This window comes from Haliaeetus leucocephalus, unplaced genomic scaffold, assembly GCF_000737465.1.
Source record: "Haliaeetus leucocephalus isolate CR32 unplaced genomic scaffold, Haliaeetus_leucocephalus-4.0 Scaffold462, whole genome shotgun sequence".
Lineage (NCBI taxonomy): Eukaryota > Metazoa > Chordata > Aves > Accipitriformes > Accipitridae > Haliaeetus > Haliaeetus leucocephalus.
In genome coordinates this window covers 1,452,395-1,524,483 of record NW_010972898.1, presented here as the reverse complement: position 1 = coordinate 1,524,483, position 72,089 = coordinate 1,452,395, and positions in this window count along the sequence as shown.

The following is a 72,089-nucleotide window of genomic DNA, read 5'->3' as shown; positions in this document are numbered from 1 at the left end:
TTGTAACATATTTGAATGAGTGACTCTGTCAAACATTGCTCTTCCCTAATTGCAGTGAATACCTGTCTAGCTCTTCTCCACTCAATTTAGAAATCTTTTTGTTGCATCCTTAGTTTTATATGCAGATTTTTTTAGATTTTTATTCTAAAAGACAGGTCTCTCCATCTTTCAGGTTTATTATCCTATACCACTGCTGTCATTTCTTCCCTGTCAGAAGTGAGAAAAACATTCAAAAGATATTTTTCAGTAAATTTTGTTATGATGGCCACAACTGTCTGTATGACTAGAAAATCCTAGAGTGCACAATATCAAACAACCTCTCAAGGTGCAATTCACCCATCTGGAAGCACCATAGATTGAGTTACACTCGTAACTGAGCTTGAAGACCTGCGGGCAATTTTGGCTACTATCTCTAGACAGTAATTGAGATACAACAGTGATGGTGCTCATACTAGAACAGAAAGTGAAGTTTGGGGTTGTTCCTTTCGTTTCTGAATGTTGTTTCAATTAAATACTTTACTCTGGGTAAAGTATCCTCTTTTCTTGCAAAACAAAGCAAAATAAATCAACCAACCAGGAAGGAATAATATACTGACCTAGAAGTTATGTTAGCAAACAGAAGCAGCAGGCTGAATCAGAGATGGCCACTCTTTTCTGTTACCCAATTCTGAAATTAAGAGTTACTGATGTAAATAGTACAAGTGCTCCTCTGAGGTCTTCTACACATTTTTTTTTTGCTGTAAAGTATTTTTTTTTTCTTCAGGCATCTTCTTGGCCCTCTGACATTTACACCACACAGGGACAACAGATTGCTATGCAGTATAGATTGTGTAATTGCTAAACACAAATTTCCCATAGCTTAAAAAGAACAAAGCCATTTTTAGTGACTAGACTTTGTTCAGTTTTCTATTGTTTAGATAGAGCACAGCTAATACTGATCTTCTATTGTTTAAATATCTTTTTTGATAGAGTTTCCTGTTTCTTAGCTTTAGAGTATGGGAACTTTATTTAAGGGAAGTTGAGCAGGCTCAGGCTTTTGTACTCAGTCTGATTGCCTTAAAAACTGAGTTTCAGACCTATCTACCAGGTACTAGTTAAAAACTCTGTTCTGTAAAGAGATAACCAAGTATGATTTTTAAGGGAGGAGCTTTATTAGTCTGATGAAACGTGCCTATCAGAGGAAGTCAGCCAAAAGAAGTTACATGGTGCCTTGAGTAATTCCAAAGATAGTTGAGAAAATTAAACATATTTTTCCCTCCCAATGCAATCTGTCATAACTGAAGGAATTAGTCAGTGAATAAGGCATTTCAGAAATGGAAATTCTAGTGATTTGAAAGACAGAAAACTTAGAAGAATAGTCAGTCCTATTGCCAACAAATCTATTTTTAGGTCCAAGTTCTGCTTGTTCATGTCTTCCATTGACTTAATATTAATACAGTGGTGGCTGATTTTAATGTAGATGCAAAATTCCTAGACTTTTCCCATTGGAATTCTTTTCTGAAGTTTTCAGCCATCAAAAAAAAAAAAAAAAAGGAAGGAAAAAAAGTGCATGGTGGATACCATCTGCCACTCAGGATACTCCAAGTCATCAACTGTGCCAGGAGTTTATGGTGGACTATTATGAAAGTCTTTGAGAAGTGTAATTAGAAGGATGTACATGAGTTTCTTTAGCAGTGGAGACCCCATCCCTGGAAATGCTGGTGTTGACATCATTTGGAATAAAATGTAAATGCACGGAAATAAACATTTCAACCACTCTAGTTTACAGATATTCTTTGTTTAGTTCTTTTAACTTTTCTTAATAAATAGCACTGTTAGAAAAATGACAAGAGCGAGAATCCTTATCCTTACGTTCTGCTCCTTTCTCTAATACTGGTGGTCCAAAATACAGGCATTTTTAACTTTGTGAGACAGCATGAAGGATGCTTTCAGTTCAGAAGATATCTTTCACTGTACCTGTGGAAACAGCCATGAAGATTTTCATCTGTAAGGATGAAATATGAGAGTATTATTCTGCTCCTTCAAATATGCATGTGATTCTTTATGGACAATAAATAAATAAGTAAACAGAAAAAAAGAAGTAAAATGAAATATCATTTATTCCAAATGATAACATTATTAGAGTTGTTTTGTCTTTCTTAGTTTATCTGAATAATCCTTAATTTAAACACTTTTAGAATGGCTTTATATACATAATTTTTAATAATCTAATTGAGAGAAAAGCTGCAAAATATACAGATAAGGCATCATTCAACTCAAATAAGAATGCAATCTAGAAATGTTAAAGTAACTGCTCATAAATAATCAGACTTTTATTTAGATTAGACCAAAAAAGAAAGGACAGGATTTTATATTCACAACATTGACAAACATACACTCATAGTATATTTTCCCTGGCAAAGGATTAACTGTGTGTCATAGTTTAACCCCAGCTGGCAACTAAGCACCATGCAACTGCTTGCTCACTCCTCCCCGCTCCCAGTGGGATGGAGGAGAGAATTGGAAAAAAGAAGTAAAACTCATGGGTTGAGATAAAGACAATTTAATAGGACAGAAAGCAAGAAAATAATAATAATGATAATAACATAATAATAATAATAATAATAATAATAATAATAATAGAATGGAAATATTCAACAGAAGTGATGCACAGTGCAATTGCTCACACTTGCAGACTGATGCCCAGCTAGTTCCTGAGCAGTGATCTGCCCCCCAGCCAACTCCCCCCAGTTTATATACTGGGCATGACGTCCCATGGTATGGAATACCCCTTTGGCCAGTTTGGGTCAGCTGCCCTGGCTGTGTCCCCTCCCAACTTCTTGTGCCCCTCCAGCCTTCTTGCTGGCTGGGCATCAGAAGCTGAAAAATCCTTAACTTAGCCTAAACCCTACTTAGCAACAACTGACAACATCAGTGTGTTATCAACATTCTTCTCGTATGGAACCCAAAACATAACACTATACCAGCTGCTAGAAAGAAAATTAACTCTGTCCCAGCTGAAACCAGAACACTGGGGGTTTTTGAGGAAAAACAAACATCCAAAATCAAAGAACATGCTAATGCCTGAATGATAAATGCTCGTACAAAGCACTGTATGGTCCAATCCTGTTGCCACTGACGCAAACAGCAGGTAACCCATTGACCAAAAGAAGTTAGGATTTGTACCTTTATGTTAGAGACTTACTTAGTTAGAGACATGTTTATATCAATGAATACATGCTAAATAATGAAAGAGTTAAAAAAAAAAAACTTAACAAGCAGTATGGTATGCTGCATATTCTCTTTGGAAGGTATAAACCATATGCCAAGCTGTGGAAAATGTTCTTTGAGCAGTAACATCTAGCTATTTTGCATGTTTCGGAGGGAGCAATGCTGGCAGACTCCAAATTGCCCCTAGGGCTGTCATATGTTAAACAAGATTACAGGCTGGCTTATGCTTTTAGATGCTATAAGCATGATTCTGATCCTATTTGTATTTTTTTTTCCTGATACCGCTCCACTACCTCCAATGGAATTACTACTCAGTTTCTACTGTGTATAAGGAAGGAGATTCAGGCCTTATGTTGAATTTGTCTTTTTTTACCTGGAGACGTATGCGTGTTTGCATGTATTCGATATCTAACTTCACAATTTATTTGAATATTTTACACATCTTATGTTAACCCTTTAACATTTTCTCCCATTCATATCAGTTAATACAGAGTCCTGAAACATGTTCTTTTTCTTATTCACATCCACTTTTCAACCATTTATTTTGGAAAAGATGTTAAGTAAAAGTACAAAATTCTTGTTTTAACGGAAGTTTGTATTTTTTACAGGAGGTGATTGCACATTACTCTGTTTTCTGAGATGGTGGATTATGTCTATTCATCAGTGTCAGGACATACAATTCTTCTGATTCTTCCCATAATTTGAAATAAAATTGCCATCTAGTTAGATTCATGGTTCCTTTATACTGAGATGCAGGGTATTTATGTAGGCAGATACATATTTAAAGACTGTGTCCTGATTAAGAACTCAGTAATTTCAGTATTATGAATTTGCATTTTTTCTTCATCATCAGACTAACATTATGGTTAAGAACAAATGTGTACACTCACACTCATACCCACAGTAAAGCCACGTTCTCATCTGGTTCAGAGCCAGTGAACTGTTAAGCAAACCCACTTCAGTCCCAGCCTACCATGCATCACATTTAGCCAGTAGGCACTTTCATGCAACTCAAATTAATAGTATTTGCATACAAAGGCAAGGTCTTTGTGATTAACTGCCAACCTATCTGATGTGTCATCATGGTTTTAGTTTGATATTCATACCAGCGGTGTACAGCTAAGCAGATATTTCCCACCAAAGGTCCTCGGTAATAAAGGATTTTTTTGTCTAATTCTAACTGTAACTTTTCTATTTTTGTGATAGCCCATTTACGGTATGATTATTGTTCTCCATACAAGGGATTATGTGTAATAACAAGGGTGTGTAGGCCACCTGCTTGCATTAACACATCCTTGCCCTTCACTTCAGGGTTACAGAAGGAAAAAAATTTATCTTGTGCCTTTCAGGTCTCTGATTACAAGAGCAGAATATGTTTGAAAAGTCACAAAATATCAATGTGTGCCTTTATTATTGTCTACCACCTTCTGGTTTTCTTTTTAGCCATTATTATAATGTCAGTGAACTATATTTTTGGCACTTTCCCCTTTAACAATTACATGATAAGCTATTTCCTTGTATCGGCAAATCAGGTTATGGTCTGCTTTGATTGATTATGCCAAGGCCATTATGTCCATGTCAACACTTCCTGTGAAAAATAAAGAGGAGACCAATCAGATCATCTTTCCCTTTTGTTTCAGTGTAAGAACACTTTGCATTCAAATGTCTGTTTTCAAGTCCTCATGACCTTCATAATGCCCATATGGCCCATAATCTTCCATACACATTTTTAAAAGGTCCTAACAACATAAACATTATTTATCTTACTGGACTAATTTTATGTACTGGGAAAACTCAGCTAGTCACTATGTTATTCTTGCAGAGGTGAGCACCTGAAGCTCCAGAGACCTTTAATTATGTCTTTTTTTCTTTGTTTTATGATGCCTTATGTCCTCCCGTCTGTTTCTCTGTAAAAACAGGTTTACCACTTAGTGCTTGCATGCTTCACCAATACTAATTCTTCCACTAACCAGCTTCCTATTTCTTAATACTCTAATACTGAGATTTTGTAGAAATTAACACCCTTTGAATCATAAATAGAAATCAGTGTAGTGTTATAATACATGTTTTTACACGTAAATTAACCCGTTGCTTTGTTATTTGCTCTTGGGGAATTAATCAGCTGTGTATTTTTTTCCTGTGAAACAAGTACTGATGCTGAACTAGTCCTGTTGTTGTCTTGAGTTCAGTTTTAACCAGAGGAATTTCTTCTACTGTTTGTACTTCCCATCCAGGAGAATTCAATTAGGCTCAGGTAGTACATCTGGGTTCCGAAGCCCAAACTCCAATTTAAGAAGTGCTGCCAAATAACCATAATAATCAAAGCCACTTAAAATAGCAATCTGCAAGCCAGCATGGTGGCTCTGAAGATTATTACTCCAGTCTGTTAGACAATCTGTTCATGAGGACTTTGGTTTAAGCCCTGGCATCACTCATTTGTCTGCACTTTGCTCTTGATTCTGAGCCATGAGTTCTTGACTGCTACTCCAGAGGGGAATGGGAAGGAGATGAAAAGGGAGTTTTATAAATGTTTTAATTGAACTATAGGAAAAAAAAGAATCAGAGACTTTTCCTGGATATAATATACTCAGGAAAAAAAACACATAGTTTAATAGATGATAGAAAAGCTTACTTTTCTGAAAAACACTGCTGTTCTTTAATTTTCTTTTTTTCCCAAGTGGGTAATAAAGCTTGCTTAACTTACACTTGGGATACCCATATCAGTCGTAGGAGCTTTTTTTCAAATAATATTTGGTCAAAAGTTGTAGACAGAAAAAAATCCACAGAATGGAAACCAAACATTTTTTATTCAAATCTCTAGGCCACAATCCCCCTTTGATACTATTACCAAGTAAGATTAATTTCTCTATCAAAAGTGATGCCTTAGATAGATACACCAATTTTTGCAGTACCCCATAGAACAGAAGCTGTTTAGCAAGCTGTAAGGATTTGCTGAGAAAGTTATTTACTCTGTATGTGGCCAGTGTATATTTACCAGTCTATCTACAGCATACGCACTATACATATACACATATACACAGATACATACATTTGTATATGTACAAATATAGATACGTATACATACAAATATATACATACATACACACACATAGAAATATTCAGCCTTAACACAGAACTAGCTGTGTAGTCCATGTGACCATGAATGCTGAGATCTGGCACAGCCTCTGAACTCTTGGACTTAGTGTTTGGACAGTAAATTAAAGTTTTCTCTTGCTGTTTTCTCTTCCAGCATTTAGCACTCTTCACCAGCAGAACTAGAAGAAATGTCATCCTTGTGCCTGTCTGCAATTATCTGTTTCCTTTGTTTTTCAAACACCCAGCATCAGATGAAGCACAGAAAAAAAGTTCAGTGCAGCTTGTAGAAAACAGGTATAGATGAGGTAAACCAAGTCAAGCTCTGTCAAGAGTACATTAGTACAGTATAATCTCTCTTCAGTTATGGAAGACTGGTTTTGCTAGTTTATCTACCCATTTGAATATTTCAGTCACTTTCATGATTACAACATTAAGAGTTAAGTTTGTCCTTCAGAAAGAGTTTTCTTATGAGATAGTCAAAGAGTCAGAAATTAAATATCTTGAATTTCAAGTATTACCACAAATTCTTGTCTAAGTGCAGGGCACTCGTAGTAGGCAAAATCAGGGTGACCCTAGGAAGGATCCCAGGCCATTTTGTCCGGCTGCTGGATTAGATAGTTGGAAGTTTCTTAGACTTCCAGGACCCATTAAATCATTAAATACAGGGTACACAAGGGATTTCTATTTAATCTTCACCTCTGTAGTATTGACACTCACAGCTTTCTGGAAGACAGGCAATGTAAAGAAGTGATGAATTTGACTTCAAGTATTGTGCTGCACCTGCACAGCACTGAAGATGCAGCAGCTGGGTCCTCAAAAACTTAACAGGATATTCCTGGTCAAAGTGGGGCTCTGACATCCCATCATATAGGCTTTCTTTCTCAGATAAACACAAACTACTAGCTTCACCTCCCAGTTTAGCCATCCCATCACTACAGTACCACAAACCTAACTTTTAATTTGCTGACATCTTACCTTTTTCCTTCCTTATGAATACTTTGTGACCTGACAGCTACCAGAATGATTTTCACAGCATCAGTGGCTATGTTGATACCAGAAAATTCCAGTATATCTCTCTGGAAGTAATGCCAACTGGTACAGAATAGCCCCTGTTAGTATCTTTAAGTTTCCTTATTTTCCAAAACAGGATGTACAATTCCAAACTACCTTTTGCGAGTACTCCCTGGTCTCTGGTAACTCCCAAACCTTGCTCAAGAACCGCGTGGGAAACCGAATGTTGGCTTGGGCCACAAGCATTTCAAAGGACCACTGTTACAGTTAAGCAGTATAGCATACATATTCTATACCCAGGAGCATTCTCTGGCACTATTAAATTTAATAATACTTTTTAATAATTTATCAAGAGGTTTTTAAAAATAAAATTTCATAAAATAAATTAGTTAAATTGTTTGGCTCAAAAATTACTAAGGTTAGCCTTGTTTCATTAGGAGACAGTTTCTAAGATTGTGACCTTTCCAGCATTTTATCTTTTTAAGAGATTTGCAGACCATCCTCAAGCTTTCATCCTGGATTTTCCATGTTCTCTGACAGCATTTAGAAGTTGACAGACTGCCTGCAGTTTCTAGCTGTAGCATTGTTTCTCTTGGGTTCTGTCTAAAATGAAGATGTGAAAGCACTTCCTTACTGTCAGGTCTCAGTGTCTACCCCAGGTATAGCTTACTTCCAGTATAAGAACCAGACCTGAGAATGTTCCTTTACTTTTCTTCCCCATCTACAAAATGAAAGCACATACCAAGCAAGGGTTGTGATGCGCTCAGCCTAGATCCCAGTTTTAATCTGTAAGCATGGACAATTTGGATGTAGCTTTAAGAACATGGCAAATCAAAGTAATTTTCCTTGTTGGTCAGTTGTAAGCTAGTACTTCTTCTTAATATTCTTTTCTTACCAGACATCTTCTGCAAACAATTTTATAAAGAGCTGAAAGACTTAAAAGTCTTCTTAGCCAATAAAAAAAAAATTAAAAAAAAAAGATATTTAATAATCAGATACTGTTAAGAAAGCAGGAGAAAATGGAACATTGAGAGGCTAAATATATGGAGAAACAAAACCAAAATGAAAACTAAACAAAAACGTAGCTCCTGTCATTGCAAAGGATATATGCCATACACTTTAAAATACAACTCATTTGGAATTTGGACTAAACAACTGAAAACTGAAAAAGTCCAAGTTCAAGAACAGTTCTGAAAAAAACTAAGGAAGCAGACGTTAAGCTAAAAATAAAACCAGTTAGAGAGAAGACAGATCCATGTTTGTGGCACTGCAGAAAATGGGCAGTTTGTGCATTTGCCCTACAGCAACCTCCTTGTAATGACACTGGATACCTGCCAGTCTCTAATTATCCTTACACTGATAACTTTAAATTGCTGCTTCCTTCAACATAATGTCTTATTTTTAGCTCAAAGGCTACTTCAAGTGGACCATCTTATCAGAATGACATAAATCTGATAATATAGTGTGCATGAACATTGCAATGGCCTAGAGGGGTCCTGAGGCATTAGGAAGTGTCTTTTCTTTGTAAGGTGTATGTAATCCATTTCATTATGACTTTACATGCTTCATTACATAGAAATAGGTGTTCCGGCATAGTTTGGTTTTTATGTTTCTGTTACATTCTTAAGCAAAGGAAATAAGAAGATTGCTAAAGTCAACTAAACACAAAGGAAGAGAAGATAATTTGCATGTGTGTATGTCTACGTGTGTATGTGCCAAGAGAGCAAGAAAGGGTGTAGTAGTTTAATGGTACATGTATACAGTCATTACATATTATTTATGTTTCACATGTATGTACTTGTTTCAGATGTTAAAACCAAAAGACACTCTGTGTTGGTCATCTTCTGTTCAGATAATAATAGATTAATACATTACATGTGCATATAGTAAGGAATATTCTCAGCCTTGAAGACTTTATAACTTAAACAGTCATAGCAAGAGAAACATAAGTTATTCTAAAAACATATGTAATCCACAATACTCAATTGTGAATTCAAAGTTGTGCAAATATTTTTCAAAGTGAAAGGCTGAGAAAACATGATCGCTTCCTTTATGCTTCTGATAAAACACAGAAATCACACAACCTCTTTCAGAACTAAACTAATATATAGTATAGCGGAGCAGTTGTTTTGCTGGTTTCACTAACTGTAATGTATTAGTAATATTGCTACCACTGCCATTTTTTAAGCTGTACAACATCTGAGGTGGGATCCAGTAACCTGATTTCAAAGATAAGATGAATCTACCCAGAATACCAGGTCAAAACCCAAGAAGGTTTAACCCTGATTTAACGTTGTTCTGTTAAATTAGTACTTGTAGTAAGGGTTTTTTTCTACATTTACATAAACTATGAAGCACATATGTACACCACTGGCTTTTTGAGTGAATATTATCAATGTTTTCTGTCTTTCCATAACATAGTGGATATTAGCTACAAGTGTGAAGACACATCTTATTGCAAAGAACATTTTGTTCAACATTTTATTTGGTAAATATATTGCTTTGAGAGGTACAGATGTAACAGGGTAAGATTACCTAGCAGCTAATACTTAGCTGACTGATACAAGTATGTACACAGGCTGAAGAATTTAGTCTGATTTGTCCTTTGTTGAAGATATTATGTAAGAAACATTTCAGAACTATTTTTGGGTTAGCACAGCATAGTTTTGAAGATGTTTTCTTCCTAAAAGTATAAAAGCATCACACTTGAAAATACTTTTGTGTGAGAGTATCTGCTATGATAAGTGGACTGATGTCTTCTAGCACACAAAAGCTTAAAATAATACTGTTTGTTAAAAATGTCTATAATTCAATACAAACTGGACAGAATTTTTGAGACATAAACCGTTCCTTTAGTGGGATCACTGGCTGCATTGTAAACATATTGTCTTATTGTTAAATTCAAAATAGTTACTTGCTTATCACAAAGCTGACATCATGAAATAATAAAAAATATATTAAAAAGAACAATTGTATCATAGTATAGCATATGCATTTTTTTCTTGAGTGTTCTTTTGTAAGAAGCTATTTCCTCCTTGATAATAATAACAAAATAGTCCCAGAAAACAACACCTCCATGCTAATACTCAGCTTCCATTGTGAAAGAGTATCACACACAGTAGGAGCTTGCATTGATGCATTTGACAACAAAAAGCCAAGATATTACTGACAGTTCCCACAATTCAATAATTTTTCACCAATAAGAACATCCTTAAAAGTCACAGAAATGGAAACAGGGATTTTTACATCGATACTTCTTGAACTAATTAAGAAATTTCTTCTTTACCTTAGTTACTTTCTTTAAATAGAACAGCTACTAGTATTTCCAGTCCATCACGAAAGATCCTGGAGGATCTCAATATCATGTTGCAAAACACATTTGCAGGATGCTGTCCTTGCAACAATCCATGAAGGGCAATATAACCGCACTGAAGTAATTTATGCTTCTCCTTAGGATCCTTTGATACAGAAGCAACTATTTTATACAGAGGTAATGACTATAGAGCTACTTGGGCCTTACTTCCTCATCTCCAAACAGCTGAGTTAAATCTCTTCCTTCAGGAGTTTCTGTGCACAAAGGAAGAGAATTATGTCTGCTGTTGTTTCCTTTTGAAGACCTATAAATGCAGTATCCTCCTTTTTTTCTCCTAGGTCTTTGAATTGCGAGCCTTGTCATAGCTCAAATGCATGACTTTTATAGAGGAACGATGTCCTGTATACGGTATACAAATTCACTTTCTTAATTTCTGCACTGTTTCTTGAGTGTCAGTCTTGATATTGCTTTATGTTCACTTACATACTAGGCCTACAAAAAACAACAGCAAAAAAAACTTGTCTCATGAGAATAATTTGCAATAAATGTAATAGTATATGCTGACTGCATCTCTTGAAACATATGAGGCACTGAGTTTAGATGTCAAAGGCTAAATGCTATATGTATAACTGACTGGTGTTATATGACATTGTTGACTACAATGTAAACCATCATGCGGACATAATGTTCAAATGTCCTGATGAAGATTTTCACTAGAGCTTTCAGTCTCTTTCTAAGGTCACTTACTTGGTCTTAACAGCTTTCTTAAAGAAACAACCTCTCTATTATTATTAAAACAAACAAACAGACCAACAAAACCTGGTATTGTTCCAAGCTAAAAGTGAATGAACAGTGACACCCAGTGGCCAGGTAAACATACTCTAAATGGCACTAATGTTCCCTGTGGAAGGCGCTGAGACTTGCTAGTTAAAGCATGAGGTTCTCAATGTATTTAGTCACCATCATCTCAAGGCCAGTCTGTTCCTAATTTTGGCAACATGGCATTTAGACCTAAGATCATTGCGTGCTATGTTCAGTGCTTGTTTCTTGCTATTGTTTACTTTGCTGACATCCCAGATAGCAGTCATATCAACAGATTATAACAATCTATATTAAAAATTACAAAACAGAGTCCAAAATACAATAAAGACCATTTGTACATCAGTTCTTAGAGCATAAACCAAATCCAGTAGAATAAAAGGAGTTGGGGAAAAATTGAATTTCGGTCTTCTTTTTTTTAACACTCATTTCAGTAGACCTGTCCAAAGCAAGGGGTTTCCAATACATGGACAATTAGTCTTGAATCAGTTAAAAACCAACAACTTGTTAACTTTTTCAATACAATGAAATTCAGAAGAAGTCTCTAAAAATGGTGTTTCTGAACTGATTTATGTTCTGAGATGTGCACTGACTTCACTATGCAGCTGAAGATCCCAGAGTCTCCTGCTGCAGTTAGAGCTAAAGCTTCCAGACACTTGCCTTATCATGGTGTATTGTATTTAGTTTATGTGGCAAGGTTTTGGTAGCAGGGGGGCTGCAGGGGTGGCTTCTGTGAGACAACACCAGAAGCCATCGCCATGTCAGACAGAGCCAGCTTCAACCAGCTCCAATACACACTGGCTGTTGGCCAAAGCTGAGCCCACCAGTGACATCAGTAGCACCTCTGTGAGGGTAAAAAAATATTTAAGGGGAAAAAAATGTTGCACAGCAGCTGTGAGAGAGGAGTGAGAACATGTAAGAGCAACAACCCTGCAGACCCCCCGGTCAGTGCAGCAGGAGGGCAGGAGGTGCTCCAGGCGCCGGAGCAGAGATTCCCCTGCAGCTCGTGGGGAAGACCATGGTGAGGCAGGCTGTGTCCCTGCAGCCCAGGGAGGTCTACGGGGGAGCAGATCTCCACCTGCAGCCCAGGGAGAGAGGAGCCCATGCCGGAGCAGGGGATATGCCCCACAGCCCAAGGAGAGCCCATGAAGGAGAAGGCTTCTGGCAGGAGCTGCGGCCCATGAAGAGGAGTCCATGCGGGAGCTGGTTTTCTGGCAGGACCTGTGGCCCATGGGGAACCCATGCTGGAGCAGTCCATTCCTGATGAACTGCCCTCCATGGCAAGGACCCATGCTGGAGCAGGACTTGAAGAACTGCAGCTTTTGGGAAGAACCCACAGTGAAGGAGTCAGTGAAGGACTGTCTCACGTGGGTGGGACCCCACACTGGAGCAGGGGAAGACCATGAAGAGGAAGGAGCAGCAGAGATAAAGCGTTATGAACTGATCACGACCCCCATTTCCCATTCGCCTGCACCACTCAGGCAGAGGAGGTAGAGGACTCAGGAGTGAAGTTCAGCCTGGGAAGAAGGGATGTTGGGGGAAGGTGTCTTTAGTTTTGTTTTTATTTCTCACTATCCTATTCTGTGATTAATTGGCAGTAAATTACATTCATTTTCCCCAAGTTGAGTCTGGTTTTCCTGTGATGGTAACTGGTGAATGTTCTCCCTATCTTGACGCGTGAGCTTGTCATTATTTTCTTCCCCTCTCTTGATAAGACGGAGTGAGAGAGCAACTTGGTGGGCACCTGGCAGTCAACCAAGGTCAACCCACCATAAGTATTCACACAAATCTACCTTTTCACCACTTCTAAGTATCACAGAAGAGGACCTGTTAATACAGAACCCTTGCTCCAGTTGGGTTTAACACACAGCATTTAACTTGCTTGACGGGTCAAGAACAGAGCAGCAGTCACTCAAGTATAGTAGTCCTAAGAGCACTGGAAGTGGTTTTTGAGAGGCTGCCATTGCAATTTGCAGTCATTATGCACGTGAAGTGAATCTCACTCTCAAATTAATGGGCGTTTCATTCAAAGGCGTTATCTTGACTGTGTGTGTGGTAAAAGAATGATTAAAGGAGATTTTTGTATCCTCTTATTAGTATTAGAGCTAAGTGGTATAATACCATACAAAAAGTAGCTTTCACAGCAACTCTCCTCCTGTGCAATTTCACAGAACTGAAACTACAATTTTGCTGAAGATCTGTTGTTTATCATGCAGTACTGTGAGGCTGAGCCACTAGCAGATCACAGTTTTTCCATGAGGTCATTGATTTTTAAAGTAGAATAACAGAATGAATATTCAAAAGGCAGCTTAAATGAAAAGGGTGAAAGAGATACAAATAAAATAACTTAATTTATTAAATGAAAGATTCTTTGTCTAGGAGCCAAAGAGCATGGTATAAGACAGAAAAGCTTGGGGAAAAAAACCCTGTGTGAGAGATTACAGCAGCTATTCCTCAGCAATTTAATTATCTTTCAGTTTTTCCTCACTTTCATACCCTTCCCACTTGGTTGGAGAGCTTACAATTAAAAAAAAAAAAAAAAAAGCTCTGCTTACGGTTAGAAATACCTCTATTACATACAGTTCATATGATTTTCTTTCTGAAAGGTTTAAATGGGTTGATGCTTTCCACTGGTCTTCTCCAACATTTAATGAGAAACAAAATGGTTGTGCTTCATTTATTAGGAAATGTAGCTTCTGAATCTATATTTTTAATCAAATTTTTAGAGTCACTAAGTCTTCAAAGAGAATGTTCCTAACTTTTCTGAATATCAGGTCCCTTTGAAAGGTCTTAGGTTGGAAATCCAAAGATACTTGAGACCTGACATCATTTAGGAAACTCCTGATTTCTCTGCTTGATGTGACACCCTGAAGGCCCTCATGTCAATGGTTTACCAAAAAAAGAGGACAAATAGCATGAGTAGAGTAGAATCTCTTACAGAAAGCTGCAGATAGCAGTCAAGCAAAGGAGTTCAGAAATATTTTTCCAGTTTGGTGCCAACAAAGATCTAGGTAATTAATTTGCCTTTGAGGAAACGGCACTGCTCTACTTCTTTCCCTGCCAATGAACCTGTGAAATTCAAAGGTGAAGGAATCAGAGAACATTTATTGAAAGAGTAGTGAAAGTGCCTTTTCAGTGTGAGCTCTCCCAGGAGTCACAAAAAGAGCTGTGAGGGCACCAGTCATAGTAGTACTGTTTTTTTTTCAGTAGCATGGGCAGTTTCTTGAGGCTGCAATTAGACCTTCCTAAAGAGAATCTGCAAAGCAGAACTTCCAGCATTGATTTGTGTTTGTGTGTGTGTGTGATATTCCAACACCTGTGGCAACATACTAGCATGACCTAACACAGGGATGATAGCTAGTGAAACAGCTTGTGAGTTTCTTCATAATTAAGACTTTAGCAATTCTTTACATACAAGTCAGTTCTTGGTAAGAACTGAGTGAGAAATGTTTAACTTAAACCACTTATTTCTCAAAGCAACATAGAAATAAAAACCACTAACTGATAGAGAGATGGATAGATTGCTAAAACTGGTAGGAAACAAATCTTGTGACTGTAATATGTTTTCCTCCAACTTTTATAACAATAATGTTAGTTCTGCTTCCATTTAATTCGCAGTATCTGTGCAATATTGTAGATTGAAAACAAGTGATTAGACCCTTGACCAAGCCTTTGAAAGGTGAATGATTCTAATGCAAGAGTTGTAATTTAAGATAACGAAGGAAAATGAAACAATCATCTTTGATAATCCAAGTCTATAGCAGTTTAACTAAGCATCTGGAATCTTTACAACAGAGATACAAAATACAATTTGTTTGATAAATGACAAATTATACCCTTGACAAACAGTAAAAGATTGCAGGGCTAATTATTCGCTTAATGACACAAGAGTATAGGCCATAAGGTAGAAAGGGCAAAGTGCATTCTCCCTTTCCTAGCAATCTGGATTTCTACTGTTTGAACTGGAAAACTATAGGGGTTTGTTTGGGTTTTTTTAATCTTTTCTTCCAAGTAGTATACATTTTGCCATTTTGTATCAGGCTACTTGTGATCTGCTGTTGCAGCTGTGCACAATGGAATAGCTGGTGGATTCTCAGCTGCAGTTAATACAGTTACCTGGATATTCATCACGAGCATTTTGTCTCTACTTTTCCCACTGTCCACATGAGTCCAGCTCTGTGTAGTTCCTTGTAATGCAAAACTCTTCACCTCCACTTGGTGGAAATATGTCCTGGAAAGCAAACCTGAAAGAGAAGAAAGGGACTAAAGGAACACATAAGAAAGATATTAAAACAGAATTAAGGTTGGGTTAGGGTTTTTCTCCTAGTATTTTATAAAGCATGAATTGTGGTACAGACTGCTGAAACAAGTAGCTTATATGAATCCAAAAAGTAGCTAAGAACAGCTCTTCTGAGTAAGAGGTGATGGTTTGGGCTCTTAATCTATCAGGCACTACCATGCCTTTATGCATATTAAATGACCAAATTCTATTTTACTCAAAAAGCACTTATAGAATGCACTATTTAATCTCCAGCAGCAGAATAAATTGAAAGTATTAAAGACTGTAAGGTGATTCATTTGCAAGGTCAACAATTATGTAGCCACTTAATTTTGCACTTAGCTATTACCACAGAAGTCACTGAAAAACATGTTCATTTTCATTTGAATAAAGCATGCAAAAGCCATTGTAAAACATATTTATTCACTGTAAAACACCTTCAACTTTCAGACAGCCTGGCACTGAGGTAGTGGACCAAAACACACCCTTACAATTGTTGTACAGTTTGTAAAGTATGATACTAGTGTACATTATTGATTCCCATTCTGTCTAATTGCTTTTAAGTTTGAACAGCTTCTCACTTGTATTTCATGCTTATTGTCCAGAAGATGGAAATGTAAAATAATAAAAAACACATTTAACAAAAAAAAAAGTCTGTGATTCAAAAGCAGGCCTTAGTGTAATGTGTTCTTTTTTGTAAGGGAAATAATTTAAAAGTAAATGTTTCATAAGTAGTGGAAAACTGTAGACAAGGATGTGAAGACAATGCATTGAGAACTTAGACCAAGAACATTAGTTCTGTTAACTTACCTCTTTCCTACAGCGTCCTGATTGAACTACATATCTGAGTTGAATGGAAGCAGCTGATTGGAAACACAATCCCAAGAACTAAACATTGTCCTTAAACCTCAGTTCAGGACACCTAGCTAGCACTAGACAGCTGCTAACCTATATTGAAGTTTTTACTTAAGAGCTTTCCTGGATCTTCTCCAATACCAAAGAAATTAACTTCCTAAAGACAAAAGGCAGTATGTATATGAAATAGTAGAGCAACAACAGAACCTGGAAAAGTGAAGGAGCAATGCGGATATAACAGTAAGGTGTCATTATATTGGCTGATGGAACATACAAATTACAGGTTACAGACCTTTGCAAAATAGACATACTAACAAGAGATATATATTTATTAGCATTATATGCTGAAGGACCATTTGATTGGCTAAAAGGAAGCTATTTGATGAAAGTTTGGGAAGTCTCACATAATGGTCTAAAACTTTCTTAAATAAAGATATTGTATTGGAGCCTGCAGTAAGGAATAATGGATATTGCTCAGAAGTCTTTACTTTGTCTAGCAGCAAAAGGCAATGGTGCCCCTTTTTGCCCTCCCTTTTTACCATAACTCTGGAACAAATCAGTCAAAGAATCCAACACAATAACAGAGTTGAAGGCATAAAAATATTGGACATCCTGGATAGAGTTTCATTATACGCTGTTGATGTCATTCTTTTCTTATCCAATCCGTATGAATCCCTTGGGGACAGCAGCCAATGAATTAAAAAGTTTGAGGAAGTCTCACTGCAGAATCATAATCAAAGGAAGTTCAAGATTCAGTGCATCAAACTTTCAACAACAATATATGAAGCCATACTAAATATGGGTTCATTTGGACTAAACATTCAATTGGGTACTTTTGAGTGCAATTACCGCATAGTACTGATAGTCATATGATCTCATTTTTGCTCAGCTATATAGGTCTATTGACCTTGAATAGCGTAACTATATAATGGATATAATAATAAAACTACTAAGCTTTTAGGGAGAACTTTTCACCCAAGGATCGCAAAGCATTTTAGAAAGGAGGTCAGGATCATTATCTGCATTGGCTGGGGGAACAGGAGCCAAAGAAGAAAACTGACTTGACCAAAGTTGTCTAGCAGACCTGTGGCATAGCCAAAAAGAAAAAAGACTCTTTTGTGTTACAGTGCCAGCATGAGACAAATGAAAGCATAGTAAGATTAACATTTTCTCCAGTCTTGCTTTATGGCTCCATTTATTGTGGTATTTGAAAGTGCTTCAGATGTGTATATGTGTATTTGGCAAGACAATTAAATCATCTTAATTTCTTAGCTTTCAAAGCTTTCCACATCAACAGCAGCTTCATTTCAATAAGCTAATAATACCACATTCAAAATCTTGTATATCAGCAGAAAAAGTTCCCCGCAGTTGCAACTATCAGCAAAAACCAAGAGCTTAAGGTTTTACACTACGGATGAATGGGTTATGAGAAAGAATGTGTCAGTCAGTGCTAAGGTGTAGGTGCGGGTTAGCCTAAGTAGACCTATGACGGGGCCTTCGCAGTGGGACAGAGGGGTTCATCAGTGTTTGCACGTGAGGTGTCAGACTTGAAGAGAAAACTGAGACACTCTGTCTGACTCCGAAATCATTTTATTGAAATATCTTACAGGCACATGGTTATGCAGTTAGAAACTTCACTGTGTTAACTCCCAACCATTAGAAAATGGTATCTGGTTAAAAAAAAATAATATCATTTTTATTAATTTAAAATTATTAGATATTAATACTTAGAACATACTGAGAAAACGAACCTACTTGCCTTGCAAGGTCTCCCCATGCAAAGTCAACAAGAAAATGTGTATTTTAGTAGAGACAAATCATCAAACCGATTGCTCATATGTTTAGTGTTTACATCTAAGTTGCTTCTGAAAGTTACTTTTTTGTGTGTTAGATTATGTTAGTTACCCCAAACACCAGTATTATGCAGTTGATTTGACTTATAGTTTTATTAGTATTGTAGGCTTGCTAAGCTAACAGAAATTATGATCTGAAGAATGAAATGTATCATCATTCTGCTGTGAATTTAGCTCTCAGTGAAAGTCTTATCATAGGGTGCTTTCTGTAAATATTATGACAACCATTACTGTTGCAATAGTTTTCTTATTTCAGCACAGAAATTTGATTAGTTAAAGCCTACTGGTCTGAAAAGCTGCTGAAAACCTAGGTTTGATTTATTGGGTATCCATAGATTCAAAGCTCCACATATTGTTGAACACCAAGAACTGCTGTCAATCATTAGTGGACTATGTTTATACCTCCTGAAAAGTTACACTGTAAACCAGCACTTTTTCTACCCTAACAGTTCTATAAACTACTCTGCAGAAGAAATTGTGGAAGAATTGGGAGAAATTGCTATTAGAACCTGAGGACATCTTGGCCAATCACAAGCTCTGGTCTCAGACAGAGGCATCAAGAAAAGGATCTATTGCAGGAAACCCAAGCAGGCAAAGCTTTGAGGTGGTTCTGCCTTGTAGTATTTTCCACAGTGAAGGTCAAGAGGGCTAAAAGTCAAGAAGTCAAGTTTTATTAGATTATAAACCAGGCTATTTAACTTTTCAGATAAAGAAAACTTGAAGAGTTTAGGGAAGATAGGGTAGAAACAATAGCTCATATAACTCTAGCCATGGCCACTCTGTCCTTGCAAAGTGGTTTCTCTTTTCCAGACTGAGTTACAAACAGCTCAGAGGAATTCTGATTAGTTGCAAGCTCTGCACACCTTTCTGTTCCTTAGAAAGCTTCTGTTCATGAAACTTGACTTTCTGCTCTTTGTTACTCATTGAAGATGCTTACCCTCTACACAGCCAGTAGGCTCCCAGGCTCAGTCCTGTGACTCACTTTTTCCCATCTTTTGTTTATGTCTCTTAAAATTTTTCTCCTTGAAGAGTTACAGTTGTTTACCAAGTTAAGGTGAGGTATCCACCCTCCTTTCAGAGGGCTTTGGCCTGGTCATTCCCCTTCAAGGAGCTTTCTACACAAAAGAAAAACAATCAAATCAAAAGCTATGATCTGGTGCAATCTGCCTCCCCAGAGCTCACCTAGAATCTCCCAAATAAGGATGATCAGTCTCCCAGTATTTAAAATAACTATAACAGCAATCAACTCTATTGCTACCGGTAAAGGAAACATTCAGTCAGAGTATGTTGTATAATTGCTGGTACAGCTTTATACACTTATGCGTAATATGTAGCCCTTGATGTTTCAATCTTAATATTTTATCTTTTAATTAAAAAGCTTATGATTTGTTTGCCTCATCACTTTCATTTAAGGAACTGTCAATTTTTAATACAGTGAAGATGTGGAAGAGTTAAGTTGACTGACATCCAGTCATTGACCCACAAACATAAATAACTTCCATAATGAGGAATAAATATCGACTAAGGATTTGTTCAGTATTGTTCCCATAGAAGAAATAAATGTCAAGACACTAAAGTATTTTTCAGTAAAAAATATGTATATATGTGTTTTTTCCAGCCTCCTTGTCATACAGTATCTGGTATGATATTTTCAGAACAATTTAGATAGCTCAATACGTTAAACCCAACTTTGGGAAATGTGTTACAGACACAATTCCCAAAGGCAACACAAGAAAGTTAGATATTTCATCTACAGCTGCTTTAATAACAAAATGAAAAACTGCAATCCACTTTTATTAAAAAGTCTTAAAATGCCTCAGGGAAAAGTGAGATCATGGTTTTAAATTTCTTTAGGCGACATAAAAAGTCAGTATATTTTACCCAAGACTGCATCAGGTTAAGTTCTATAAAATACATTGAAGGCATATCCACAGCAACTTACTTGCAAAAAATAATAATATACAAGAAGGCAGATATGATGATTGTTTTCACTCACAATATTTCAAAGTTGAGGTAATTAGAGATTTTGGTATGAAATCTTGAAAGAATTGCAGATTTACCAGTTTTGGGGGAAAAAAAAAAAAAAGGAAACCCGAAACCAACTACTACCTTTTCACATCTTTACTGAGCATTTTGACATCCAGGCTATGCTATACAGTCTGGCTTTCATCTCATTCCAGAGAATATTCAAAGGCTGTAATTTCTATGTTTGTGTCTGTGTGTGTTTCCATATGTGTCTGTTTTTCTGTGTCTCCGTATGTGAAATGGAAATCGTGATTACCAGTTGGTCCTTATCTGAGATTAAATTCAGAGGCAAAATTTGCATCACACCAAAAACTAAAATAAAAATACCTAATTTTTATTAGGTATCTAAGCCATGTATGTAGCTGATTTACATTGTAAAACACATTTGTACTGTTTAAAATGCAATCTTTGTGTATTTTTAAGGATATGTCAATAGCAACAGACTTCTCAAACTTCATGCAAAATAAAAGGGCTATTGTTGAATGTATTTTAAGTACCCATTTATGCAAGCAAGAATAATGATCATGATCACTATCATTTCTGCTGCTTACAGGTTGCTTTAAACGTACCTCAGTATTGACCACCTAATACCTTAATAACTTGTTTGGATGATTTTGTCATTATCATAACATAACTAAACTAGTCTGGGCCACACAGTGCAGCAGTAGAGGTATCCCCCCAACAGCAATAATAAGCAGTTAACTCAAAGTATACTTAACAAGTTGTGCTGTAGGAGAAAGAGGTCATCCACTATTCTGACACATGGGAAGCCACATACTTAGCTAATGTCTTCTACTAAAAAGAAAGTCAGAGTATACAAGAACCCGTTGACTTCCATTCTTGGCTCAGTTCATCATTTTACCATAGAATTTTATGCCTGTTACAAATTTTCAAAATCTTTCATTTAGGTGGGACCTGATTAGATTTTTTTGTTTTGGTTTGGCCTCTACAGATGTCTACATTCTTACCAAATTTCAAACTATGATTTCATTTATTACTTTGACAAATGATTCTTGAAAAAATAACTATACTGCTTTCTGTTATGTTAACAAATGTTATAATTAACACCAATTTTTGCTATCTAATCATAGAATCATAGAATGGTTTGGGTTGGAAGGGACATTAAAGATCATCTAGTTCCAACCCCGCTGCCATGGGCAGGGACACCTTCCACTAAAGCCCCAGGTTGCTCAAAGCCCCATCCAGCCTGGCCTTGAACACTGCCAGGGATGGGGCATCCACAGCTTCTCTGGGCAAACTGTTCCAATGTCTCACCACCCTCACAGTAAAGAATTTCTTCCTAATATCTAATCTAAATCTACCCTCTTTCAGTTTAAAACCATTACTTCTTGTCCTGTCACTACGCTCCCTGATCAAGAGTCCCACCCCATCTTTCCTGTAGGCCCCCTCTAAGTACTGGAAGGCTGCTATAAGGTGTCCCTGGATCCTTCTCTTCTCCAGGCTGAACAACCCCAACTCTTTCAGCCTGTCCTCACAGGGCAGGTGCTCCATCCCATTGACCATCTTCGTGGCCCTCCTCTGGACCCGCTCGAGCAGGTCCCTGTCTTTCTTATGTTGGGGGCCCCAGAGCTGAACACAGTACTGCAGGTGGGGTCTCACGAGAGCGAGGTAGAGGGGGAGAACCACCTCGCTCGACCTGCTGGTCACGCTTCTCTTGATGCAGCCCGGGATACGGTTGGCTTTCTAGGCTGCAAACATACATTGCCAGCTCGTATTCAGTTTTTCATCCACTAACACCCCCAAAGCCTTCTCTGCTGGGCTGTTCTCAATTCACTTGTAGCCCAGACTGTATCCATGTTTGGGATTGCCTCGAGCCAGGTGCCGGACCTTGCACTTTCCTTTTTGTAGTGGTGCATTCCCCCTCTGTCTCAGGACCTCCCATTTAGGCCTTAACATTTGTGTGATGAGTTGGGACGTTAAGCGTCCCTTGACTGTACCAGGAACTCTTGCATGGTTAAGGTGGTGAACAGCACTGACCATACCAAGGACTCCTGTTGCCTAACAGAGGTGGGGAAAGGAAGCAGGAATATTAGTCATCCCCTGACAGATTTGGAGCCTTCCTTATCTGAATTGTAGTTCATGTGAAAACAGTACCAGTGCTACTGGAATTCCAGTAATTTGCCGATGACTAAAGCCAATCATCTCACAAACCTGTGAACAGCCATCCTAAGTGAGGCCCTTTGAGCTCTCCTGGACCACAGTGGGCTGCAACCAGCATCTCCCTCTGAGGGGGACGCCTCTCAGAGCTCCCAAACTCTCCAGTTTGCAAAAGTCAGAGGACCGTCACCGAAAGCTGACAACGGGACCTGGGCTGATAAACTTCACTCCTTGAGGCTCAGCCCTTTGCCCATTGAGAAAAATGCCGAGACATTTGATGTGAATATTTTCACTGAACTCAAGGGGAATTTTTAACAGGTATACCTTTGCTTATCTATCTATCTATCTATCTATCTATCTATCTATCTATCTTAGTGTCCGTGTGCGTGTGTGTGAATTAACCTGGGTATCCTATAGCAAGTACAGTGTAAGTATTGTCTTTTCTAAATTCTATGATTCACCTCAAACTGTGAATGAACTTCAGACTGCTACTGCATACATAATTCCTTTAGACATAAACTGTTGAGCAAGTCTGGGACTCGGAGTTGATCCAGACGCACCTAAGCTCCATCAGGAGTTTAGAAAGCAATGGGGTCTTCTCTGAACCTTGTGACTCTACGGGAGGGTCTTCTCTACCTTTTTACATCCCCAATTTCTGTGCAAATCATGAAAAATCAATTCTAACTAGATTTTCCTTTGTATGTTTCTCTCTTACCCTTTTGTATCTTCAGTCTCTGTATAAATAATTCTAGTTTGATTCTAACTTGATTTCCTTTGCACTTTTCATCCACGTATTAAGTAATAGAGTTAACCTTGCCATCAAACTCTGTGAAGTCGCACTTTTAAAAATTCCTATTAAATCATTTTTTACTAATACCCTTGATGATGATTCTTTAAGCAGTCCAAACCACTCATTTTTGCAACACTTGTTGAACATCATGAGGTTCATATGGGCCACCTCTCTAGCCTGTCAAAGTCCCTCTGGATGACATCCCTTCCTTCTAGAATATCAACTACACCATTCAGCTTGGTGTTGTCAGCAAACTTGCTGAGGGCGCACTCAGTGCCACTGTCCACATCCTCAACAAAGGTGTTAAATAATACTGGTCCCAATACAGACCCCTGAGGAACACCATTCATCATTGGTCTCCACCCAGACATCAAGCCATTGACCACAACTCTGAATGCAACCATCCAGCAATTCTTTATCCATTGAGTGGTCCCCCCATCAAATCCATGTCTCTCCATTTTAGAGACAAGGTTTTTGTGTGGGACAGTATCAAATGCTTTGCACAAGTCCAGGTAGATGATGTTAGTCCATCTTCCCTTATCCACCAACACTGTAACCCCATCACAGAAGGCCACCAAGTTTGTCCGGCATGATTTGCCCTTAGTGAAGCCATGTTGGCTGTCACAATCTCCTCCCTATTTTTCAAGTGCCTTAGCATAGTTTCCAGGAGGATCTGCTCCATGATCTTGCTAGACACAGAGGTGAGACTGACCAACCTGTAGTTCCCTGGGTCTTCATTTTTTCCCTTTTTAAAAATGAGGGTTATGTTTTCCCTTTTCCAGTCACTGGGAACTTCAGCAGTCTGCCACTAGTTTTCAATTATGATGGATAGTGGCTAATGATAGATATCAAAGGAAATAAAAAGAACAATCATAAGCAAGCACTTTTATTCATAAAGTCTGTATTATACATCTTTAATACATTTTAAATATCCTTAAGTCTACTTTATTTTTTTTATGACATTTTGGAGAACTTACTTTTACTGGGAGTTGTACCTTGTGTGAAACATTTAATAGGTATTTGAAATTACAAGTTGTGACTGTTGCTAAAAATGAGAGATTGTAATGAAAGGAAGAACTTAGTCATAATCAAACAATCACTGAGACTGTCTCCTCAAAGGGCAAGACCTTTTAAGTAATATATTATTATGATATAGACATGATCTATAGATCAGAATCCTTTTTTGAATGACTCTTTCAGATGTGAAGAACTGGAAAGAGTCATGACTTTAAATGGATATAAGGATGTCCTGTCTAGAAAAAATGAGGAATGTTGGAATGAACTGTCAGACTCATAAATTATGTCACAGTGCAATTATCTGTTTCAGCCTACTCAAAGGATTTTTTCATTGAATAGATTTTCTTCTAGAAGTACTTTTAGACAAAAATACTGATGATGGGGGACTGTTCTGCCAAAGAAATGCCAATTTCATTACTAAATTACTTTTTTTTTTCCCCCAAAGAAGGTAGAATATGGTTGTGTCTTAAATGCTTGTGTAGCTCTTTGAAGTTGAATTGATTGTGCCATTATAACACCCTCTCATGTGATTAATTAAAAGGTCTATGCACACTGTGACCCTGACATATATATTTGATATGCACTTTTTGAGATGTAAAAGCAAAATTGTTGCAGTTGACTCAAAATCTGTTATCTGGCAATTCTCAAAACAATCTTTTTCAATCAAACTCAGAAGGTTTCTAAGAAAAATATTTTCAGTAATAGGACTGTGTTTTCTTTCTTTTTTAAAAAGTTTAACAATTCTGTTTAAGAATTAATTATGTTAAAAGATTATTTGGAAAGGTGGAAGACTTATTTAAACAGTAAATCTGATTACATTTATTGAAGCAAAATTTGTCATTGCTTTTTAATTGTATAAAGGATATTTCTGAAAAGGGAATGAAATTAAAAAGTTATATTCAAATTTGTAAGACATAAATATTTCTTACTGCAAGGAAAAAGGGATATAAACTACATAAAAATGTTCAAAAAGTTTACATGATTAGAAAGGTAACATGTTGCTGAGATCACCTTACAAGCTACCAAGCCAATAAATAATGGAGAAAGCTAATTTTGACTCTACTAGAATGATGGAAGAGATTAATGTACTTCCTTCAGAGATATAATGTAAACATTAGGTTATGAAGTTCAAGTTAAGCAAGCAATTCTCCTTCTCTGTGTTCGAGTCCTCATTTTTTCTATACTCATGAAGTTTACCTTGTTTATTTCTACAACAGGTCCACTGTTGGATTACAAAGTAGGAAAAGGCATCATTGGAGAAATTATTCAGGTGCCTAGACACTGGTAGCTAATGCTATTTTTTATGTCAGTTTTCTGAGGTATTTTCTTGAGGCTGAATAATATAATTTAAGGCTATAGGAAACATGTTCCTTTTTATAACGACAGTTGGAGGCAAAGTTGTCTACTCAAGGATATCTAAAATGACACTACATGTGTATGTTTAAGAAACTGAATCTTTCCCTATATAACAGAACCGAAAGGGTATGAACAACCAATTTGAGACTTATCACCAGCATTTTCTCCTGTTAAACTGCAAATTATTTAGAGCTCTTTTTTCCTCAAAGAGTCATGAGTTCATCTTTGAAAAATAGGCAGATTAAAAGGGTACATAATTCATGTGAAAGACTGTTGATATTCATTCATTTTCTCACCTCAGTAATTTAGAAGTAGCTTACTTAAAAGAGACTTCCTTTGGCTTCATAGGACATAGCTGAGTTTATCTAAATTTTTTTCCATTTATCAATAGTGTATATTATCCCTGATTAAATGAACAGCATACACCAAACCTTCAGTGAGCTTTACGTTAAAGTAAGAAAGGATTCATTACTCATTCAGAGGATAAGTTATTTCAATTTACTTAAGCTAGAGTTCAATTTATTGTATCTATACTACTAAGTAAAATTCAGCCTTGAGACAAGCTTGGACATCGATCTCGGACTATCCACACTGCTGATCTATTAGCAGTGTAAGAATTCTGTAATAGTTTGGGGATTTTCCAGATTAGACTCTCTGAGATGGTGCTTGGACTCTGGTCAAAAGATAACATACAGCAGAGTATGTCCAAAAGTGTGGATAGGATTTCTCAAGTATGGGTTTCATTGGACCTGAGTCCTTTTAATGCTAACCCAGAAGGCTTGATCCCTCAAACAGCACTGCATACCTTCATGCCATATAATTTGGCATACACCAGACTCTTCATTTCAGACTATGAAACCACTTCTTTGGGAGGCTCTAGCATTACTGTTGTGTTATGTCAACCATTTTGAATTGAAAAAAAACAAGAATCACTAAAAAATTATATTGGTGCTTTACCACTACAGGGATTGTCTATGTTAGTAGTAAATTATACTGAGCCAGGGCACAGGCTTAGGCACTGACATGTCTTTCATATTTATTCGGTTGGTTACCACCATGGTTTTGACTAGTAATGATTATGCTGTCCTACTCAATGTATGGCCATGATTTGGTGATGGTATGGGCCCAAGGCTGGACTATTCCCAACAGAGAGGTAAAAAGGGCCACTGTTTTATTTTGTTTTGTTTTGTTTTGTTTTGTTAAAAGAGTAGGAAAAAAGTTAAACTATATATACATAAGCTGTTCTGTGAAGCTTTCCCTCAGGACTGAAGAATAGCCCCCCTAGTCCATTTTATTTACTGGTACATACACAGAGGTAAGAGACTTCACCCAGAGTGCAGACGTGAGTGAGCATCAAAGATTATGTGGATCTGTCTGGTCTTGCCAGTTGACCTCAGAGGTGGGCTTTATTTATTTTAGGAGTACAGATACTGCTGCAAGCATTATCTCTAGGAAAGATATCCAAAGACAGACATACATTCAAGGAGTTGTTTGCCCACTGATCCTGCCCAACTGAAATCCATGACTCTGACACAATTTATTTTTAATCAAAATCACTTCTCTATACTTGGCTCTGGAATACCTGCTTGTGAGCAAAATGTGCAGAAAGCAATAAATTAAGGGGAAAAAAGAAGCAGCATAACAATTAAGTGGTCAGCTATACAGCTTTTATATGCAAGGGCTTTCAAGTAAATAATTATGTTTGATGTTCATTGCAATAATTTTGTCAAAAGATTCTACTTTAGAAAACAATTTTTTTTTCTTGATTTTCATATTTGTATGCATTTCACAGCTTGCACTTTTGTTACTCTTGAAAGGTAGAATAAGGAATCACTGAGAAAAAGGGAGTTTGGAAAAAGAGAAAAAACATTTTCATTCTGAGGTCAGTACTTCAGATATATCTGGGATCTTCCAAGCAAATTCTTCAAGGTCCAATCAACACTGATTTAAGCCTAGTCAATCACATTTAATTGATCCCCAAAAATTAATTCAGGAGCATTGTTCTAGACTAATCTTGAAAGGTTAATACACAATTAATTGGTCAGTGCCCTCTGTAACATGCATCAATATGTCTCAGTGGAGGCATATGTGGTTTCCCATGGAAACCCATTGTGGCTAAAGTGAAAAAACAAAAAAAAAGAATTTGAGAGTTCATGGCTGATGCCCACCATTAGCAAGATGATCTCTGTATATCAGATAAGAAATGGGCTGTTTGAAAAGAAGTGAATCGCACCCTACCTTCCCTGGGACAGGCCTGTCAGGCAGACAGGACGCCTGACACGGAGGATCCCCTGTCCTCTCTCCGCCTGGCAGAAAGCAGTGACTTAAGGGACAGGGGACAATGGCGACAAGCTCCTGCCCGGCACAGCAGGCACGGCTCCTCCGTGACTATCCCACCTTCCCAGGTGCCCCTGTCTAATAGGTACAAGGCTCTGAAAGTGCAACTGAACAATGACAAGGACGACGGTTCATCCAGCTTGGACGTGTTGCCGAGGTTAGGTCGGCCTACACCTTGCATCAAAACCACTTCAATAAAGAAAAAACGTCAGGTCATCGTTACAGGAGACTCCCTTCTGAAGGGAACAGAAGGCTCAATATACAGGACGGACCCACTTCTTAGGGAAGTCTGCTGCCTCCCCGGAGCCTGGGTTAAAGATGTGAAGAGAAAAATTCCTGCCCTGTACAGCCCTCAGATTATTGTCCATTATTGGTTTTTCAAATAGGCAGCGATGGAGTTGCAACAAGAAGACCAAGAGCAATCAAGAGAGACTTCGGGGCCTTGGGACAACTGGTTAAGGGATCAGGAGCACAAGCAGTGTTCTCCTCTATCCTTCCAGTTGCAGGGAATGATGAGGAAAGAAAGAGGAAGAGCCAGCAGATCAATACCTGGCTCTGAGCACGGTGTCACTGGCAATGTTGGGTTTACAGTTGGTCTCTATGATCTTAAAGGTCTTTTCCATCCTAAGTGATTCTATGATTCTATATCCATGAAAAATATTGGTTTACTTTTGTACATTTACACTTGTCCTTTTCTGTAGCTAGAGAATACTCATTTTTTATGATTTTAAGGTGTTATTTATTGTAAATGAAAGGTGATTGGACAAGCAGAGTGAGGCAAAAAGAGCTTTGTGGGTAAGAATATTTGGTAGTTGGGTTGGGTTTTTTTGACACATAGGAGGAAATGTGTTCTATAAGGGAAATATATATACACACATACATATCTATACCTAAAAAGTAGTTCTGAAGCTCATTTCAAGTGAGCTGCAATGCAGAGGCAAAGCTTCTCTGATCCTGTCTGGCAGCTCTATAAGGACAACAAAAATTAAAATTAGTCTCAGTCAGTTATTGAGACACCTTACTCTGCTGAAAAGTAAGCTGAGTTGCAAGTAGCTACTTCAGAGTGGATAGTCTGTTGTCATTGTGGGATTGCACCTGCACGTTAATAACCAAGAGTGCCCAAGTTAGTTAGGCATACTCTTTTACAGTTTCTGTGCCAAGGAAGGTGGTGTACCTGCTACTTCTGTTCTGGTCACAATGAGCAAATCTTAAAAATCAGTGTTGCCTGAGTTCTACCAATCCTGCTGATTTGACTACTACCACGGTAATGAAGAGTTTTAGGAAGAGTTCTTGAACCAGTATTATTTTTCTTAATTGATAAACAAAAATGTTTTAGTGCTACTTGGAAGTCTCTTATCTAGTAAATACATGTTTTTTGTGGATTTCTAGAACTTGCTAAATTCTATTTACTCACCCATTTTGTTTGTCTATTTCTTTTGTAATTAAATATAATCATTCTTACAGTTACATTACCTAGCTGGCCAGCCTTCACATTTCCAATCATCTCCTTTAATCTGTTGCTTTTCAGAGATGTACAAAAAAAATCATGCTTTTCTTTTGCTTCTTTCTTTTTAGAATGTTTTTGGCATGTTTGTTGTTCTCAGTTAAATAAAAAAAAGGAACTATGCATAAATCAAAAAAGGTCAGTACTCTACAGTTATTAATCCTTAATAATTCCCATTACTAAGGGTATTATTAATCCACATAAATTCCCACTGTATCTTTTTATTTCAATAAAATTTGTTTCTGAATTTAAACAGATTGTTTTGTAAGATGGAATCTTAATCTATCTAGTTTTAAAACCTCAACCAGTTTTCTTCAAAATTAAGTTATGAGTTTAGAGCTCCCCCAGAGTAAGGACATTAAAATTAGATTTTTTTTTTATCCCACTGTGGAAAAAAAATATCTACCATAGTGTTTGGACAAGGACCGAAACTTGAATTTCTTAATGTTCAAACTTCAAGTAAAGGATTTTTATTTCATAGAATCATTTACGTTGGAAAAGACCTTCAAGATCGAGTCCAACTATCATCCATGCCCACTAAACCATGTTCTGGAGTATCTCGTCTATGCACTTTTTGAATACCTCCAGGGATGGTGACTCAACCACTTCCCTGGGCAGCCTGTGCCAATTTCTGACAATCCTCTCAGTAAAGAGATTTTTCCTAATATCCAACCTAAATCTCCCTTGCCGCAACTTGAGGACATTTCCCCCAGATGGCTCCCTATTATATACTTTCATCACACAATCAAAGCTGTCTCTTTAAAAGATTAAGTAATCTATATTCAGAATTGGTTGTTTTAATCCAGAAATTTATTAAAATCTGATCATAGCTCCCATATCGTCTTTAACAGTCACAAGCATATCCATACCCTCAGACTGGTAAAGATATTGAAGAGACATTACAATCACCCTCAGTGAAGCCATAACTAATGCTGTTCTTAGACTTTCTAGGTCAGCTGTTCTTCAGAAACGTACTACTAGAAGGTGGCCAGATCTCTTCAGTTACAATGTAGGAATATTAAAAATGGCGCAAGGAAAGATTGTGTGGTTTAAATTGGTTTAGTTCCCAGAAAAAGCTTTCCAACAGGAAGTAGGGTTTCCTGTAGATACTTTTCCTGATATTAGAGCTTTTACTGAATGGAGATTACACTGAATTAAAAACAACTTTGGCTGTCAAAGATTAAGATAAGAATATACTATATACATAACCTACCAATGTGCTTTTAAATAATATGAGTGAATCATTACTGTTATATTAGATAGCATTTCTGCCATCTACCTTGGGAGTCAAAAGAATTTTTCTTTCTTAAAAACATATAACCTACATACTATATTTAATGAAGATATATATTATATATAAACTATATAATATATTTTATAAATTATATATAAAAATACATTTTTAATATATTATTTTTATAACTAAGTTGAACACTTAGTTCTCCTTTTCCTTTAATGTGTAATTATATATACAAGTAAGACTCAAAAAGGAAAAAATACCATACTTCAAGGCCTATGAAAATGTTCTTTGTTCTTCAGAATTGCATTCTTTGCAATTGGAAAAGAACATGGGTGAATATTAGCTAATTACCAATAAGTGTTGAAGAGAGATGGAGAGGAAAGTAGATTCTTTTGATAGTCAGTGAAAAGTTTTTTACCATAGTGATAGTAACACCTAATTAATGAATTACTGGTTATGACTATAAAAATTTGGATATGTTGGATAGAGAATGTAAATTCTGAAAGTTTCCAAATGGCGATTGATAACTGCCTCTCTAGTTTCTCTCTAGTGCAGGACTTATCTGTCAAATAGCACAAAAAGGAAAAAAAAACAGACACAAAAAGAAAGAAATTCTAAAAATAGAAAAGCAGGACATCATGGCAGGGTTTTTATCCTAAAAATACTGCTCTCTCTTATGATCATCATGAAGATTGTAAGTGACAAGAGGAAAAGAACAAGAACAATGAGGACCGCATGAGAAAAAGAAATCATAATGTAGACTGATCATGTTACTGAAAATGTGGTATGTGCTCTTAGAAATAGACATAAAATGTCTATAAATGTCCCCCAAAAGACTGCAAGTATCTTCAAAAGATAAGTATTAAGGACCTAGTAATTTTTCAAAAACTTTATCATTGTCTAATTTGAAAGCTCTGAAAGACCTGTGATCTGTGGGAAAATGAACTGTGCTGTAAAACAAGTATTGCAGAGTCGACTTAAATTAGTCTGGAGGTCCAATAGGAACTGAATGGTACACTGTCTGGATGAGATAAAGAAGAGGAAATTGAAAAGTATATTAATAGTAATAGAGCTGTAGAGAAAATCTGAATCACATAAAGTTGTTAAAAAAAAGTTGAAACACAAGCTGTTGATACAGTCTAGAGAATTTGAGACATGCACAGAGAAACAACAATATTAATATCAAAACATGTTTGAAAATGACCAGAGGGATTTCTTCAGGCAGTCAGACCACAGGGATAAAAATAATATAATGATAAATAAACAAACTGTGATTGATACTTTTAAAAGATCTATGAGAAAAGAGCGCATCATGTAATCCTCTGCCATAGTAAGTTGAAAACAAACTAGTGAATGGGATGACATTATTAATCAAAGTGATTACAATTTACCAAGCAGACTGAGAAAGTTAGCTATTTGGTAAACACCAGAAAGACATAGAGTCCATAATTATTGGTTGGAGGGTGGGGCTAATTTATATTTTCAGCTTAAAATATATTTACCCCCAGAAAAAGTGAAAAAAAATAAAAGAAAATAAAACATGCAATTGAAAGGTGAAGAGCAGCTCTTTCTTCTTCAGAAAAAGGAAGCGTGACTTTCTAAATGTAGACTTGTAGCTTTGCCTGTAGTCTGGTATATACTCTCTGAAATTATGTCAACTGAATGTATTGAAACTCGTTATCTGCTTTCTCAAGAGAAGGAAGGATTTTACAATGCTGGGAGAAGGTCTATCTGATGACTGATAGCTGCACTAAAAGTAAAAGTTTCAGCATGTAAACTGACTAGGTTATCAAAACCAAAAAAAGTCATGTTCCTGGATTATAAATGCACTTGAATTGATAAAATGCCATCCACTATTGGTAAAACTTCTAAGGAATAACAAAGGAAAGTGCATATTATGCTTAAACTGCCAGGTTAAAACTGTACCAAAAAAATCAGACATGCTGGGATTTTTTGCAGAGATTCCATGTTGTCTTTGTTCTTTGTTTTATCATTGTCTGCAATGCTGAGTTATTCAAAGAGAAAGGTACATAACCTAAAATAATTGCCATTTAATGTTTTTTGCAAATCTGTTTCATGTCCATGATCTGAAATGATTAATTGTTCAAATGTGTGGATTTTCAGAAAGATATGAGAATGGCATTCAGATAAAAGTTGGTGGGGTTTTGTTTGTGGTTGTGTGGATTTTATTCTGTTTGGGGGGGGGGTGTCTTTTTTTTAAGGAATTAAAAGTAACAGGGGAAAATGGGATATTATTAGATACAGTTATGTTTTATAAGGATGTAGAATTTTATTGGAGGAAGAAATTAAAGCAATAGTAATGAAGGACAATTCTGAGACATTAACAAAACTCTAAAATCAAGACCATAATGAAAAACTGAAATATTTACTTTCAAATACAGTTGTATGATATTCTACTGTCATAATGTATTGGACAAACTGATCTAAGAAAACTAGGCAAAAATGGCTGTAAGCAATTGAATTCTGTATGAAGAAGTAAAATGTCATGGACAAGTATTTCTTTTCAGATAAGATGGAGATAAAAACCTTAAGAGAAGTCAAAAATACATTAAGCGTTTGCAGTGTTAGCAAGCTCTGTGAAAGATAAGGGTGCAATTCACCAGCTCAAATATAGTTACCTAACTTGTAGATCAATGTTAGTTAGTCTGTGCCCCTTTAGTCAAGAGAGAAAAATATGCATTTTGGAGGGAGCAGTTCATTTCATTCTAAAGAAATACACATGCCTGTTCTGATTCATTCCCTAATTTTTTTTTTTCCATTGACTGTTGGGGGGGCCTGGGATGTCTAGTTCATCTGCAGAGATTTCTGAAGTTTAACAGATAGGCTCCTATCCAGACTGATTAGATGTTGCAGCAAAACTAAATGAAAAATACAGTATTATTGAAAGTAAGCCATCACACAAAGAAGACAAAGTATTATATAGGGATTTAAAGATGAAAAAGTGTATGTGGATTTTTTTTTAGAAAAAAATCATTTAGGAAAGTGACAAATTATAAATGGCTTGTAAAAGGGTGAAAAAAAGAAGCAGCTGAGCATTTTGTTGGTGAAAGCTATATTGTACTAGATGTATTAAAGAAAAAAAAAGTGATAGAAAAGATATAAGCCTTGAATGAAGGATATCTAGCCAGGTCCCAGAGAAGTTTAGTTACGAGGATGTGCTAAATTGGCCCAAGATAAGTTTCTACTCGTTATTCTATATATTACATCATGACAAAGTTGGGAGAATTACTTAGTATTTGCTATACAAAAAATATATGCTACAAGTCAGAGGGAAACATCACAATCACAGGCAGTTACAGAAAAGAAGAACACAAAGATACTATAGGATTTTTTAAATTATTATGAGAAATATAAACTAGGAAGACTATGTGTGATACCTTCAAGAGAGAAGGAAGATGGGTACTTCACTTCAGGGTCTTCCTGAGATTATGAAAATTCAGATTTGAGATTATGAAAATTATGAAAATTATTCATGAAAATTGAAGCAAATGAAAATTCAGTATACATGACTAGTTATAAGCAAAACTGTAGAAATGTTAAAGTATTTACTACTACTACTACTACTAGCAGATTATTGCAATGAAAAGAATCTTATTGTGGAATAACAAAAAGACCATTATATGTATTAAAATCCATGCAATTAAGGCAATAAGACTATAGAGCCTTTAGAAAGCTCCCTCAAAATAGCAAGGTGGAAAAATTCCAGCGTTACTAAAAGTTCCATCTAAACTAGGTTTGCGTTGATGATTGCATCCCTTACCCCTCTTTCTCTTTTCCCAAGTGTTTAGGTACAGTCAAGGTGGAAATGTAATAATTATAATTTTATTAGCAATAGTTATGATAAGAATCATGGTTGTTATTGTTATTATAAGCAAACAAGGAACAGATTTTAGTATGTGTTGGATTGCTGACCATTCATGCATAACATTGCTGAAACACCAACAGGAGCTGCATCAACCTGCAAATATTTCTTTCAAATTCTGTGTTCACATATGACAATATTTTTGAAGTTGTTGAGGTAATTGATCAGCCTATCAGCTTTCTGCAAGAAATGTATCTTATAGCTTTTATTATTGCCTGCCTTGTAATGAATGATCTCTAGTGCTTGAATAATTAAATTGGCTAATTTTAAGCTGAAATAAAAGCAGGAGCTGTCAGTCAGTTACAGACTTTCTCATCATTTACCTTGTTTACTAGTTTTCTTTTAAGTAGAACTAAGATGTAAAAATAGCATCAGCAGTAAACCCTTGGCAGTTAGATGCTTACTGTTCCCCACAAGTGCCTTCATAACTATAGTTTTCTTCGTAGCGAAGCTGTAATGACAGCTGTCATCAATGGACTTTTGAAAACATACCCTGACCTTTAGATGCTATATGTTACAATTACTGTTGTAAAGCCTTTGGGGCCTTGAATTGGAATTTCACACTTCAATGTAGCTGCAAATTGTTAACCCTTCTTGAAGCCATCCAAGAAGATAGAAAAGCTTTTCTATTTTTTTTTTTTTACTTTCTTGAACATGGGAACTTGCACACAAAGATGATAATTTGATGATGAAATGCAAATATTGGCTGAGAGACGTTTCATGAACAAGTTCTGAAAACAAGACTTTTCACTGTAGAAGTCACACATTTAAAAAAATATAATCTCTACTTGCCTATGCAAAAAAATGAATAAAATATGAAGGCAACAGACAGTTCTTAAAAGACCCTCTTTGGAAATCACAGCCACATAATTGCTTCTGTTTTACTACAGAAATGTATAAGTGTTAAGGACGTTTAAAAATAGCAAGAACCTTAGTAAGATAAAAAGGACGACAATAGAAAACTCGTATTAAAAGCTGGATGCCTGATGTACTATTCTGCTAAAAGAAGCAAAGTTGACTTACAAAGCTACCTTCTGAAAAGGATGGCCCAGAATTTATTTTTCTGTGATATTCATGCCATTAGCTTAAATGAATAAATTAAAATTAAAATTTCACACTCTTTTTAGACATGCTCTTGTCTCTCATGTCAACTGAAAAGCATCATATATTCTGCTATAAACTGTGAATGCATAAGTTCAGTACTTGGTAAAATCTATGCTGAATGAGAACAAAGATGTGTGCTGTTGCATCATATCCAAAACATAACAAGAGCAAAGAGGATTATACATAGATGAACAAGCAACCTACTTTTGATATTTAACATCATTTTACAGTGTTTTGCCAACTGTTTCATCTACCAAAAAAGAGGAAATATAACATTCTGTACTTTTAAACTCACCGGTGGTAAGGATAGCTCTCCATGAACAGTCTACTCTAGATTTTAATGTTTCTTTAGCATATAATTATGGGGGTTTTCCCTTTTTTTTTTCTTCTTAGTAGAATATAACTTGTAAGAAACACAATCATGGGGGGGGGGTGCTCAGAATATCCATTTTAAAGGTGTTTATTTTATCATATATAAGTCTTTGCTGAATGTATACACCAAAGATTTTCCCCATATACCTTTTCAAAAAAGAGTGGCCTGAGAAAGCCAAAATCTATGAAGATCTTCATGAGAGTGACATTGTATTTCAAATTTCCCAGATAATCTGGCACTTGCTTAAAAAACAGTTTCACAAGCTGTAGCCTTACTTTTGATTATCCTCCTGTTCTATGGGACGAATATAAAGCAGGTAAATAAATGTTTATGTTTTCAAAAATAAGCTCACAAATGATAGTAAAAAACTTCAAGAAAAATTAGTAAAAATTTGGGGTTTGGCTCTTTATATTAATCAAATCATGGAGTATATGGCACCTACAATAGTTCACAGCTTTTCAAGCTTTTAATAACTTTTTCAAGAGATATAGCATGTTTTATCATGCAACTAATAGACATATTCTTGGGTGTTTTCTGGGGATCTTTTTAGATTAACATATATTCAAAGATAACCCCCTTTTTTTTGGCTTGCTGATCTCAAAACATCTCTGAGGCTAATTTCTAGAAAAAGGCTGCTATATCAGGGAAAAGAAAACCAAAACAAAACACCTCTAAATGTGATGGATTATTCTGAGAACAAAGACTTGAATTTCTCTCTTATTTGGTTTCCTTTGTATTAATAAGGAAGGAATAATATTTAGTAGATGTTATAGATAAATGCAAGATATTGTTTCATAATTATTTTATTCTGTGTGCTTGTGTTCTCAGAATCAGTTTTCAGAGAAAATTGGTTTTTGAAAACTATTTAATATTGTTGATTCTAAGCAATTGACTTAGTATATGCCAAATTCAAAGGAAATATAGAAAACACAGAGACTGTTATCTCATTATAAAGCAAGAAAAGGAGGCTACCCTTCAGACTGACCTCAGACATGAACATTTCCTGAGATGGACAAAATTTGCCTTCCAGGACAAGGCATAAGATCATTCTGTTAACAAAAGCTTCTTGACATTAATTTTATTTTAACTTGAGGTGAGATTCAGGCTACAACATCATCTGAAATGGGAATTAGGTGTAATTTAAGCATCCTAACTGGAAAAATGTAGTTTAAATCACCTTCAGTACAGTCATTTCTGATTCACACATGCATGACTGTATTTATTATGTTTATACTACCAAACTAAAGTGGGCCAGGACCTTGTTCCCAAGACCAGGTAGCACAGACTACCTTTTGTGCATGCTGGTTTGGATTGGTTTCCTCTATAAAAGTTCTGTGTTGGAGAAAGATGGCTATAATCATGCATAAGTGGTAGCTATTAGTAGTTTTTAACTTGTTAGAATCTCAACAGTAAATTTTTTTGTAAACTTTTCTGGGGGAATGTGCACTTGCACATCAGGCAACAGAGGTTGAAGAGAATTATGTACAAAAGAAGAACAGTATGAGCTAAAATAGCAGTTAGGGAGACTACAGTGAGAAGTAAGCTTGAATCCTTGAGGGTTAAAAAAGTTAAGCACAGTTTCCCTATTTGTCCTGTGGCCTTTAAAGCAAGTCCTTTAGCCTCTAAAACATTGCCTACTAGAAGTGTGGCAACACTACTGAAATATTTTGTAATGGTGGGAAGTGGAAGCATAGTTTTTTTGAATTTTTTTGCACTGAAATGCCATTCAGGTGTGTTAAGCAAGCTCAAAATACACCTGAAGAATGGTATGTGGATGCAGGTATGAAAATACAGGTGAAAAATGGAGAAAAACCAGCCAAGGCTCTTCTTTTTGTCTAAATTAACATGACACTGAAATAAGACCTGAGAATTTTGGGTCTTCTCAGTCGGCTACAAGCACAGGAGATTTCAGTCAGCTAGGAATTGCTGAGGTCTGATCTGAAGGTTCCTCTCAGCATTGCGATGACTACAACACAGTGTTTCTGGATCCTGAATCTAAGTTTCAAGTACATCTCCATTAGAAAACCAAAGACCTTCTTCGACTTCATCAAGGAACACTTCAAAGTCATCTTCCAGATTGAGCCTGTAAAAATGGAGTCAACACAAGCACTAGTCATTTTTTAAAATTTACCTAATATAGATAGTCAAGAAGCATATCTTTGTTATGATGACATGTTATTTGGGTCTCGTAGCTTGTCATTAATCAAGTATAGCTTTTCTGTCTCACTAGCTGACTTGTCCAGTAAAAAAGGGATCTGCCAGGTTTATATTCAAGATAATTAATGGTCACCTGAACTTTTCATTCAGAGTGATGAGCCTAGAGAGACTTTTTCCAAAAATGATGCAGCTGTTAAGTTTAAGAGAATATTCTAAATTGGAATCATTTGAATGTGTCTGATTTAAAAACATTTATGTAATATTCAAAAGTAGTCCCTAAAGAATTTCGCATACCAAATGTTACACAGCTATAATTTTGCATTCACTTCCCACTAACACATTTAATCTGTGGTAATTAATTATCTACCTGTGAAAAATTACATCTGAATATTTTCTTCAAAGTTTGGAAAATAAAATAGCCATGATTTTCTTTGTAAAAAGAATACATAAAAAGTTTTCTCTCTATTTACACTGCATTTTGCTACACAGAATGCTCTCAAAGATGAAATAAACAAAGAATAACTTTTTAGAGCAGAAATATGTTTAAAACTTGTCTTACCAGACATATTTGACAGCTTTACCACAACAATAGTGGTTAACATATCAATGTAACAATAAGATCCTGCAGAGAAATCCTGGAGATTCAAGGACCTGCAATTTATCTTTATAATAAACAGAGTATATGTAAATGCATAAAATGTTTTAAATTTTTTAAAAATGTATTATCAACTCACATAGCTTCCAATAAAAGTTTTAAAATAAACATAAAAATTTAAGAACAAAAATACAAGTTTATATATTTATGTATTATATTTGTTTTGTCAAAATAATATATACCTAATAGAGGCAATGTTCAAAGCAACTCTATTACATTTATCTTGGCAAATTAGAATTTCTGGGTTTGGACCCTATTTTGATATTTCTAGCATTGGAGAAGGAGGTTGAGGAAAGAACTCCAGGCTCCTTGATGATCAAGAAAAAAATATTATCCAAAACATTGCATATACTACAATTAGTTGATTAATTCAGATATGCAGCGTGGTCTACATTTTCCCTAAAATTTCAATTCAGCATTTCAAGAGTTTTTAATACAAAATTGCAATGCTTGATAGAAAATAATGTCATCTTCCTTCCTGCTTTCATCCATCTCTCCTCTCTTCTTTTCCAATTTAAGAGAGAACTCAACTAGTTAGGTTATGTCTTTTGTTTTCATTGAACTTTCTGTGCTTAGAAATTGTAGAAATTTGAATGTTTAATTAACAATCAAGGGTTTCTTCCAACAGATTCAGTGCTTCTTTTTGTATTAATCTTGTAGATTTTTGGCAATATTGATCAAGACAATGATATTATATGAACTTAATATTGTAACTATTTGGCAGTAATGACAATATGAAGCAGGCAAAAAAGAGTGATGGACAGTAAAAGGAGATTAGTTCAATGGCTTTCCTCTGACATACCATATCTATAAAATCATTAAACTTAAGGTGAAAAAAGAAGAAAATTACTAACCTTGCTTCCTTTAGAAAGCAAGCTTTGTTAATAAACGTATGCTTGAGCAGAGAGAATTAACTTGGTCATTTCACAGATCTTGGGGTATTCAGACAATGCTGCCAATCTTCAGCCATGGGGGGCCTCCAGGCTATTTGAACCCTACCTAGCATGTGTGAATCTTGCAACTTCCACTCCACTGCTTTATTATGTCAGAGTATGAAAAACTCTGTATCTCTGGGAACAAAGATGTCTGACCTTTGTTATGCTATCAGGAAGTATATCATAATTTTTCCCATTTTGTTCCATTTGATGACAAAGTGTTTCAACAGTTTCAGCATATTAGGTTTGGGGGATTTTAGCTATTTTGGACTCAGTATATAATATGTATGATTCAAGTGTGCAAAGGAAGTGAAAAATATAATATGACACCTGCTTATTAAGTCCACACTTGCATGCATGTTCTCCCTTCAGAGTAAATACTTGCACAACCAGTAGACACACCACTAGCAGAAGGTGACACACAGAGCAACTGAGGTTTCCAGACAATGTTTCTTGGATGCCAAATTCAACCCTGATTATTTTCCTGAAAGAAATACATTATGGTTCAATATCTGTTGAGGGTGGGAGGAAGTGAAAGGATTTTTGCAAGAGAAAAATCCTTTTCCACATCCTCTCAAAGAGATATGTGGCCATTTTGCTAAGTTATATTATACATGTGCAAAGGTTTCAGTGAGCAATTGATCATGTGCATATTTTAAAATAATTTCCTTCTTTATGACAAGAAAAATATTTACCTCATTTCTCAAATCAACATTTTCCTCTTTTAAGTCCATCTGAAAAGAAAGCTCTCAGCTGCCTGCGAGATTCTCCTTTTGCCAATGAAGGACTATCAGAAAATAGCTTTATAATTTCAATGGCAGGAATTGATGTTATATGCTGTTAATTTGGAAATACTATAGAAAGCCAGCAATTGCTTCATTTTAGTGTTTTCTTTCTTTTAAGGTACGTTCTAGATAGTAACAAGTTAATAGTGATTGTTTCTCTGTTGCCGCAAAATGGAGAAAACTGGCTTCATATATGCTAAGGGATTTCTGAAATTGCTGTGATTGCAGTTAATAGAGAAGCAAATGCCTTTAATACCAGTGTTTGTATATCTGTATTCCACAAATTATTTTTAGTGAATGCAATAAAATAGATTTGATTTTTTTTAATTAGCAAATCGTGTTGATAAACATTGCTATAAAGATATTCACCATCCATTCCCACTGAAAATATAAAATATATTATTGAAAAAAGAGGGAACTAAAGGTCTTGAATACTAATTCTCCTTTCTTTCAAGATCAGGATTTCAACTCAGATTACTGCCCCAGCAAACTCAGTCACTGCTCCCTCTCAGATAATCCTTTTTCTGTTCTTAAATATTTAAAAAATCTTACATATCTTTTACATAAATATAAAGGGCATTTTTGTTTCAGTTCATCCTTTAACATCACACTTAGCAAAAACTACCCCTCCTCCTCCTCACCTGAGGATAAGTCTCTTGAACTATGATTCAATAAAAGCACTGCAAGAATAAAACACATATCAATATTACATATGGCTCAGTTCATGTAGGCAACCAACCACTCTTAATCCTATAACACGTTATGGACTTGTGTTAGAATATCAAAAATAAAAGCAATTTTATCATAGTTTTGTATCACCGCCTACAAAATGAGCCAAAATTACATGCTTAGTTTAAGCTACTCCTAGGAGTACCTTCACTTGTAGGCACTTCCAGAAAATGTTTTGTCCCATCACAAAATGCTGGAGTGTACCAGCCCAGGCACCTTAGGACAGAATGAGTTCCCATTTGGAAGTCGTTCTTCTCTTATTGTAGAAACAGTCCACATGATTAGACGTTAACTTTTAGCTATCCAGCTTTACGGCACATTGCATATTAGAGAGGATTCATCTCACTGGACCTACTCCTTTATAGTCATTTTAGGTACCACAGAATTTCTGACAAGCCTTTAGATGCCATTTAGGAAGGGTGAAGTTTTTCCTTTACTCCTTTGAGTGCAGACACACAAAGGTTTTTCATATGGCAGCAAGGACCTAGGTTTAGGCAAGCAAATTGCTTCTCTCTAGTCTAACTTAGGTTCCTAGGCTTTGTCATGGGATGTCCTCGGAGGGCATGAATTGCCTTATAGAGGTGGTCTCTTTTTATAGATTTTTGAGGCAACACAAATGGCCAGTTAAGATTAGACACCTAATATTTATAAAATTAAACTTAAGAATCACACCCCAGTTCCTATGTTTTAGGTACACAAAGTTACGTGAGGTAAATCTGAATCCTACAAAAAATAAGAAGCATTCAATCCTGGTATCATTTTTTACAAATGGCACTGAGTTAGTTGTCCCAGATTTTCAGATTTGCCATGGTTTACTGTTTTATTGTTAAGATAGCAAATAGGAGATTTAACACTGAAGCATTTGTCTTCTAAAAGTTTTCTCAGTAATGTTGCAATAGATCTTTCCTTCCTCTAACTTAACGTCTCAGTTTTCTAACATATTTGCCATATCTGAATTGCTAGCCCTGAATTTTCAAATGTACAATTTCTCGCTGTAATATCAAAATAATAGCAGCACATAAAATAATAAAAATTATTTTGATACTTGCAATTAAACTAGAGGTGGATATCTTTTTTTTTCAGTTGCAGTGATTGTTTCTACTTTCTGATTTGCTTTAAGCTTTCCAAATACATGCACATATTGCATCTTTTACCAGTTTGTTCATGTATTTTTTTTTATATGTGTCATTTGCTTTGCATTTTTTCTTTATTCTGGGTCAGCCATCCAATTGAAAAAATAATCCCTACTGTATAAGTAGTTAGGATCAAATTTGTAGCAGAGCTTGAACTGAAATACACATCTCTCATCTACCATCTTTCAGTTGTTTCACGAAAAAGCAGTTTCCAAATAAAAAGCATTAACTGAAATAGGATTTAGGCAATGCACACAGGACAGGAATGGTTTTTTTTCTCTACACGAATTTTGTTAGATCATGGCTACTTTTGCTAGCTGTTAAAAATATGCTCGGAAATACTTTGTAATTTTATGAATAGGTTTTCCAGAAAAAAAAATGTTTGAAAGCTGTAACACTCCAGGAAAAAGCAACCAAGCAAACCAAACCAAACCAAATAAAATGAAACTCCAAATCCTAGGAAAATAAAAAGCTTAAACAAATAGAAATGCTTATACAAACAGATATTTCCTTGTGATTTTATCTGAGATGAATAAATAGCTGGTTTTTGTTCTACTGATTGAAGGGTTAGAAATTTGTTTTCATCCTGTCACTTTAAGACTACTGCTAAAATGACACAAAATATTATCTAAGCAACAACACGAGACAGCAAAGTGGAACCATAAACTCCTTTATGGTACTTGTGAGTGCCTTGCTTTAGTCTGATCTGAAGGATGATGTCCTTGCAAAGTGTTTGTTGCTCGTCACTTTGGAGGAGCAAAAGACAGAACAGCCAAGTACGATTGAGGACTGTCAAACAGTGGAACAAAGGGATTTGCTTCAGGTAAACCTAATGCAACCCAAGTAAACATCAATTTAGCTAGCAGAGGAATTGGAGCTTGAGAGGAAGGATAAGAGAAAAATAACGTGGGGGTTTTTATGGCTTGTTTGCTATAAGTGTAGTTTGATCTCTAGTGGCTTGCCAAGTAGGTCAACAAAAGTATTTGCAGTAATTGGCAGTGAGTTTCTGGAATTCACTGTCAGAAAATATGGTGTAACTCCTGAAGAGTGCTTGCTCCTAAGGGAAAATGACTTCACAGAATGGATTAGAATAATTTTGCACCATTCGGTGAGCTAGTTGGTTAAATTGGTGGGTTTTTTTACTGTGGCTGTGTTGCTTACTGAGTACTTCCATACATTTCACTGAGAAGCCAGACAGTACAAATTACATTTGCATATTATAATAAGCTGCTACAAAGGGCACAATATGGGCACATTTTTTACATTGTATGCAGCAACCATAAACTGCTATGCTGTTACAGTATGTTTGCTCTTGGTAGAGAGGAATTGCCAGTATCCCTTACAAGGTATAGCCAGAGCTGTGTGAGAACAGAGCTCATCCTGGGCAACCTTCCTCTCTGCAGATATAAAAGCAGGGGGAAAACATTTTGAGCCTTGCAGGATTCTAGTGTGACTGTTGCCATATAAATTAGGTCAAGGAAAGACAGGCTGGAGAAAGCTAAGGGCAAGAAGGGAATTTAGACTAACATACAGTGCTAAATTGTTTCACTATGACTACAGTATGATGCCTAGAAATTTTCATCATAAATAAATCTGACCTTACCCAAGTCTTTGCATACTAGCTTTGTTTCAGTTAATTACCTCCACTGCCATCCCCAGTTGTGCTCTTCACTCTTCTGTGTTTGAATCAAGATTGATTCTTCTACACTTCCTGGAGAAACAGAGGAAGGTGAGACATAGATTAAGAAACGATTCCTTAAAATTTATTGTCTCAATTCATTCTTGGGTCTTGGTCCCCTGACCTTCTATTCCAAATAAGCATTAGTTTGTTAACAACCCTCCCCCAAACCTGTATGACACCTTCTGGGGATTTTTTACTCCAACAACCATTCTCAAAGGGCAGAATAACAGAGCCCCTCCACTATCTTCGGTCATTTAGAGTCTTCCAAAACCGTACCAGTAGGTTTTGCACTCTTAAAGCTCCCACATGCTTTTCCTGATATGCTCCAAGACTTCCAACAATTGACATCAGATTTCATTTATGAGAAAAATAGTCTGGTGGGCTGCAGATTGGCATGTTCTCCCTCAGCATGATACCATTCATATCTGGCATCATCCACAGGTTTGCTGTGCATATTGTCATCTGGGTTGTACACGGAGTTATTGAACAGTATCAGCCCAGGCCTTGATTTTGGGCTATTCTGCTTGTTACCAGTCACCAGATGGAGGTCAAACCATTGATTATTACTCCTTGAGCCTGACAGTCCAGACAATTTTCATCCCATCTGACAGCACACTCATCCAACTCATAACTCCTTAGTTTTCAAGAGACAATGCTGTGGTAAAGATTGTAAAAATATTGTTGAGGTAAAGGTATATTACAGCCACTCCCCCACCATCATCTATATGGCCTGATAGTTCATTGTAAAAGGCGATCAGGCTCGATGTCACCTCAGTAACATGCACTGACTGTTCCTGACTATCTTCTCGTCTTTCACATGCCTGGAGAGAAATCCAACAGTCTGCATTCTCTGTTCCAAGCACCTTGGTCCCAGTTTTTCTGTCTGGACTCTCAGCAGTGGCATCACCTACAAGCAGCAAGTGCAGGGCTGCAGGCCTGTGGCAGAGAGCTTGCAACGCTAAACTGCGGCGAGTTTCAGCGTCAAACTTATATAGACTTCTATTGCAAATCCGTTCACGGAGATTTCAGGAAAGCCTTATAATTTGATCAATTTAAGAGACTTGTTTTGGCAGTTTGCAGAGTGTAGCATTTTCCATAGCAGAAACATGGAATCAGTGTCATTGTCAAATCCTATATATCACTGCACAGAGATAAAGGGTGACACTGTTCCATGGGAAAAACTGCTCAATTCCTACAGTTTAAATCAAATAACGATCAAAGTGATTTACTGATTTATTACAAACGTCCACCAATGCACATGCTGTTGAGCAATCACCCCTGTGGATGCACCCCCTCCCTGAGGTGTAAGTACCCCCACGTTCCACCCTTCAGTGTCACCCCACTTGCCAGAGTGCAGCAGCTCACAACGCCGGGGAGGTGTCCGCTCCAGCTGTCCCAATCCAATGTCAGGGAAGGTTTTGATATGATCCCAAGAGTGAGATTAAGACACAAACGAGGTCAAATGCAGTATAACCAAAACAGCTTTTATTATCAAAATTATCAAAAGTAGAAAATAGTAGCGATAGGATAGAATGGAAGAAAAAGGCAGAAATAAGCAAGCAGTCGGGATAGAGTTGCAAGAATAGTCACCACCACGGATCCAGTGGTGTCCCGTTGGTCCTTAGTCTTCAATTTTTCGGTGATGGGTGCACACCACGGCTTGTCTCCACGGTTTTTTATAGGGCATAGTTCAATGATGCATGCACATACGTACTGTTCATGCACTGTTCACGCGCTGCAAGTTTCGTCTGTCACATGACCTTCACTTGATCAACACCAGAAATCAGTATCTTATCTCAAAGACTACAGTTTCCATGACAGTGGTAGTCTCCACATTCCTGCATGCTTCGCCAGCTCCAGCCCAGGCTGCCTCAGTGGCCTGGTGATCGTCCTTATGGACAGAGGAGTGTCCTGCTTAAACAGGCCATCCCAGAGACAAATGGCTCGAGATAAATAGTTCACAGTTCAGTCTCTCACAGCAAACAATCCTTGAGAAGAATGGCTTGAGATGACAGTCCAGTCTCTCACACCTGACAATCTTTGAGACAAACAGCTCGAGATAACAATTCAGTCTCTCACACCAGCCCACATGGGCAGGGGCCATGGTGCTGCAAGGAGACTTCTGGCAGTCTGGAACCAGCGCTGGCCCTTCTGGTTTTTTAATCAGTCCTGGGCCATAATATTTTTATTTAAGTCTTTACTTGTATTATCACATGTACCTCAGGTATTAATCAATTTTTGATTCATACCCATGCCTGGTCTTTCCATTTTTTTCTATTAGCTAACCCACAGACAAGTTTATTTGCTAATCACAGCTTTCTGCAGACTCAGAAACCTGCATGTAATTGACTGCACTGAAACTTGACTGATATTACAATGAAGATGTCATGGTGTTGTTCTAATTGGTAGCTGGTGTTCTGGAAATATTAGAATGCATTGTCAAGTAACATATAGGAGAATTTGCTTTTTATTCAAAATCTTGTGGCCCTGAAAACCATTAGAAGTTACTTGTTTGATATTCTCTGCATAACCTATACAAATTAAAATTGTGTTTAATATAAAAAGAAATCACAGGACACTACTAGGAGGTAATTCATGAGCTGCTGGTATTTCAATTTTTTGCCACTAACACCTAAGAAATTAATTATCTCCAGAATGCCAAAACATTCAAGCTTTTGTTGTTGAAAGCTACACTTTCAATTACAGAACTTGGATTTCTTTGCTTCTGCCATCTGTCCTGTTCTTGTAATGTACATTTGTAGCCTGATTTAAATTGTTGATTATATAGACAACCAAGCAGATAGCCTGTCTACATCTAGAAGAGGAGGAAATAATTCAAATTGATAGGGGGGAAAAATTGGATGGAAGGAAGGAAAGTGGTTGCTTCTGCTCACAAAATGATGGAAAACAGCCTAATTTGAGAATCAAACAAATTCCAAGGTTCAAGGTAGTTGTGAATATGAATTTTTACCTTCTTATTGAGCATATATATTACAGCTTTAATGTCTGTGTGTCTGTGCACCTAGATGTAAAACATGCTTTATTGTGGTTTTTGTTGTGTGCTTATCTGTAAGAATTGGTGGCATGTATCTTTCTATGAAAGAAAAGCAGAGATAAAGAGTATACCGGTGAAGTTATTTCCCTCAACCTTCCTTATGTCAATAACAAGATCATACTGAATTCAACAGAACTAGGAGCTTCCCCTACAAATATTCCCAGAACAAAAAACATCGCTTGATTCAAGGCAAGATAGTGTGTATTGACTGAATTATTTAATGAAAAAAATTACCTGCAGTTTGCACAGATCTGTACATGTTAGACAATAAACTCAAAGATGAAAAATGTAAATATTACTTAACCAGGCTTAATTGTGATTTCCTAAATAATCAAATTACACCAAAGAACTGCAGGTAAGATTCAATCCACCTGAATTATCTATACTGGGGTTTAGCTACCTAAAATCCCCATAGCAATATTACAAGAGTGCCTATCCTAGCAGCAGTTCTAAACTCATTCCTTTTCCCGTAGCCTGAAAACCCTCTGCCCAGAAGTCTTGCACACATGTGCAAATACCTACATAGAGACAACTAGCTGATGTTTAGATTTGCTTCCAGAACGTTCTGCCCAAGCTCTGACTGGTGTTTCAGAGGAGACAGGGTTCCCTGGGTCCTGTGTCACATCTGCCAGTCACGCGCAGATGTCCCAGGTATGTTGCAGCATCTGAGGGAGCAGTTGCTCTCAGTACATAGGTATTTCAGCCACTGCATTTATTTTGTTGTGCTCAGAAGAGCTGTCTTCTCTCCATTGACTATATAAGGATTTTAGGAAACTGTGCCATGTTAACTGTATTTTTTCCCCAAAGCCCAGCATTTATAGAAATCTTGGTCATGATGCCTGAGATGACGATTCAGAAGACAAGTTACACGCAATGGTTTCTTCCCCAGAAAATTTTTTCTGTCCTAAAGTATTTTCTCACTTGTAACAACAATAGAAAAAGAGATTGGAATATTGTATATGCAAATTAGGCAGTTTTATATATTGCAATTTATAGCACAAAACACCATAAACATCGAGGGATTTGCTCTATGTGCTTCAGGTATACTCCAATTATGAATATGTACTCAGTTTTCTTTGCAATAATAACAATACAATACAGTGTATTTTGTATGAATATTGATAGAATTTGTGTAAGGACTAATATAGAAAAAAACCAAACAAACCACAGAACAACAGGAACCCTTTTGCTGAATTAACCTGAAAATAGTTGCATCCAGTATGAAACAAAACAGGTGTTCTTGTGTGACGGTCTCAAATCAATTAGAAACCATTACACTGAGCTTTATGCATCCTGGAAATATTTTAATTTAATAGGAACTTGAGACTTAAAAGAGGAAAGAGGAGTTAGATGTCTAAAAGTACTCTCAATTAGTTTTCAATAAGTGAGTGGAGAAATGGGGGAACAAGGATTATTAGGTTTTAGGATTTCAGAATGGCCAATTTGAGTCTCAGATACTGAGGCAAAGTCTGAAGGACAAATCCTCAATGTCTGTTCTCACCATCCTGTCCATCAAGGGGAGGAATGACAATTTGCACCAGCTGCTGAATTGCCCTGTGAGTCCAGCTGGGGCACAGGAAAAAAAAAGACACCGTAAAAACAGAGTGCTGCCACAGCACTGCAATGCAGAACATTTTAGAGAAAATCAATCATAAGCCAACTTGATAGATGGCTCGAATTTGAAAGAGAGGCAGAGCTACACCGCATGCCCCACTTTTGCTGACTTAGTCACAATATATGTACTGAACATCCGCATGATTTTATTAATTTTTAAGAGCCAGACAGTATTGTTAAAACAGCCATAAAAAGACATGCTTTGTAAGTTCCATCAGACTGTGAGTGGGCACAGGAATAGTTATGACTCAGAGACCAAGGCTTTAAAATTGAAAATGGATTTCACATACAAATAAGAACTGTATCCATGTAGATTTAGTTTAAGTTTGAGATGAAGCAATTTAATGACATAAACCAGATCACATAATAGGGAAAAAAGTAGGACTAGCAAATATAATTCCACTGGTCATTTTATGAGCTAAAAATTAGCTGGTTTCTTTTTACAACTCAGAGCAAAACAAGCAAACAAAAATCTGCAACTTAATATAAAAAAAAAGTTCATTTTTGGTTAATGTTTCTTCTATATTGACCTTTTTTAAATGTTTCTTGTGCTATGGAAGGGATTTCTGCATTACATAAAAAAAAATCCATGAAAATGTATTTCTATGTCTATGAAAAGTCAAAATTTAAAAAAAATTAGAATAAGTCAGTGCAATCAAACAGTTTTTAAACCTGAGCAAGTGAGGGGATGGAAGGAGGGCAGGCAGGCAAGACGGAAAGAAGGAGGGAAAGAAAGAGAGGGAGAGAGGGAAGGAGGTAAAGAAGAAAGAAAGAAGGAAGGAAGGAAGAATTCCAAATAAATTTTCAAAATAATTATTCAATCAAAAAACAGTGTCTGTTTTGAAGTGGTAGTATTTACTGATGAAAAATATTTTTTTCTGTAATATTTGACCATCTGCAGATGTAAGTAAGTATATCAAATAAACATGATTATGTAGTTGTGTGTATGATTATACATATCATTTATGTGATATGGTGAGCATAAACAGAACTTAGATGGGATTCATCTTACCTATTTTAGACTGTACACTGTAGATATCTACACCTGATTTTACAAACTATCATTTTACAAGCCACAGAGAGGGCATGATTCATCTGATCTGGAGAGCGCATTAGAAGATGACTGCCCCTTAACCGTGTTCTGTTCTTTGCCTGAGAAAGGAGACTGAGGGGACTAGGTAAGGTCACATTGAAGCTATATACTTAGGAATAAATAAATCCTTTTTGCCATAGTTCTGTCTCTTCTTTCTCTTCTTATTACAAAGAGAGAAGTCAAATACTTAATATCAGCTTCTGGTCTGCAAAAACTTTCATTACTTATTAATTAGTTTTCACTTACAAGTGGATCTTATAAATAGAGAAAAATAAGCACATATGTAGGTAGAGTAGCAATGATGCCAAAAGTGCTAAATAATTAACCTTAAGTTAGAGTGAGGCTTTCCTAAAAGTTAATGAGGTGGTTGTTAGATTAATTAGGGCTCAAGCAGGAACTTGTAGCTTAGATTACACAAAAATACTACATGACAAATGGCACACCACATGGTCTTTTAATGCACTATTAAATTGCAACTGTCCCTGGTAAAAGAAATATATACAAAGACTCTTAGGAAAACTTAATGTAATATATCATTTTCTTACTCATAATAGTTACCTGTCAGCATAGAAGTATGTTCTGAGAAATACTTCAAATTGTATAGTAGTTTTTCAGTTGTCACAACTACTATACGATTCCTGTGAATTTTCTAGAAGGATTACATTTAATTACATTGCATGAAATAAACATACACAGTGATTAAATTCACAGAATACTTATGTGCCTGGTGGATATTTCCCACTGATTTAAACTTAAAAGATGAAAATATTAAAAATGTCATATATGGTGAATGTTCACTGTAGAAAAATAATACTATAACAGTTAGGCACATAGTATTGTCATGATTTACCATGGTATGATACCAACTGATCACCTCCTAGATTGCATGGCTATTTTTTTTTTATTACTTGGTTCATCAGTGAATAAGTATAATTGGATAACCCAGTCATTCAAAGTCCCAGTGCTTGTTTCCCATTAACAAAAATGTTCTACCAACATGCTTATGCATCCTTCAAGCTACCTAAGAAATATGGGACAATCATTGTATCTTCACCTTATTTAATTATTTTAAGAAGGAGGAGGACTGCTAGGATGTTTTGAAGAATAAAGGACACAAAAAAACCACAGCTTGTTTCAGCTGGAAAAACTAAGGATGAGAGGGAATATAATTGTTGCCTATAAATAAATCAGTGGTAAACCTAAGGGAGGAAAAAGAGTTATTTAGCTAACAGACAATGTTGGCACAAGAATAGATGGGTATAGAATAGCCATGAGTAATCAATGTAGGCTTGACAGAGAAAGTATGTTTGTGAACTAAGGAATGAATCTTGGAGAAACTGTTTAAAAGGAGTAGCAGAGACAAAAACAAACCAAGAAAGAAACACAGTCTCCTAAAAAGAAAAAGAAAAAAAAGGAAAAAGAAAAAAAGGGAAAAAAGCCTAGCAACTGTTAAGACAGAAATAGGTTAGTTTATGAAGTGCATTATACGAAGCAATTAACTGTGATGAGAGGAAGAAGGGATCCATGACCTAGAAGGCCACTTTAAGTTTAATATTCCATTATATCATTTTTATTTGATTTCTGAAAATAAAGCTGAACCAAGTAGAGTGGAATGAAGAAATAGCTAGACAATACTTATTGTTTTAAAAGTATGTTGAGGAGTACAACCACGATAAAAAGCAGTTGAAGAGATTTTTTTAAAATGTGTTGAATGACAGGAAACACAGCAGATGACAAAGACTGGGTCACAGACGATATCCAGATTTTGCGTTGATAATATTCTGGGTTGTGTACAAGATGATCAAGAAAAGCAATTTTTTTGAAAGCTGGGGGTTTAAAAATTAGAAAACATATTGAAATTGAACACAATGTCTTGACAGTCATGAAAAGCCATTAGAAAGTTTGCCAGTAGGCTGCATATAGGTCTGGGTTCTTCTGGATTGTGTTCTGAGGGTGTTAGAAATGTAAGAAAATTCTAGCCTAAAGGACATAACCATACCAGTGAGGAGGTATGTTGGAACTTGGATAGCTTCCCACTTTGCAGAGTTTATAAGCTCAGATGTAGAACACCCTGATGTATCTATATAGGTTTATGTACAACAAAGAGTAAATCAGATTTGTCTGCTGTTGTTCAAGTAGATATGCCTAAAATACTATCCAGGATTTGAAACAAAGGAGCAAAGGGGTAAAATAGGTTATAATGGCTAATAATATAATATTTTTTGTCTTAATGTATTACCTTGTTTTATACTATAAATTTTGAAATTATTATTTATGAGTTCATATTTTAAGTTTACATTAGTAAACAGTAAGTTGTATATCAAGTCCCACTGGTAATGACCTCACTTGTTAATTGCTCCGTCACAAGAAAACTATTGGGCAGGATAAGGAAATTTTGTGTTATAGAGCATGGCTTTGAATTCTCGATGTAGAACTGAAATTAAAAGTTTGTTTAAAGGTGAGATTTGTCTCTCTTATTAAAAAGTCATGCTGCTGCTGCAGCTGCTGGTGGGAGTTCTCTTACACTGTTGTGTGGACGAGTATCTATTGTGCTTGTGAGCTATTGATGGTTACATCACATATTAAGAAACCTCATAACAGAACGCACTTTGGTTTGATTGGTTTGGTTTTCTCTTCTTATCATTTTGTCTTACATTTGTTGGCTGCTAATAATTTTTAACCATATAACCCTCTGATGCAGATAATTCTTTATCAGAGTATTTCAATTCTAGGTCACTGGTTCAGTTCCAGCACACACTCAAGATGAAGATGTGCTGTGGGCATCGATTCAGCTCCAAGCAGGTGTCCCCATTGCTACCATTCTAACAAGTACTTGGTCACACCCTCCTTACCAACCTCGTCGGACAGACCAGGGACTGCATGGAAATAGGTTCATTCTGTCCGAGTTGATAATGGGGCTTCTGAGCCAGAATTGAGCCCTGCTGCTAGAACAGTGTGAGACTGATTGCATAGGTTGCTGGTGTTCTTGGGGACAGAAGGCTTTGCTCTAATGCTGACTATTCTGATTCTGTTACCTGTGAGTCTGTGGTTTTATAGAATACCTGCTATTGCATCTTCTCCTTACCCACATGCTACCTTAATTCCTTTTTGTTGTATTTTCCCTTTGATGGCAGGAACAAAATATATTTTAGGCACTGATTTCATTAACAGAAAACAGTTCATTCTTTAAAAATTTTCATGCAGTGATTTTGGAGGGAGAATGCTGCTGCTAGAAGTGTCAGTTACTAAAATTCTGATAATAGAGTGTTCAAAGCTACTACTTGAAAGAAAGGGGTTTTGAGTGGGAGGATGTACTAGCAAAATACTAAAAATGCAGTGAAGGGTCATGAGATTTGTTCTTTTTCATTCATGTGTATTACTTTTTAAGACAGATTATGAAGGCAATGTCGTTTGCTTACTCAGGGGAATGTTGCTGCTCATAAACAGAATGTCACTTAGAAAAGCATTTAAATTTTTATTTTTGATTGATCATTCAATAAAACATTTTTATTTAGACAGTCATCTAGGTCTGATCGAAGATGACAATTTCTTCTTTTTTAAAATTTCAATAAATGAGATAACAAGAAAACACTGCATTTACAAGTATAATCTGCTCTTGATTCTCATTCAATAAGAAAATGATAAAGAAAAGTGAAACAGGTAATTACATACACAAAGCGTATGCAGAAGTAGACAATCTTACTATTCTCCTTGGGGCTAGTCATAACATTTGAGCAGTACTTTCCTATGTAAGTAATTCTACAAGTAGGTAATATATTACTGCAGTTTGGACAGTTAGTTGCAGCTCGACATTAGCTATCTCAGTAACCTTTACTGGGTTCAGGGTCTGAAGCATAAGACATTTCTCTTGACAGGAAGGAAATATGAATATATTTTTTGCAATAGTCACCATATCAAATTGATTTGGATGAACTGTAATATTGTTGGGATGTAGCTTATTATTTGTGCATTCTGAAAATTAGACAGAAAAGTGGTTCTGTAAATTGTTGAACTCAGTCTCATAATTCCTGACCTCACTTGCCATACATGTGTTCTGTGACCTTGGTCAAAGCGACTTCATGCTTAATTCTCTGGATCTAAATCATAATTTCACAAAGTTATTCAAATAACTACTTTCACTAATGTTCACAAGATACTTAGTGGGAGTCTAGTGTGGGATTTTTTTTCTTAAAATCTGTTTTCTTACACTTCCTTTTCATCTAGTTTTAGTATTTTATACTAACTTACTGACAGATTATTACAACATTTAATTAACTTTACTAGTATAGTATTAATATTAGTTGGAAGCCGACTTAACCCCTTCAGAATTCATATTAATATAATTGTAAAATATTTGAATATGTCTAGCACTGATCATACACCTGAGATTTCAAGTGATTTAGTACATCTTTTGCAGCTTTTACCTCTTCATTCTAATGTGGAAAAATTCTCTGTAGAAGTTCAACAATAATTCTGAAGTTCAGAAGTTCTATACCATCACATAAACTTTCATTCACAAATTACAAGAAAATATTATACAGAATCCATAGATCTCTGAAATTATACAGAAATACTGCTTTGTTTTTAATTGGGGGGTGGGGGGTAGGAAATATACATGGCCAGCCAAAGGATAATTAATGGAGTGTCTTGCCTATTCTAATAATTCTAATGAACCCCTTGGTAGTGTGTCCTAAAAGCAGTGACTTGCCAACACCTTGGAATCTAAAGCAGAGTGGAAATTATTGCTACACTTCTAAGGTGACAGCAAAATTGTTCAGCTCCAAATGGAAGTTGTAGAGCATAGGACATGGGATACTAAATCATCTAGCAGCAGAGAGAAATTCAAGCACATAACTGATGCCAGATTTCTGCTGGGGGATCAAAATCCATCAACCAAAGTAGCTCTTGCCATTAATCATGTCTGAAGTGTTTGGTATTTCTGTGACTTATCAACGCCTAGCAGCCCCTCTGGTGGCAGGAGGTGGAAAGGGAGCAAGAGGCTCCTGTGCCCCTAAATGACACAGCAACAACTGGAGGGAATACATAAATAAATAAATAAAAGGATCAATAAAAGGCACTCATGCTATAACAATCCTACAGGCAAGATTTTATCTAAACCCACAAAGCAAGGCTGGGTGCAATGAGCCAGCCTGGCTTTCTATATTTGCACGGAGGCTAGATCCAGCATGATTCTAATCTTAACACAGCACAATAGTATATGCGGGATGAAAAGTTGAGTTACTGTCCTACACTGTTCAAAAGTAAGGGGAAAGGGATACATGCTGCTGGACTCCTGATGCATTGTTTATAAAAGGGCAAAACTATGATTGTCCTGACTCTCTCCTTGACATTTTCTAGCATTTTCTGAGGTTAGACTATAGACTGACTGATATATTCAGGACATGAACCGTCACTGGGAAACCTGTGATTTTAGCACTTTGGGATACTGCAATTCTCTTTCTGTAAAAAAAATTGTTACTTTCTCCATATCCGCACATCTCAAATTTTAGCTTCTCCACCACCAATGAGCTCCTAATAAGTATTACTTCAACTGCAGAGTAACCAGCAAGTGGCCACTAATCATTTTGTTCCCTCTACATAATTTCATCATTGCCTTACCTCTCTGTAAACAATTCGTTTTCCCTTGATTCTCCATCACAGCTGAGGGAGAGAGGTGAAAACCAGGAATGGTTTAGCGAACTGAGGATGCATTTGAATATAATAATATTACAGAAAGAAAGAGATGAAATGGAAATGGGGAATATCTGTGCCTCCGCTTTGTTGTCCTCTAAATTTGTTTATGAAGATATTAGATATTTTTTAATAATTCCGAATTTACTGAGCCACAGACTAAGTCTACAGTCATCTGCTGTAAGTGTTCTAGGACTTCTTGTCATACTACCTGCTCTCAGCAATAGACTGCAGAGGAAGATCTTAGTTCCTCTCAGACTCTGTTTATCTCAGCTGGCTGACTCCAGGCAGATAAGGAAGCTCAGTGCCTTCCAACGGCAACTGCAGTGCCACTGGTTACAAGGTTAGCCGGGGACTTGTAGGCAGCAAAGTCAGCACAGTAGTGTACAAGTATGAAATTAATCTGAACAGAAGTACAAAACCACAGTATGAATATGCATGTTTGTAAAGTTTGCAAATGATACTGACCTAGAAAGCACAAACAATGCACTCAGGGTATCAGGACTGTCATTCAGAAACATCTGGATGGGCAGCAGGAATGAGTTGGCAGAAAATATATGAAATTGAGCAAGGACAAATGCAAAGTCCTCCACCTAGAAAGGAGGAACCCCTTGCAGCAATAGGCTGGAGATGAGCGGCTGGGGACAAGTTCTGCAGAAAAGACCTGGGAGCCCTGGGGAACAGCCAGCTGACCGTAAACCAGCGAACCAGCAGTGCAGCCTGGCAGAGTGGAAGGCCAAAAGCCTTCTGAGCTATACGAATGGGAACATAGCCAGCTGATAGAAATAATTGATTTTTCTCCTTTACTCAGCACTTTTAAGATCATGTGTAGAATATTGTGTCTAGTTTTGGCTCCTCAAAACAAGGAAGATATGGATAAGCTGAGTGAGTTCAGTGGAAGGTCACCACAATCATCGGTGCTTGGAGCACTTGGCCTGTGAGGAAAGGCTGAGGGAATGAGGCTTATGCAGCCTCAAAAAAAGATGGCTGAGGGGGGCCTAATCCTCCCTGGATACCTGCAGGGACGTTACTGAGAAGACAGAGCCAGACTTGTCACAGAGGTGCATGACAGAAGGACAAGAGATAAGGGGTAGGACCCGAAATGAGAGAAGTCCAGACTGGATATGTCAAAGCTTTTTCATCATGAAAGTAGTCTTAGAAATGGAGCTGACTGCCCAAAGAGGTTGTGTCCACCCTCCTCCCTTGGCATTTTCAAGCCCCAACTGAATAAATCCCTGAGCAGCCTGGTCTGCTTGCAAAGCTTACAAGAGGAGTCTCTTCGAAAGACAGAACATCACTAACGCACATAGGGCTCACTTCCCAACAGCTGCCAAATGTATGGCTGAAGCTTTGTTATTGCTAATAATGGTTACTTTAGGTCAATAACAACAGCAATCTGTTCTGAACCACAATGCTAATTTGACGTGGACAAGCCTTGAAATCTTGAGCTTGCAACAAAAAGGTATTAATCATGGTGCAAATGTGCATTTTAGTTCTTTCTGAGCAGCAATTAAGCTCATCTTGTCCCATAGCTGCTTTCTAAAAATGAGTTTAAGCTTTTTTCAGATTCCGAGGTGCCCAAAAAAGTTTCAGGCGAGTAAAGGGGCTCTCTGTAAAGAATTCAATCCTAAGGACAACAGGCACAGTTTTCTTAATTAACATCTGCAAACCCATTAGACAAAGGCTATAATTCCCCCACACAAACATGCACACAACTGACTGATAACCATGAGTTAAAATAATCTACTTAATAATTTTTAGAGACTGGCAGCTGCTGCCATTAACTAGCTGAAAGAAAACATAAGAAGACAACATAATTCAGCAGAAATCAGATCCATAATGTCATCCCTAGGAGCACATAATAAAGCATTCCTATGAATACCACATGTTGCTTTTGAAACACAATTTTAAGGAAGCTGTATCTCATGAACCACATTTGATTAAAGTAACTTAGGATTTGAATCATAAGTGATGCATGCACATCCGTGATGGTTTGTAGAAAGCAGAAATATCCACAAGCCTGTGAATTTTAAAGCATGTAGAACAGACCTATTTTAAAAATGCTCCTCTCCTCACTTCAGACATATGCAATGTAGATTTCTACATCTGGACAATTTGCCTAGATTACTGAAGAGTCATTAGAGAACACCAGTTATAATACATTACAGTTCATCTCATTTCTTCCAAATGCAAGTGCCTAAAAAGGTCAGATGATTTATACGCTATGTCTGTTTTCCTCCATTGACTATCAAGGGAGTCTAGGCAAGTAGCTCAAATGTAGATGCTTAAAGCTGGCTGAGATTAATTCTGTTCTGATAGAGTTAATTATACCTAGATTATCTTTCTGACACACTGTGTTAAGCCTAGTGTTTTTCACAGGTAACATCTCCATTGCTAAATGCATCCACACAAGGAGTTATTGATGCCATCCTTTCCTCTGCCAGATTGTGTAGAGTAGCTCACAGTAACATTTCTAAATGCCCAAACAAGTAGATTTCACTCAGATCACAGAGGAGTCGGCACAGACACTCATTGTGAGGGGTCTCTGAAGACTGAATGTGAAATTGGAAGTGTCTGAAATACAGTGAGAGCTGTGTTGCAGCCCACTAGAACAATATTTTTGCAGCATAAGAACAAGGTATGTCTTGCATATCTTAGGCACATGGATGTGCTTGAGGGCGCAGAACTTGCAGGGAGGGTGTTTGGGGAATGTACAAAATGGAGAGAGCCGAAGACCACCCATACTGTCTTTTGATGCAGACCTGAGTGAATGTCATTAACCAGATGCAGACCTTCTATCAGGTTTTGTTTTGAGGAAACATATTAGTTGACTTGACTTTGGAGCCCAAGGCTGAGTTGAAATTGATGCATGAGAGGAGGGGGGTTGAGTCTTCTGAAGAGCTACGTTGTTTTATAGGGCAGACACATCCATAATGATGGGAAAGAGGTAGAACAGAAACAAAGCCTATGCATCTATTGGTTGCCTTTTCTGTAATTTTATCAATTATGTCACACATTCAGTTTTAAATTGTGGTCCAAAGGACGAAATGAGAGTTTTATTATTCAGTTCAGTGATGTTAGGTTTTAAAAATGCCAATGAGCAGTAGAATATAATTTTTTTAAAAAGTCTAATATTTAAAGCTTTCCTTTTGGAGAGACTTTAATGGTATGTAGAGGCTGAGATGTCATTTTATAATGACAGATTGGGTGGGATTTATGTTAGCTTCTTCAGACACCTGCAGTGGGGTCATTTGCCTCTGAACTAATCACCCACGGGTCTGTTTGCACTGAACAGAGAGAAACACAATCCCATACTCCCATTCCTTTGGCCCTTTGTACTGGTTTTGGCTGGAATAGAGTTAATTTTCTTCATAGTAGCTGGTAGGGGGCTATGGTTCAGATTTGTGCTGGAAGCAGTGTTGATAACACAGGGATGTTTTCGTTCCTGCTGAGCAGTGCTTACCCAGAGCCAAGGGCTTTGCTGCTTCTCCCCCCACCCCACCAGCAAGCAGGCTGGGGGGGCACAAGGAGTTGGGAGGGGACACAGCCGGGACAGCTGACCCCAACTGACCCAAGGGAGATCCCACACCATACGACGTCATGCTCAGCATGTAAAGCTGGGGAAGAAGAAGGAAGGGGGGATGTTCGGAGTGATAGCGTTTGTCTTCCTAAGTCCCCGTTAGGTGTGACGGAGCCCTGCTGTCCTGGAGATGGCTGAACGTCTGCCTGCCCATGGGAAGTGGGGAATGAATTCCTGGTTTTGCTTTGCTTGCATGCACAGCTTTTGCTTTACCTAAAACTGTCTTTATCTCAACCCACGAGTTTTCTCACTTTTGCTCTTCTGATTCTCTCCCTCATCCCGCTGTGGGGGGAGTGATTGAGCAGCTGTGTGGGGCTGAGCTTAGGATAAGAAGAATCCTGCCTTCTCTTTATTGATGATAAAAGGAGGCTGAAGTTGGTACCAGACAAATCCTATGCACTAAGTCGAAACCAAAATTACAAATATAAATATTTACTTTTGTGGGATTTGACTCCACATATTCTGACTCAGAGAATAAGAGCTGTTTATGCAGATAAGCAAAGAAAATCATTAGTATATTTTACCTTAATAACAAGAAATATCTGAATCCTCCTTCTGCCTCCAGCACTGCAAAAAGTTTAAAAGTTGGTTCACCCAGATCATCAAATTATCTCACTCCACCTCTCACATTTTTACCTATTAGGAAGTATATAAAACTAAAGCGTTTTATCTTCACAGTGGAACAGTGGAGCTCTGAAGTTTTCCTTTTTTTTTTTTTTTTTTTTTAAATAAAATAGCAAAGAAGTAAATAATTAGTTATATTTGCCCTAGGATACGTTGTCATTTAATTTCAAATGCTTCCTAACAAAGACAATAGAACACAGGAAAAATCCATACAGACATAGCACAGCATTCTTTTCTCTTTTGGATACTGTTTTAAAATCAATTATATGTGAGCAAGGGAGGCCTGAAGGTAGCAAGACAGCCAATGTTGTTTTATTAGTACTGGACTGTTTTTACAACTGAAACACATTTTAGCCACATGTCAATCATATTCTAACATCAGTCTTTTATTAGTTTTCCTCAAATTATTACTTTCTTCTCAGTTTAAATGAAATGGAAAATTGAAATACTCTTTTACATTTTTATATTCTCCATGAGAAAATTTAGAACTAATCTAAAATAAAGCAGCCAGCAATCTATCTGCTTTGTCAGTAAGTATTGACATACTGTTCAATTCCATCTGTATGCTAATATCAAGATTCAGTTCTGCAAATGTATTCTTCAAATTAAACACAAGCCAAAAATGTAGTTCTGATGTAATTCCAGCGGATAAATATGTATCATTCACAGTTTCACGAAGAGTCCTCATATTTCAGTAAGATTTTGAATTAAAAAAAAAAACAAAAGCCACAAAAAACTCTGCAGAAACTGAATACTGCATTTATATAGATTTTTATTCCAAGTTCATATTTAATAATAAAGATGTAGCTGCTGCATTCAATATCTGGCTGAGCTTCAACAGGATATTGAGCAGCCATACCCTTATTTTAAAAATTTATTTATAATAAATATCTATGTCTAGAACACAAAGCTCTGGGGATTTCCTTTAAAAGCAGAATGAAAGAAAAAATAAATATCTAATGTGGAAGTAGTTGCAATTACTTTTTTCATGTTAACTAGGAAGCAGCACACAAAGGAAGATTATCAAGTCTTCACTTTCACCAACATCGGTTTCCTTACAGGAAGGTAAATCTCCTGCAGTGAGCATAGAGAAGAGAAACACATTAAGTAAGCACTATCAGTTTGCTTAGATATAGATCACAGGGTTTTGTACCAGCAAGTATCCAGCCACACTCCACACAAAATAGATTGATCACAGTGAAGTTCTTAATGGACTTCATGGAATGCCTGGCTCTTCTGCCTTTCCAGATTTATAGGAGTCTCTGCTGGAGGTTGACTGTATCCTGGGGAAGCCAGAGAGAAACAGCTGATGGCATGAATGCTGTTCTTGTGAGGGTGCTCTCCAGGAAAAACACTCACATATTTTTCTCTCGTCTGTTTATGGCATCTTTCAGTGTGGTATGTCTTTTCCTTTTACAACAAAAGAGAGAAAATAGTGCGGTTTTGTTTTTATAACCCATATGGCATTACATTAAATTGTCACAGAGAAAATGTTTAAATTCTCCTGGATGTTGGGCTTTTGAAGGAAATATTGCTATGAGCAGGCCTAAAAAATCAATCAGCACTGCTGCTGCCTCTTTGTTATTTAGCAATTCATAGAAAAATTGAACAAGCAAAGAATAAGCGTATTATCCCTATTCCTATAAACATGTTTAAAAAATCTATTGTGTTAAAAACCATATTTTTATTTTCCATCAGAATTAACATTTAAGAAGTCTAATTAAGAAGTGTGTGCCTGTGGGGGGGTCCTTTTACTCTGTGTGTGTGTGCACATACGCATGTGTGTGTCTTTTCATGTAGGGCTATTTACTGCTTTGTAATAAAGATGCTTCTGGAAGGGGAAAGAAGGTGAGCTTATACTAGACTATAGTATTGTTAAATGCATAGTCAGAATGCACAGAGTGGCACCTTGAACACCAAAGGGAAGATATTTTACGCCCCAGTGGTTCTGAAAAGGTTTACACAGGCTTGAGGTGATTATAGAGGCATTAAATGAGCAAGAAACTGATGAACATGATCCAGATCATCAATAAGCAATCCAGATGTGCAGCACAAGTGAATACAGAGATTGATGAATCCTTTGAATTGGGTAAGGGAAGCAGTAGGAGTTTGACAGGTTATTTACTGACTGCCATAACCTTTAATGCTGCTCCATGAATCAGCCTGCACAAAGTTACAGCAATGGCAGGCTCCATCTTAGGGCGGAGATGCTACTGCTCCTACAATGCCCTCCTCAGCTCATCTCCAGATCTGCACTCCACTCACAGTTTTAAATGCAATCGTTTGTTGACCTTCTTGTAACCGAGCTTCTCGCACAGTAGCAAAAGAAGATAAGGGCAAGAGGGTGCAGTCAAGACGATATTGGAAAGATCAGGAAACAGACTTAACACTTCACTCCCTGCTTAAAACAGAGTCTATACTTGGAGTCAAAGTTCAGCTATTTATTAAGTCATTTATTGTGAAGATGCTGAGAAGTCTCAGAGCCTTTTGTGCAAGGTGCTAAACACAATCATTATCCAAGACAGCTTATAATTTATGACTGCTCTTAATCTTTCTCTTCTGAATCTAACTGATGAGGTTAAGGAAATTGCCTTCTTCAGTTATTCAGTGCCACCTCTCTGCTGGAGGTTATAGCCCTCCCAGGAGACCAAACGAAGTGAGCACACCTTGTGTCCTTCAACATGAACTCAGCTAGAAGTGGCAATAATGTATGTTCTCCTGGCTGTGCTGCAGGGTTATGAAGGTCCAGCACAGGGCTGGTTACTGCTTCGCTGATCAGACTCATGCCTACAATGCATACTGTACCATAGTTATCGAAGCAAACTATGAAACCTTTTCCAGGAAGCAGAAATTACTCCAGCTCAGGGAGCAACTTAGCCTATCTGGAAATGAGAAAGTGGCATAATTCAGGATGCAATGGCAAAATGCTCCGAAGGAGTGATAGGTCTACAAGCAATGTGGCACAGTAGACAACAGAAAGCTACTGGGACCAGCAGGGCACAGACACACAGAGCCACGCCTTGCAGACTATAGAAAGAGTTACCTTTCGTCTAGTCCTAGAAGGGCTTTGTAGAGACTGTTGCATCAGGAAGTCCTTGAAATAATATCAGTCTGAAACCTAACTGGAAGGACAAGAGCTACGTGCCAGAACAGTGTGTTCAGGGACATATTTATTTACACACTTTTTTCTTATTGATTACAAACTTCCCTTAAAAAAAAAAAAAAGTTATCAAATTATAAATTTGGCTTTTGAATTTGATTTTTTTCAGCAGCTAGCTTAAAAGACACAGTCAATCCACTTTAAATTGAGGCCTTTCACATGTTTATTGCAAATTTGGGGCCTGCATTTCTGCCACAGACTGTATTATCCCAGCAAGATACTGCAAGTGAGCCTGGGAGTCCATGAGTCTATCACAGCTGATCCAATGTCTCAGAACAGGTGACCAAAAGTACAACTGTTTTGAGGTACCTATGTAATATTGTCTAGAGTGGTGTATGACTTTCATGTCATACTTTCATGACTTTGTTTTCATGACAGCTCATTCAGATTTGTTTCTTAGAGTCTTACTACTATGCAGACTGCTGTACCAGGTCTGGCTGACATGGAGTTAACTTTCTTCACAGCAGACCATACGGTCCTATGTCTTAGATTTGTGGCCAAAACAACAGTGTTGGTAACGCACCAGTGTTTTGGTTATTGTTCAACAATGCTTGCACAGCATCAAGGCTTTCTTTTTTTCCCACTCTTCCCCCCAGAGTGAGTAGGCTGGGGGGTAAGGAAGAAGTTGGGAGGGACACAGCTTGGACAGTTGACCCCAGTTGGACAAAAGGATATTCCACATTGGCTTTTTGCTGGGGTCAACTCATAACTACTGTGAAGATGCACAGCAATAGCTTTGTCTGTTAAAAAGACTCTTAAAAATCATCATCAATTATTTAGAATTAGATACAACTCAGTTTTACAAGTTAGCAGAAGAAATTAATTCAAGCATAAACAAACTGGCTTGTTTACTCATCTGACTTTTGCAGACAAAGATCATTCCAGAACTGATAATGTAAGGACTTGGTGACAAATAAAAGAGGTTCAATGGAAAATGAGCAACAGCAGAGACTGCACATTTAAGAGGTGGATGACAGGAGATTTCTATTCAATTACATAGCATGCTACTCTAAAGCATTCTGGAAGCATTCTGTTTCCAGCAAACAAAAGATAAAAAGATTTCATAACAGAGTTGATAGAATATTGTGCTAAAATAAAGAGGTAAACACTGTAGGTATCTATAAGAGGAAAAGCCTCTCATTTGATCTGCTAACACTGAACTAAAGAAAATAGAAGAATGGAAGATCAGATGATAAGATGCAAGGAGGAGAGAGTTTTCATAATCGCTGCTAAAAATGATTAAGTCAAGTAAATAAAGTGCAAAATAAATTGAGTACCATGGGAAAGTGCAGTTGAAAAAAAAGTATATTAGAGATGAAAACCAGAACACTTAAATCCCATTTTTTCTTCTGTGTAGAAAAGATTGCTCATTTATAAATATATCTTGCAAGATACTTAGTGTCTCTAAGACACTCCAATGGGAGTTCAGAGTGCTTCACACTTTACATGATACAGCCCTTCAGGAGGGCTAGAAATAAATAAGGGAGCCTACAAGACAGTGTTCTTCTTTTCATATAAAACAAAATGCAGTCTAATTGTTAATGAATGCATTTAAATCAGGGAGAAAAGATCAAAGTCTGGAATGATGCTGAAGGGCTTTAACAATTGGATCTCTTCCATGATCCATGTAAACATGAGCTGAAATTCTTGACAAAATAAATCACTTGTTTACAATCTATTGAGTTACTCTGTGAAGAGGAGACGTTAGCTCAAGAACAAAGAGACTGTCTTTGACTAAAACATGTTGGAGGGTTTTTTTCTTTTGTCTTTTTTTGGTGGGGGTGTGTGGAAGAGAGGGAAGAAGGAACATCGAATGCGTATATTTATGGCTGTTACCCAGTATCACAGCTGAATACGTGAATTCGGCCTTTCAAGTAAGAACACCCAGAATAAGGTGCCTTAGATTTCCTTCACATTATTTCTTGTAGAAGATATATGTAGGGAAAACTGGTAAAAGTGGAGAGACAATCACTGCCCTGAGTGGTGATTCCAAAGACAATACAGACCCTCTCCTTGTCCTGAGGCTCTTGCGTGAGTGTGTTGAAGGACAGCGCAGTAGCAAGGACTAGTGTCCACTTCAACATTTGGAGAGGTATAGGTGTATTGTGGAAAAGGTCACCTTCTTACTGTTGTCTTACACTTCTTATATGTATCTGTTGAGGGAAGCTGAATCCAGCAGACTTAATACCCAGGGGATTTCTCCTCCGCAGTGTTTGTTGCTATTCCTTTTTGTAGGTCCAGACAGTAACAAGGCTTAGCATACATTCTACAGCTACAGCTACAAACACACACGCCGATACACACACACACGCACACTATATACAGAGCAGGCCAAAAAAATCAACAACAGTAGAGAACATTATCTTTATTGGTACCCACATAAACACCAACAGCATTCACAGGAACTTGAATAACACACACAAATACATTCGTCCTCTGCAGCTGATACAGACTGGGTTCCCCAGCAGGCAAATGCATACCCTTCCTCTTTTGATCCACAGGCACATGCATATCCCCAGGTCCCATGAACTCTAGATCAGACCTTAACTACATCCAGGATCCATGCCAAGACCCTGGTCCTCATTTATTATTATTTTATTACTGTTATTTCAGAGGCTTCTGGTCCTTGATACTGCCTTATTACCTCTCGTTTATGGCTCATGTATCTGCGTGTTTAATTAATTGCTTTTCCTCTCTCTTATTTTTGTCCATAACTCAATATACTTGCAAACTATATGTCCACGCATTCTAGGCATCTACATATCCTTTACCTTCCACATATCGTTACAGTTTCTCCTGTGACATCTAGCCATTTAGGGCTCTTAATATTGCGTGTTTAGCAACTCAGTAGTTCAGCTACTGGCTTTGAACATATAGAGCCAACTGCAGTGATTCATTTACATAATAAAATTATTTATAAAATACTGACAGTGCTTAAAACTGGATGTGAGTTCAGTTACACATTTAGATATTAGTGCTCTTTTTTATAAGTACTATAACTAAAAAAGCTCATGTAATGTTTGTCTTCAAGGTAAAGAGTTCACAGACTGTGATAATTTAAGTTAGGAAAGTAGAAGATTTGAAAGGTTCATACTTAAAATATTAATAATAACTATTAGGTTGCAAATTAGTGATTTGCCCCAACAATTGATCAGGTAACTACATGCATAGTTTTACATACACAGGCGAGTCACTAATATTCCTGGATTCACCTAAAGACATCTGAAGTTTTTTCTTCCCATTGGTAACTAGAAGCTGTGGAAGAGGTGTTAAGGTAGATTTTGCTGGGGAAGTTCTGTTACATGCAACCTGTCGTGTTCAATCTTCTGAATATGGTAAAAATGATTGATCTTGGGAAGTCCAGTTATGATGCTTCATTTTGTTTTGCTTTTTATGTGGAGTTTTTTTAGTGGAAAATAACGCCTGGAGGAAAGGCAACTATGAACTTCAGGAGGGTTTTACTTTCTGCCTAGGTATCTCATTAAAAATATTTCTTGTGTTCAGGCTGCTTCTTGGAAAATAGACATGTGAGCTGGGCTCACTATGAAAACCTGACTGCTGTTTACCCACCTACGTGACAACTGTGTATGCACAAGCTAATTTATACTTATACCTTGATTCCTTGTCGCAGATTAACCCCCAGCTGCATTTTGCTGACATGCTTAAGTTAGTTACAGTATTACTCGCAGCTTCTACTACTGTGATTGGGCTCCTAAAATGGAAACTCAAATACAAAGCTGGCTTTAGAGATGACTGTCTCTGGTCACGTTAGGGGAAGTAAATTCATCAACAAGACTACTGACTTGTGAGTCTAGATTTATTTACAAAAGCTAGATGGCATTAATCTGCATCCCATCACTAGGTTTCCTCAGGTAGAACTGAATTCCAAAGGCCTTGGAAACCCTTCACTGTTTATGGACAGTTTGGCAGTAGTATTAAAAACATGTTAGTGTAAATGTTACTTTGGAATCACTATTCAAAGCTAAAAGAGGAACCAAACAAACCAGAGTTTACTGTGAAAACTTTTGCACGTGACATGAATAAAATCTATAGAATTGTGAAGCCACTGTGTGTTCACTGCCCAAATATTTAATAACATGCAACGGTACAAAGCAACTGAAATATATACCAAACTCCTCTTCATGTAAATGTCATCCTGTGACAGAGAATAAGAAATGAAACATTTTTAAAATAGATACACAAACTATAATTCTGTTCTTTTACGTACCCTCATGTACCTTGTAGTGTGTATTCTCAAAATGCATAAAAATAAATATAATAATAATAATAATAAATAATTTTAATTTTTATTATTATTTTTAAAAAGGACAATATAAGGCCTATGTCAGGGTCCAAGGCTTGTCATGAAACTTCTCAGAACTCAAAGTTAGTAGCAGAAACAAGTTTTATTTTTGGTTTAAATTATATTCATACTGTGCCTCACACAGTGAGTCTCTGGTCCATAGCTGCAGCTCCTTGTCTATCACTGTATGATGGTGTTGTTGAGTAAATGGTACACAAATAACCACCACATTCTGGATGATTAATCCAGGACAGAACCCTCAGACATTTTGCTTCCTGAAAACAGAATCTGACCATTGCATCTGTCAGAAATCAATGTTCCTGACCAATCAGCTTATTTAAGCTCTTTCAAAGTTCATGCACAAGCAGAAACACTCACCCTTCTTCCCTTTTCACTGCAATAAACCGGGCCCCCACCGAAGGGCACATACTGCTCAGCATCTGGGTACTAAAAGCACTGCTCAAAAACCAGACCATGAAAGGGTCTGTGTACAGTGCACCTAAATGTTACATAAAATATGAAGTAGTCTATAATTGCATGCTTATTTAATGCATAGGACAAAATGCTGTACTTGGTTACAAAGATTTCAGTGAAGCACTCGCAGTACCTGGGGAAGAGTAAAATGCAAATGTGGGCTCTGAGTAGCTGCTGGTTTTGAATGAACATTCTTACCACATAATAATGGCAATTTTCTGAATTTAGTTATGCTTAGCATTTAACCACAACTTTACAACTTTACCTTTGCTGTAGTTTGGTGGTTTTGGAGGATAGAGGCTATTCTTGGAGCATGACATTCACTGTCATGTTTGAAGCAGAGCTGTCAAAACAAATACATCAGGTCATGCAGCAAGTGGTTTATCTCTGTGGAAAACATTAGAATAGAGGACTGTGGTCTCAGAGACAGACTAGTAATTAGGTATTGATTGCTTTTGCTAACACATTGTATACAATTCTAAACAAGTGCAAGATCATTTCTGACTCCTTTCTTTTAAACCTAGATATTTGTCAGTGCATTCATTTGAAAGATTACAAAATATGAAGCAGTTTTTACAGCTGATTCACTTGAGCTTCAATTGATTAGGCTCCTATAAAAATCCTCCATCTGAAAGGAATGTCAAAAGAATCAACAGTATCTCAGCTCCTGTCCACAACCAGGACTTTTACTTTAGATTAGGGAAAAATAACAACTGGCTTGCAAGGGAGGAGGGAAACTGTCCCTCCTTAAAGCTGCAACAAAAGTTGGAGAGCCAAGAGCATTTTGTCCTGACTTTGGCTTCTTGCAATGTGTAGATGTAATCAGCACTCATCCCTATGTCCCTCTTTTCTACCTTTGTAGACAGAGTTAAGGGAGATAGTCAAAGGGTGTGTTGCAATGTCAGCACCTATTATATGCTCTGAACACACAAACTGCCTTGTAAATGACATCTGTGAGTACAACTGCTCCCTTTACTGTGAAGAGTTGATATTCCACGTCTTCTGAGCTGAGTCAGGTAGCAGACAACATATCTGATGCCTCAGATGTGAGCTCAGTGAAGAATTGCCTTAGTGACCTCCAATCACATCTGTAGAGAGCACCTCAAAAGACGATGGTCCTTACAGTCAAAACTCCAGCTTTGTTTTTTCCTTTTAGAAAGAGGCAAATTTAATAGTGTTTCATAACTGTGCATCATGGCAAACAAGTCCCCTGAAACTCTTACTCCACCTGCTTTCTTAACTGATGGGCTATGTCTTGAGGATCAGAAAACACCTATCCTTTCAACATTGACGTGTAAGACAGCAAAGAGTTGAAAAGACTGCATTATTTGCCCCCCGCAATCCTACCTACGTAAAGACAGTAGCAGAATCAAGGTTTCACTAGCTGCCACAGCTAAGGGAGCTGCTGGAATCTATTATAGCACGTAATCCATCAGAGAAAAGGGATTTTATCAAAGTGAAAGTTATGCAAACATGTGGAAAGCAAGATTCTAGAAAAAGGTGGACAACATATTTTTTTATTTTTATTTTTATTTTCCTTTATGCATTCCTTCTGTGGTCTTTACCTGTGATAATTCCTGAACCTCTTTCAGATATGTTCTCCTTCATTGCTAAGTTCTTTTATGGAGACAAATGGAAACTGAAGGTTTTGGCTATCTTACTACATTTTGGATTCATTGCAGAGTGTAAACCGGGTTGCCACTCCAAAACAAAACGTTGCGTGGCGATTTATTAAGAAACAGTCAGTTTTAAAACAGATGGAGAACAGCTGTGATTTTGTTTGCAACATGTGGTTACATATGATACCTCAAAATACGAAGGACCTAGTTCTGCTTCCAGTTAACTCAATGGCAAAACTCTCATTGACTTAAAGGTCAGCAAGATCAGGCCCTAATTTACCAACACTTGTAATTCCCTGATTAAATTTTCAAAGGCCAGCTGCTAAACTGATTTGCAAGCCTTTGATATCCTGCTGAAGTCAGTGTACAGGTTGGCAAACTGTTTCTTTGTGTCTTCATTAGGATCATGAAAATTCTCTAGCTGATCATATCAGTCTTTGCCTTGTCATGCAGCAGAGAATTCCAGTCTGTGATTCCAAGCTTGTCATGTAGTGCTTTTTCCTCTCACTTCTATTTCCTTTCCCTGCAGATAAAAGCCATCTCTGAATATCAGAAAGTTCTAGTTAAAGAACAGCACTTCAAATATATATTCCTAGGTGTAAAACATTTGAATCACCACAAAGGAATGAAGAAAACAAATTAACTGCATGAAGTAGCCATTAAAGACAAACTGAAATCTCTGAACTTCTTGATTACCTGCAGTAAAAATTGTTGCTGTGCAGTGTGAGAAAACACAGACAAATTATTTACAACTATATACATTAATAATACTATGATAATAATAATGGTGTTGCTGCCTGCTTATAACAGTTTACTTATCTAATTTCACATAGACTTTCCTATCAGAACAAGTAATTAGGTGCAAATTTGCAAGACCCCATTGCAAATGTTTAAGAGACCTGAGATATCACAACAAAACTGATTTTTTCTACAAGCTGTTACTAAGCAAGGAGGAATTTTTGATGTTCTGATTCAAGCTAACAAAGCTTTTATGCTCAGAAACCCATTCTACTGTTATATAGAGAGATTTCCGTATGCATACATATATATCTATATATTTACCTGTGCTGTGTCTGGACTAGAAAGTGACTCCATGGCACACCGATAGTATATGGAGTGGGGACCATGATATCACCTACTAGCCCAAACTATCTCAGTTTGAATCTCAAAGAACAAATCTGGCCCACATACAAAGAATTTCTTGCCATCGGAAACAAGGAAAAGAAGCTTATGGCCAAAAAAAGAACGGGATGCTAGGGTAGTTTTGCTGTACAGACACTCACAGACAAAGTGTTCATTAAAAACACACAGGAATCTTTGCACAGGGTAACACCTATGTGAGGAACGAAATGTCTTGTTAGCAGTCCATATGATGACAGGAGTCTCTGTTGCAAGGGTCTTTGCAATCATATTTTCAGCCAAAATAGGTGAAAGTCCAAAACCACTATCCTGCCAATTTCTGATGCCCAGCTGCCCTGTGGTCATCTGTGAGTACTCCAGAGTAAGTATGATCCATCAATGTTTAGCACCTTAAACTATTTACAAAACACCTCCTAACTTTCTGTGTACAAAACACTGTCCTACATAACCATTTCTACATCTCCAGCAAAGTTACTACTGAGTAGTTACAAGTGCCCTGTCTAAGTTTGCTCAGTTATACAGCAGAAACTGGTTGGGCAAATCTCTGGAATGGTCAGATTCTCCACTCAACTCACTGAAGCATAGAAATAGTGCTTATTAATTGCTCTGGACACAGGAGGAGCTACCTGGGACAATCTCTGGGCCAATCCAAAATTCTTACTGGAAGAATTCCTATAGCCACTAGTCAAATGCTTTGTTGTGATAGTGGCTACGAATTCAATCTCAAACTCATCATCCATGTATGAACTAGCAGGAGTTCTTTGAGCACCCAGAGAATTGGGACTTTCCTGATCTAAGGATACAGAAACCAGTCTCTAATATTTAGATTACATTTGTTCAAGGGTAAATTTAGATGGCAATCAGTCCTTCTGAATTTCCCCAAAATTTCTTTCTACATCTGCCACTAAGAGAGACTGTTTACTGCTCAAGACCAAAGAGAAAACAGCAAATTATTCTATCATTTCTAAATACTGGAAGGGCTGAATTCCAAGTCTTCCTCTGAGGTTGCTTTGTTGTTGTTGCTTTGCCCTGGCGTGTCCATAGGTCCCATGAATGAGGATTCCTCTATTTGCATAGATTATTTCAATCTGGTAGAGTGGTTAGGTTTCGGGGTTCATTTGGCAAGACTTCTGTGGTTATATGGTCTCTGAATCAGCTTTCTGTGAGGTAGAACAGGAGTGAAGTTTGGGGTAACCAAACACGTGGCAGTGGAGCCCAAAGTGACAGAAACTCAGGAGCAAAATTTACTGCAGGTCTCCTGGACAGTAACCTGTTACTGAGCTTAGAAGCTAGAAGACTATCCACAAAGGTGTCCTCTGCCCTATTGTGTTCCATTTGGTAAAATGTGTACAAAAAAATTTTAAAAAAGGAAAAAAAAATAAAATGTGCATTTTCCTTTATACACCTAGTAACTGCAGATCATAAAATAAATAGGGACTCTCTTTGCAGTGACAATAGTTAAGAAGTAATAGAACTGT